General features: G+C 37.0%; 2 protein-coding genes across 7 annotated transcripts in view; one reads left to right on the forward strand and one right to left on the reverse strand.

The window, feature by feature from the left end:
- Positions 1–3,746, reverse strand: part of NUP58 (nucleoporin 58) — a 61,560-nt gene extending 57,814 nt beyond the window's left edge. For 2 of the 4 annotated variants that reach the window (XM_073894769.1, XM_025875174.2), the window contains exon 1: positions 3,438–3,746. In XM_073894769.1, the coding sequence (XP_073750870.1) occupies positions 3,438–3,544 (107 nt within the window). In that variant the 5' untranslated portion in view covers positions 3,545–3,746. The remainder of the gene's footprint in view (positions 1–3,437) is intronic. The other 2 variants (XM_025875175.2, XM_025875172.2) reach the window with 1 other exon arrangement.
- Positions 3,747–23,037: 19,291 nt separating this feature from the next.
- Positions 23,038–57,494, forward strand: MTMR6 (myotubularin related protein 6). Of its 3 annotated transcripts, XM_073894771.1 has the most exons (15): positions 23,043–23,218; positions 33,052–33,168; positions 37,606–37,768; positions 39,008–39,165; positions 39,656–39,784; positions 42,642–42,776; positions 44,108–44,221; positions 45,587–45,719; positions 46,428–46,537; positions 46,938–47,063; positions 49,707–49,756; positions 50,183–50,383; positions 52,118–52,249; positions 52,332–52,458; positions 55,284–57,494. In XM_073894771.1, exons 1-15 carry the CDS (start codon positions 23,195–23,197, stop codon positions 55,542–55,544), a joined length of 1,980 nt encoding a protein of 659 aa, XP_073750872.1. In that variant the 5' UTR covers positions 23,043–23,194; the 3' UTR covers positions 55,545–57,494. The 3 variants fall into 3 exon arrangements, with proteins under 3 accessions (XP_073750873.1, XP_025730961.1, XP_073750872.1); XM_025875176.2 differs by lacking the exon at positions 44,108–44,221 and having other exon boundaries at positions 23,040–23,218; XM_073894772.1 differs by lacking the exons at positions 44,108–44,221; positions 52,332–52,458 and having other exon boundaries at positions 23,038–23,218.
- The last annotated feature ends 14,595 nt before the right edge of the window (positions 57,495–72,089 follow it).

The raw sequence follows: 72,089 nt of genomic DNA on the forward strand, positions 1-72,089 counted from the left end.
TGGTGAATTAACCTCACTTAATAAATGTTGTTACTACTGTCATCAGTAGGAACTTAATAAATTCAACTAAACACATTATATACAAGGTATTATGCCAGCCCATCACCGTGAGGGGAACAGAACCTGAAATCAGGCATCAACAATGAGTAGGGGGGAAAAAGGGGAGTGTACCCTATGTCTTAGTTTATCACTGATTTTAAAACAATCTCTAGGAGCATAGGTGTGTGAAGTACAGAGGGCTGGCAGAACAGGGTTACAAGGTCTCACCAACAAAGCACAAATCTTTAAACACTTAATCAACTGAAATAAAAAGGTATCTTAATAAACATTATTGGAAAATTTTGAAGACCTCAAATTAAGAAAATGGTTATTATGCTCTCCTCCCTCCCAAATAATTCAGTGATCCCATTTGGTTTTACTGCTATTCCATAAATATACAAAAGATGTACAGTGAAATTATGTATTTTTAGACAAATTTCTTGACAACCTTAAGATAACTGAAGACACAATGAAGTGTTTCATAATTAAATGTGAAAACATTACCAAAGAAATACATCAAAGTGGTATCTTCTTACTCAAGAAAGCAAAAGAGAAATTTCTCGCAGGAGAGAAATTTACTTAGTTTAACAAAAGCTACCGCAGACAGGACCAAGTTTTGCCTCAAACCACTATTATCTGCCAATGACTCATCAGGATGTGTTACAGAAAAGCCAAGTTGTCTCCAACAGGTCAGGAATATTGTTTTAACTTCTCCAGCATGCCCTAATGTGGACTTAGAAAGTAACATTATTGAGCACTTACCAAGTGCCAGATATGATGCTAAGTACTTTACATGCTTTACCTCATTCAACAACTGTGTGAAGTAAATATATTATACCCCTTTTCCAGATGTGGGAACTGAGGCATGGAAAGTAACTTCACTAAAATGATTTACCTAAAGAGACCAAATCACCAGATGGCACTAGGGGAAGTCAGGTCTCCAAACCAGTACTCCACCAGACAAATGTTAGACTGTGTCTCCTTTCGTTCATTTATGTAAGTCCTTCTAAAGTTTATTTTCTTTATCTCTACACCCAGTGTGGGGCTTTCACCCATCCCGAGATCAAGAGTTTCATGCTGTTCTGACTGAACCAGCCAGGTGCCCCTTATCTAAGCCCTTCTAAAGACTGTGTACATGTTTCTAGCTGATCACTAATAATTCCTTTACTCAATTAACAAATATTTATTAAAGCCCTCTTTGTGTGCCAGGAACTGTCACAGGGACTGAGGATGGAGTGGTAAATAAGACAGTTATTTACCTATACCTATAAATAAGACAGATACAGTTCAGTAAGTTTCCAGTTAGTGAGAGAAAGAGATTAATCAATCATGCATTCATTCAAAAAATGTGTATTGAGCTCCACTATGTCTACTAAAAAAAAAAAACAGTATGAAAAGGTCTTCACTGTCATGGAGCTTCTATTCTATTGCTGGGATCAGAAAATAAGTCAACAAAAAACACAACGAACTGATTACAACTGTGATAAGTGCTATGTTACAGGGTATTATGAAGATGGAAACCTCCTGTACACTTGTAGATCTAAAAACTGCCTCTCTGGAGATGTTAACATTTGAGTCCCAAAAGTAGACACTAGCTTGGCATATGAGGCAGGAGGTAGTAGGGGAATTCCAATCAGAGGGAACTGCTCCCAAGTGGGAAGAAGTTTGGCCAAGCCTACCTGAGGAACTGAGAAAATGCCCAAGTTGCTACAGCAGTATTTTTCAAACTAAGATTAGGAGTATAAAATCAATTTAGTAGATCATAACTGGCATTTTAAAAAATGAAATGGAACAGAACAGAAAATATCAAAGCGCATCACATAAATTAAGGGTAAATATCTTCCTTTGAAACTTTCAGTTATTTCTTTGCCTTTAATTTTTTTCATGGTAGGTCTGTATCACTGAATTGTAGCAAACTGAAATGAGGAGTTGGGCTCAGGATGAGTCTGAAGAGGTTCCAGATTATTTGGATCTTGTGGATCATGGTAAGATTTATTTTTACTTCATTCCAAGGATAATGAAAAATCATTAAAGGAAGGCAATGGGAATTTTAAAAAATGCCTCTGATTATGTGTTAAAAAAAAAGGCTTGACATCAAAGTTGATTTTTCAAACAGCAATTGCGATTCCACTGAAGTAATCAAAGTAGGAGATGATGGGAATAGTTTTCATCAAATACGAGAAGGGTTACTGGTTGAAAACTTGGAAGAAATCCTAAGTATTTTCATAAGAATGTAAGCTTCAGGAGAGCAGGACCCTTATTTATCTCACCACCTAAAACAGAGTCTATTATATAGGAGTGTGTTCAATAAATATTTGTTCCATGAACGACAAGAGCTTGCAACAGGATGGTGGCACTGGAAGTGAAGCAAATGGAAACTGAGTAATTAAAATTATCAGGCCTTGCTGATTAAAGGTGCAGAGAGAAAAGGAGGTATTAAGGGAAATTCCCAGATTTTTTACTTGACTATGTAGTCTGCCCCCCTCCTTTCGAATACAAGGAAAGTATTTTTGCCTTTTTAATCTACAATCACATCCCTCAACTTCAGGAGATACCCTGTAACACCTTCTATGCACACTTCTTGATTTCATTAACTCCTTCACTTTTACATTTTTAAAAAGACTGAGTTCTAAACATTAAATCTCTCACCATGAAAATGACGTTTAACTATTTTGTCTCTTTCTGGACCTCTGCTAGCTGTATTTTGTCACCGCCTGAAGTGGTGGTTTAGCAGGTTGCACAAAAACGATAAATATGCTATACTTACATTTTTCAATGTAAGCAGAAGACAATGTGAGTCATTACAACACAACACTCACGTACACTAATTTGCACATACTGTTCAAAATTATCACCAATAAATTCTACAACACGTATTTAAAACAAGAAACTACAGTAACAAAGGATAGGGTTCCATGAGGTACAAAGATGTGAGCTCGTTTAAAATACCACTTAGTCATTAAAGCATTGGAATGTCCAAAACCATATATCTGCAACTGAATCTGAATTATCAGAAATAAACTTGTAATTGTCCTCCTTAAAATTTTCTATTGTCTTTTTCTGAAACCCCAGAGTTGCCACAATGTCGTTCATTCGTTCTGTGCCTCAGACTGCCGCACTAAGAGGGCTCGGCGTGAAATCCCAGGCCCTTTCACCCAGCCAGACCCCATTCGGTAGGGACACTGTGTGAACCATCGTGGATTCTGGGGACCTCACAACCCTGTGACCATCCTCCCCATCAGGCCGCCAAACGGCAGGACTACGAGGCTGGCGCTGCGCAAGTATTTTTTTTTCCAGGCCCACCAGAAAGGAAGCCAGCGGGAAGAGAGAGGGACGGGCCCACCCACGGGAGTCTCGCTGGGAGGACCCGGGCCGGGAAGGCGAGGAAGCGCGGTTACCTAGATGCTCCCGTCCCGAAGGAGAAACCGCCGCCTGCCCCGGTCCCGCCGGCGGCTACGGTGGTGGAGCCCAGTGTGCTGGTTCCGAAGGAGAACCCCGTGGACATGGCTGCTGGGGCTCAGCGCCGTCAGGTAGCTGCAAGGGGTCTGGGACGCTCCTCTCTCCTCAAAGCCAAGGCGGGCCGGGCAGCATCGCTCTCGCCCAGCCGCGACCTGGCGGGAACCTCAAGCCTCCGTGGTTGCGAAGACGAGGCCGAAGTGGGTGGGGCAACCACCCGAGAGCACGTTCCGGCGCCCGCCGCGCGCACGTAACCCACCAAGAGCGAGCCCGCTGCGCAAGGCACTCTGGGATGGGGGTGGGTTGCGCGCCGCGCAAAGCGTCCTGGGAGGGAGTGAGCTGGGGGTGGGGCCGGTCCTCTTAAGGGGTAGTCGCCTAGCGTTGAAGACGAGTGAAACCGTTTTCTTTAGTTCTGAATTGGCATATGTGTTGACGTAATGTGTACTTTATGGCTGTTGAATCTTAATTATTGCTTTACGTCTTTCCCTACTGCTAAAAGGGATGCGCGAAATCCCAGAGTGGGGAAGGCCCTACTGAGCAGTCCAAGCCCTGCTGCAGAAAAGGAGGCGCGCTCAGCCTTCGTTTGGCTGCCGTCCCTTCCCGGAGAGGGACAGGGAGCTTCTCTGCTCCCGGACGGTTCGGAAATCAGTCGATAATAATTTACTGATCCGCTCCACAGCGTTTGGAGCCCGTTAAGCGCAGTCATTGCGAGTTGCCACCCAGGAGGCTCAGAGAGCGGCCTTTGGTGGGGGGTGGCCGAACTTGGTGGTGGTGCTGTGCAAACCCCCTGGACGTCAAAGGATGTGGTCAAGTCCACGAAGTTTTGCAGCGTATCCTGCTGGGTAGGAGTTTGGGACCCCCGGCCCATCGCGGGAGGGCCCCCCCCCCCCATGGCTGCATTCTGGCTTTGGGCTTTGCATTGCTCTGACGCCCCTTTGCTACCTACCAGAGGAACTGCAAAGTGGACGGGATAAGTACAGAAACAAGCACAATATAGTGCGGAATTTAAGGGTTCCATGAGCAACCCCTAAACATAAGAAAAATGTAGATTTAAGGAAGAGATCCTGGCTTGTAGAAAGATCAGGAAAGGCTTCGTGTCTGTGGTGCATTGGGGTGCTGTCATCATAATGTGGGTCTTCATTCAGAGATTGTTACATCCCGCAAAAATGGTTTTCTTACCTGTGATTTCTTACAGTAAAATTCATCCCAAAAGCAACCACCAGATTTGCTTTCGTAAAACATAATTCTCACCACTGCACTGCCTTGATGGAACACCCAGTGGCTCTTTAGTCTAGCATTCATCCTCCATATGACAAATCTTTTTAAGCTCAGGTCTCAACAACTCTTAATGCAGGACTTTCTCCTCTGTTGAGGTTGGGCATTGCTGCCTCCTGTAGACTGAATTGTGTCCCTCCAAAATTCATGTGTTAAAGCCTTAACCTCCAATGTGATGGTGTTTGAAAAGAGGGCCTGTGGAACGTAATCGGGGTTAGATGAGGTCATGAGGGTGGGGTCCTCATGATGGGATTAATTCCCTTCTAAGAAGAGATATGAGAGAACTCTTATTTCTCCACTTCTGAGGACACAGCTAAAAGGCAGCCTTCTTAGGCAAGAAGAGAGCTAATGGGCACCTTACCTTGAACTTCTCAGCCTCCAAAACTGAGAAGTAAATTTCTGTTGTTTAAGCCACCCAGTCTGTGGTATTTTGTCATGGCAGCCTGAGCACTTACACGTCACCTCTGCTTGTTTAATTAAAAAACTAAATAGCATTTTAAATATTATGGAAGTCACCATAATAATAATAAAAAAGGGACATATTTGAACTGTAGTTTAAAGAAAAATTTCATAGTGATTGAACAGGAAAAGAAAAAATAAAATATTGAGGGTTTTAGAGCTTCAGTGATCTAGAGAATGCTATTATCAGTGATGATTTATAAGATGGTCAATAAGAGGACTATGGGGAAAAAAAATCTATGGTACTTTTGTCTGGAAAAGAAAAAGATGATTTTTGGAGGAAGATAGAATATGGCTCCCTACATCTTTTAATCCCATTGTGTATTCTTTCCAAAACTTTTGAAGAATATCAACCTAAAATTAGTAAGATCAAAATGCTTGGCACAGGGGCACCTGGGTGGCTCAGTGGGTTTAGCGTCTGCCTTCCACTCAGAGCCCCGAGTGGGGCTGTCTGCTCAGCGGGGAGCCTGCTTTTCCCTCTCCCTCTGCCTGCCATTCCCCCTGCTTGTGCTCTCTCTCACTCTCTCTCTCTGTCAAATAAATGAATAAAGTATTTTTAAAAATAGTTGGCACATACAATTTATATGTTAATTAACAAAACATGTAAGATTAGCAAGAAGGAAAGAGGATGTGAAAATGTAGTAGGGACTAATATAATATTTCGTAATAGGGGAAACTGATGTGGGCTATATAGGAATTATCTTTGCAATCATTCTGTAAATCCAAAACAATTTTTTAAAAGTTTATAAGGGGCACCTGGCTGGCTTAGTTGGTAGAGCATGCAACTCTTGATTCTCAAGGTCATGAATTCAAGCCCCATGTTGGGTGTGGAGTCTACTTTTTAAAAACAAAATAAGTAAAATAAAAATGTTTATAAAAGAAAGTAGTGAGAATATGACTTAGATAAAAGTTTGTGTTTTGGGGGAGTCACTCAAATTGACAAACTATTCTTTTAACTTTATAAAAAGTTTTAGTATGGGGTGCCTGGGTGGCTCAGTTGGTTAAGCAACTGCCTTCGGCTCAGGTCATGATCCTGGAGTCCCGGGATCGAGTCCCACATCGGGCTCCCTGCTCAGCAGGGAGTCTGCTTCTCCCTCTGACCTTCTTCCCTCTCGTGCTCTCTATCTCTCATTCTCTCTCTCTCAAATAAATAAATAAAATCTTTTTAAAAAATAAAATAAAATAATAAAAAGTTTTAGTATGGCATTTTTGTCTTGTATCTGGCAGAGTAGTTTAAATTATGCAGCAGTAACCCCCAAGATGCCACAGAGAGGAACACTGCAGAGATGGAAAGTGGACTACTTAACGAACAGCAGTATTACAATCTATTACATGCCTCTAGATACACCGAGTGTAAAACCGGACCTCAAAGACCTTTTCTCATAGAGCTTCTTCTGTTTGTCCTATTAGCAAAAAGAAAACACTTCGCATCCTTTGTTCTACAGAAATAAAACTCCAAAGAAAGCAGTTACTATAAGCCAGTTATTTGGTTATTCAATGGAAAGCTTGAAGTAAAATGTCAACATAAGCTTCATGCCTATTTAAGCCTAAAGCCTATGCAGCCAGGCAAAACCATGCAGCACAGGTTTTTGGCTTAACCATCCTTATTTAGAGTAACACATTGTATTCCAAAGGATGTTTCAGATATTCCTCCTTGACATTGTGGGACCTGAACCCATGTATCAATTCTATGTGAATTACTGCTTTCCAAGAATGAAGCAAATGATTCAAACTCTAAATTATATAGCAAACCACTTTGTTTCCCCTTGTTTTTTATATTACGAGAATCATGCTAAGAAACCCTATCTTTTGCTGATTTACTGGCTGTATGGTGACCTTGTTAATGTCACAATCAAACTGAATTATCTGAAAGGCAATAGCACTGTGAAAAATTTTAATTTTAACTTGCATTAAAATGTCTAAAGAGGCTTGTTTCCGTGGTATATTCAGATCAAGATAACTCTGAGAAGGAAATTGGAATCTTGTCTATTTAAGAGGAGCTGCAATATGTATGGTCTGATCCTCTGAAATATCCAAGAGAGAAGTTGTAATTTAGAGCCTATATATAACCAGATGACATCTGTCTTGAATTTATTCCTGGGAATCTATTGACTTTAAAGATTTAGATAGTGTCCTTCCCTTTTAAAACTCCTATTAAATTTTCAAAAGATCCAACAACAACAAAATGTATGGAGAGATAGAGCAATAATGAAAATTTGACAAAATGTTAATAATTGGTGACTCTACAAGAAAGATACATGGATGTTCATTGTACTGTTCTCTCAGCTTCTCTATAGGTTTGAAATTTTTCATAATGAAAAGTTGGAGCCTAAAGCTGAAACAAAAGTTTCCAAGAATAGGTCCAGTAATGATCTGTTTCCTGATAGTTTTCACCCATCACCCAAGAAATGAAAAAAAATGAAAAGCAATATAGGGAGTTTTACATGAAGCTAATTTTATTTATTTATTTTTAAACATTTTATTTTTTTAAGTAATCTCTACACCCAACGTGGGGTTCAAACTCACAACCCCACAGTCAAGAGTCACATGCTCTATTGACTGAACTAGCCAGGCATCCTGAAGCTAATTATATTTAAAGTGTAGTCATTTGTTTTGAAATTGTGTCCTTCCTATTGGTGAGTGTGGGTGATGGGACGGTTTGCTTTCATGACCTGATAACAATAATGGATAAGATCAGGAAAAGAAACTTGGCAATGTCGGCATAAAATAAATGAGGGAAGCTATCTTGTTGCCATTCATTTTCATGCTTCTCTTTTTCCCTCCAAAAAAAAAAAAAAAAAAAATCCCGATTTTGTTCAATGTGCACACATTTACCTGTGGCCAATTAGGTGTATGTGGGAGACTTGAGATGATACTCACCTCATGTATGAATATGACTCATTTAAAGGAGTAGCTGCCGAACATCCCTTTTGCCATTGTCCTCCTTCTTTCCTGCTGCCTGGGACTTAGACACATGGCTGGGTCTCCCAATAGCCATCCTGGTCTGTGAGGAACTTAAGAATGAAAGTTATATGCTAAGGAGGGTGTAGCAGAAAAATAGTATCATAGAATCATCATATCAGCCATGATTTGCCTACCTTCAGACTTCTTTTACTTTATTTATTTATTTATTTATTTATTTATTTATTTATTTATTTATTTTATTTGAGAGAGAGAGAGAGAGAGAGAGAGAGAGAGAGCGTGCACGGAGGGGCAAAGGGAGAGGGAGAAGCGATTCTATCACTGAGCAGGGAGCCTGACACGGAGCTTGATCCCAAGACCCTGGGATCACGACCCAAGCTGAAGGCAGATGCTCAACCAACTAAGCCCTTCAGACTTGTTTTAAATGAAAGAAAAAATCAACTTCTGTGTTAAGTTACCATAGTTAGGGCTCTGTTATTCATAGCTAAATTTTTTTTAAAGATTTTATTTATTTATTTGACAGAGAGACACAGCAAGAGCAGGAACACAAGCAGGGGGAGTGGGAGAGGGAGAAGCAGGTCTCCAGTCGAGCAGGGAGCCTGATGTGGGACTCGATCCCAGGACCCTGGGATCATGACCTGAGCCGAAGGCAGACGCTTAATGACTGAGCCACCCAGGTGCCCCATAGCTAAATTTAATATACCAGTTTAAGTAGGAACCCACACTAAAATATAAATTTTACATGTGTTAACTGAAGAAACAGGAAACATCCAAGATGAACCAAGGTCCAGATTATCTGTAGGACTGGAATATAGTGATAAAGGCAATGACAAAATATCCTGTTATCTAATTGTCTGGAAACATGATAGCAGAGGGCACAGTCAGGTTCTAGTCTCAAAAACATGGGAGCCAAAGAGGGAGAATGTATCTGCATTTACTGTTCTCATATTTTAAGGAAACAAGTCACTGTACCTGATGGACTCAGTGTCCACTGTCATGAAACTGAAATACATTCATAAGACTGTTCCATAGCATGCACAAAATTTCCCTCAATTCTCTTTGATCAGTTTGCCCATAGCTTGATTAGACCTCTTTTGATTACAAAGAATAGAAATCTGCTCAAAATAGTTTAAGCACAAGTGTGTATGTATGTGGGGGAGACATGGGACTACAAAGTTACTACTGATAGGTCTTATTATTGAGACATAGGAGACAGACATGGAATACAGAGAAGTTTCAAGTGAATCTAGAAGAAAAGGAATAGCCAGGCCTCAAGTATATCAGAAAGGAACAGCTAGCTCATAAGAAATGAACTGGAGAGGGTTGCACTTATTTCGGAGAACTAAGAAGATCTGGAGGTCCCAGAGGATGGGTGAAGGATTAACTAACTGATTGAGTGTCCAAGGGAGACAGAAGGGCGTTCAGGCATCTGCCACACAAGAATCTGAGACCCAACTCTGAAGGAGTAAAGGCTAGTAAGCAAGCAGGGAGAAAGTGAAACAAACTTGGCAAAACAGATCCCTCCCCCCACCCTATCCCCAACTCCAACCCCACTGTTACCAAACTAGGGAGGTATAGGGAAAAAGAAGCCTTGAATAGGATAAAGGGGCAAGTTTATATTTATGTTAAAAATCAAATTTTTCTAAACCCAGAGTAATCAGTACAAAATTATCAAGAGGGGTAAAAGGAGAGCCAACAAACAGCCTTAAAGGGTAACGGTGAAGAAAAACCTGCTGCCTGTTTCACACCATAAGAATCCAGCGTTCAATGAAGGGCTTACACAGAATAGAGCACGACCGACCACTGTATCAACCAATGTTAATAGCCAGTGTGGATGGACAGAAAGATCAGACATGGATACCACTTGGGTAAATCATCAAGATTTACTTATCTAAAGGATTCAGAGAGAAAGTCACACAATCAGGATACAGTGAAAAGTGATGAGTAATTTTCTTTAAGACAGAATGAGGAGCAAGCCTCCAAACCCTAAAAATGCTGAAAGAATGAGAGTCATACTAGCCTTCTGGAAATACAAATACTTCTCCCTCCCAGTATGAGACTGAGGCATATCAGCTAACTTGGCTATGTGCACTTTGCTGGGCCGGGCGCATGACCTCACCTGCAGTTATAGAATACATAATGTGATCACTTGCATACAGCGTACAGTCACTCAGATAAGAACAAATCTTTCCTCCATCGCCCATCCTTCTCAAATGAACACAGCCTGATCCAAATAAATTCCTAAACTCAATGCTGAAGAGTTAGAATGAGGATCAGCAGGCATGCAGATATCTCCAAGGATTCTGGGATGCATTCTTCTTAAAACACATGTGCACACACCTATTATTTATTGAGCATTCATTGAGGTCAGCTACTAAGCTTGAGCATTCCTCTTTATTACTTCATTAACTAACACAAATAACTCAATGGAGAAGATGATGGTAAGTACTACCACTTACAGATAAGTAAACCAAGAGTTAGAGAAATAACTTTACTAAACTCACACAGATAATGAACAGCAGAAATGAGTTTTGAATTTAGATAACTTTGGTTCCAGAAAGAATTCTGATCATAGATTTCATCTTCTGCAAGAATATACCTAAAAATAAAAGCTAAGAAATGAGTCAGATGAAATATTCTTGTTCTTTTAATGACTTACGTTTATTTAAGAAGCACCCAAATTAAGAAGTATAATTGCTTTTACATCTCATTAGATGGCAAATAGTAAACATAATTATAAAAGCATCAACATTTACTTTTAAAATATGAAATGTTATCTCACATGACAATCATAGTAGTATCAAGCACCTCTTACACATTTTGTAGGGGAATTAAGTTTTTTTTAACAGTGTAAAAACAAACATTAAGCATTAGGGAGAAATGAATGCAGGAGGTTCTGATTCCTTATTATTTCAAAACATCATGATTGTTTATTTAATGCTTTGTTGTGTATTTGTTATTTTTGATGCAAAAACCACCATCTTTAAGTGGAAGTTCAATTAAGAAAATGCTATTTAATTAAAGTCATCAATAACTAGTCACATCACTATTTTAAGTGGTTTTTGTAGGTGCATATAAGGCAAATCTAGGTGTCCCCTAAAACTTGGATGAAAAAGGAAGTTAATAACTATACACATCAAAACAAAACTAATCAGGGGTGCCTGGGTGGCTCAGTCAGTTATGCGTCTGCCTTCGGCTCAGGTCATGATCCCAGGATCCTGGGATCAAGCCCCACATAGGGCTCCCTGCTCGGTGGGGAGTCTGCTTCTCCCTCTGCCTGCTGCTCCCCTGGCTTGTACTCTCTCTCCCTGTGTCAAATACATAAAAAAAAAAACAAAAATAAGCACAAACATTTAAGGACTCCATAGAAAGACAGCATGGTGTCTAGACCATATCTCGATATGAACTTAGTTGGCCGAATGGCATAAAGAAACAACAGGGCCCTCAGAAGGAGGCTTTTTCAGCAATAAAGCCTAAATTAGGGTTACTTGATATATCCCTATAATAATGAACCTTCAGGGCTGCCTCCAGAGTCTTCCCTGGCCCAGAAACACTACTATCTTGTCCTGCAATTGATACATCCCAATAGGATTTACGGATGCATCAAGATTTTGACTAAGTAAGAACAGCCTAGCACAACATTTTTTCCCTTGCTCTGAATTCATCCTGACTAAGCAAACTTCTCAACAGTAAAGTGTCTGTATAGCTTTATAGGAAGAGAATATGTTGACCTCATTACTGTCTGCTTTAAACTCTATTTCTCATGGTCAATGATTAAGTTGGTATTTTGATATTCACCAGTCTAACCCTAAGAAGCAGATTTCTCCTTGGCTGTCTGGTCTTCCTTCGGGTTAGCCTCCGTGGACTTCTTCATTGAAAACTGTAACTGTTATAAGTGCCCTATTTGCATAAGCGATGAGATGAAGATAGCAGGAAATACTTAATCTGATTAATTTTATTGTGCTCCCACTTTTTTTAGGGTAAGAGAGGATTTAGGAACACTGGTGCACATTGAAGTCCTCTTAAACTGGACCATATGTTTGATGAACATTAATAAGAACAAAACACATCTAAATGAATGAAACTCTTCTCTTTTCTAGTGTCTCTATTTCCCTTGAGTGAACCACCCCTTTTTAGTGACAGAGGAATTGGGGCTCTTTGTTTCTTGCGGTAATCGCTGAGGGTAGAGCTACTGACAGAAAAGCAAATGGTCTAGATCCTTTGGAACCTGTGCATGGTGCCTAATTGGGGCTTCTACTCAATTTCTGCTACTCCTGCTAACAAGACATCTGTTCCCAGACTTCCTTGTGGGAGTCTTCAAAGTCATTCAAATGCACAGTCCCTTCAAATAGTGATATGGGAGATCCCCAACAAAATGCTTGCCTCATCGTTCTATAACTTGGCTTGCCAATTGTCAAACTCTCCTACAAAGATTGTTTCTAATTAACATTTTATTACTTGAAAGGTTGGTCAAAGATCATCAGATATTAAAGAACAGTTGTGACATGAAAGTCAGAAACCAAAACAACAAACCTAGAGGGAATCTAGAGGGAATAGAGATAATTTGGGAAGCAAAATAAATAAATTAGTTTATTTTTATGGTATCTCATACCTAGAGATATGAGATCCACAAAATCAGAACTAGGTGCTACCAAAAAAAAATTGGAAAAAGGAAAATGTATATAACCAAATGAACTCTTAGCCTGGAAGGAACAATATTCCGGTAGCAATAGGCACACCTAGTGCTCAGATCTTGGATTCTAATATCATTCCAGGTAAAAGGATTAGATCTCTTTGGAGGAATGGTTAATTATAAGAGCTGGGGTGGAAAAGATGCAAGATGAGCCTGGAGCATATTATAGTGCCAGAAAGTAAGGAAGTGCTCAAAAACAAAAACAAAAAAAGCCCCACCTATGTTGATGAGATATGTCAAAGGGACATAGGAGCCAAGTGAAAGATTTCCTGATGGTCACAGCTGGAACAATTCAAGTAAGAAAATAAGGAATTCTCAGATTATAAACAAAAGTACCAAATGAACATCCATGAGTTCATACTGATGTAAACAAATGATAGAATGAATGAATGAATAAATAAATAGAGAAGAATAGAAAAATATCTTGTGCTGAAGAATTCCAAATAATTTATGTAGAAACACTGCCCTACAAGAGGGGAAGAACAACTTCCTACTCTGTAAGTGTAGACTGTGAATAGTGATCTCTTTCAAAAGAGGACACTATAAGGGTGCCTGGGTGGCTCAGTCGGTTAAGTGTCTGCCTTCAGCTCAGGTGACCATCCCAGGGTCCTGGGATCAAGTCCAGCATTGGGCTCCTTGCCCAGCGGGGAGCCTGCTTTTCTCTCTGCCTGCCACTCCCCCGGCTTGTGCTCTGTCTCTCTGACAAATAAATAAATAAAATTGTTAAAAAAAAAAAAAAGGACACTATAGAAATGGGGAGATAGTACCTTTATGGAGGAGAAACTTGACAAACATTACCTCAGTCAGGTGATTAAGGTGAACATCAGCAGCGATTAATCATGTTGGGTGTATGTACCCTTGACATGATGTGATAAAAATGGCACTTTATCTCTATGATCTTCCTCCTCTAAACCCTGAACCCTAGTTCAACTATGAGAAAAACGTTAGGCAAATTCCAGCACAAGGGCATTCTACAAAATACATGACTAGGACTCTGCAAAACTGTCAAGGTTATAAAAAAATCAAAGAAAATAAAAAACTGTCATAGTTGAGGGAGACATCACTCCTAAAAGTAATGTGATATCCTGAATAGAATTCTGGCACAGAAATAGGACATTAGATAAAAACTAAAGAAATCTGCATAAAATGTGAACTTTAGCTAATGATAATGTATCCATATTGGCTCATTAATGTAACAAATATACTAATGTAAGATACTAATAATAGAAGAGACTAGCTATGAAGTATGTGGGAACTGTCTGCATTACCTTTTCAATTATTCTGTAAATCTAAAACTGTCCTAAAAATAAGGTCTATTTAAAATTTAAAAAGAGCTCTTGGAAATTAAAAATATAACTGCAGCAATTAAAAAATATTAGAAACAATGGACTATAAAGTTATAAGAATTTCCCAGAAAGTATATTAGAAAGACAAAAGCCTAGAGAATAGAAATAAAAGGATAATAAAATTAGAGTCAGACCAGGAGTTTTCACATCTGATAAAAGAAAGAAAGGAGAAAGGGAGGGAAATAGGAAGGAAGAACAATGAGGAACAGAAGAAGAAAGGGAGGAAAAAGCAGAAAAAAAATAGAGAAAAAGGAAGAAAGAGTAATTATCTCAGAAATAATACAAGAAAATTTACTAGAACCAAAGAAAATGTGTTATTAGGTTAAAAGAGCTTAGCATGTGTGTAAACACTAGATGGGAATAAAGGAGAAAACCAAGTTTCCTTATTTTAAAATTTCAGATCATGGGGGTAAAGAGATCCAAAAAGCTTCCTGAGAAAATAAAGCAGGGATACCCACAGGGAAATGAGGAAGTCATCAGGTTTCTGAACAGGTACATTGGAAGATAGGATGTGTTTCTGGGAGCTCTCAAAATCCTAGGAGAATTTTTTTTCCAGCACAGGTAGACCCAACCAAACTATCCATCAAAGATTTGCCTTTCACCTTACTTCAGGAAGTCAACAAAGAATATACTCCACCAAAACAAAACAGAACAAAGTAAGCAAATCAAGAAGAATAAAACATAAGATCTAGGAATTCAACACAAAAGACTTACTAGGACATTTCCCCGGCTGATGGTGAAGGGGAGTCCCAAAGATAATATCTGTTTGTAGGCCTAGAGAACAACTAGACCAGACTGGAACAAGAGAAGTAGAGGTTCCTAGAGATATCTAGGGACCTCTAGAAAGATGTCTCAAGGAAAAACAATGGACCTGAGAAATTATCTGCCAGTGTTAGCCATGAGGAATATTGTATCTAGTGTGAGACTAGTTAACACGAGAGTCAAAGAAGCCTAAGCAAACTACTCCAAGAGGCCACTGAGCCAGAAAAAAATTTTTAATTATATAAGAAAGGAAATGTAAGTAGTGTACTTAATTTGGATTAACAGTGAGCAGTATATGAGAATAATAATGACAATATGAATGGGCACTTAATTTTTTTAAAGTGTTAAAACTCTAGGAGGACAAGAGGAGGGAGAAATGTGAGTCTGGGAACAGGGAGGTTGCAAAATAGCAAAATTCTGACCTTCCATTAAGGAAGTAAACAGATGATCTAAAACTGAAAAAAAAAAATCAAGAAAGAGTCCCCTAGCTATGTTACTTAGACATATGCAAGTAAAAACAGAGGAAATAGACAGAAATCAAGATGAGTGCTTTGGGGAAGTAGGAATAGTGATGAAGCATGGGATAACCAAATTTTGTCATAAGCTTTATGCTACTCTTGAACTTTTAAAACCAGTACATTATTTTGGAAAAAAGTTCAAATTTCCTACTCATAGACTTTTCCCAATTGTGAAAATAGCATACTTGCAGAAGAAGGCATAAAGTATGTAAGTACTGTTTACAAACTAGACACCCTCATCTCTAAACACCACATTGTAACTACCACTCACATCAAGAAACTGAGTCCTGCAAGCAGTTTAGAAGTTAGAAGCCCTTCCTCAATCACACCCCATTGGTAACCATTATCCTTGCTATTGTAAGGATATATTCTTTACTTTTCTTTATAGATTTAACACCTACATGCTCACCCCTAAACACAGTTGAGTTTTGCCTATTTTTGAACTATGATATAAATGGAATCATACCATATGGATCATGTTGTGCCTTGAATTTTTTTTTAATTATTTTTTAAGTAGGCTCCACACCCAGCATGGGGCCCAGAGCAGGGTTTGAACTCATGACCCTGAGATCAAGACCTGAGCTGAAATCAAGAATCAGATGCTTAACTGACTGAGCCATCCAGGTGCCCCTGTGCCTTGCATCTTTTGCTCAACCTTATGTTTAAATTTTCATCCTTGTTACATGTAACTGAAGATTGTTCCTTTCCATTGCTGCATAGTATTCCATTTTTTGACTATATCACCATTTATCTGTCTCTTTTACTGTTGCTATTGTTTATAGTTTTGGGCTATTAGAATGGGGCTGCTATAAACATTATTATACATGTATCCTATGCATATGCTTAAGATTCTCTAGAGTCCCCATTTAGGAGTGAGCTGATGGTTCCTAGGCTATGTACATGTTCCATTGGATAAGGGGATGATAAACTGTTTTTGAAAGGCTTTGTAACAAATTGCACTCCCACAGCAACCAACATCTGAGAGTCCATGCTGTTACATATCTTTGCCAAAATGTGTTACTATCAACATTTTTTAATTTTCCTGATTAATAATAAAGTTAAATACTTTTACATATATTTATTAAACTTTTGGCTATCCTATTTTAAGTCCTGTTCAAAGGTTTTTCCCATTTTTCTGTGGAGCCTCTGCCTTTTTCTAACTTATTTGTAGGAATTCTTTATATTTTCTGAATATGAATCCTTTTATATTATACATGTTAAAACTGTCTTACACTTGGGGCACCTGGGTGGCTCAGTTGGTTAAGCCTCCAACTCTTGACTTCAGGTGCGGTCATGATCTCAGGGTCCTGGGACTGAGCCCCATGTGAGGCTCTGTGCTCGGCACAGAGCCTGCTTGTCCCTCTCCCTCTGCTCCTTCCTCCTACTTGCTCTCTTTCCCTTTCTCAAATAAATAAATCAAATATTTCTAAAAACTGCCTTAAACTCTACGGTTTACCTTTGTACTGCCTTATTGTTGTCTTTTTTCTTTTTTAGGAATAGAAATGTACAATTTAAATATTGTTCAGTTTATTATCTACAATGTTTTTATGGTCTGTTTTAAATATTATTCTCTATAATAAAGTCATGAGAATATTCTCACCTACCCTCCAAAAGTTTATTATGCTGCTCTTCACATTTGGGTCTTTAATCAACATGGGAATACGTAGTGTGGGGTAAGGATCAAATCTCATTTTTTGACTCATATAGATAGCAAATTTTCTCAGCCCCATTTACTGAAAAGAGAGTTTCCCCATACTGATCTGCAATATCACATTTTTCATAAATCAAGTATCGACATATATGTGGTTTTATTTCTGGACTCTCATTCTGTTTGCCTATTCTTGCAAGATGCCACCTTACTTATTGTAAATTTATAAAGTCTCGAAAATTCCTTTGGGAAAATCTTATCTTCTCATTCTTTCTCAGAATTATTCTTAGCCCTTTACATTACCATATATGTTGTAGAATCAGCTTATCACACATACATACTGACAACTCCCCTGCACCTCCAAAATATATACACACACCTATTAGCATAGTGATTGGGAGTACATTGAATTTGTAGATAGATTAGTTTGGGAAGAATTGATATGTTTTAAAACTGAGTTTTCTATTCCATGAACATAGTGCATTCTTCCATTTATTTAAGTTTGTGTGTATGTGTGTGTGTTGGGGGGAAAGAGAGAGAGATTGAGATTGATCTATCTCAATATATCTATCCATCCATCCATCCATTTACGGAGTTTTATAATATTCTCTATAAATATCTTACACATATTTTGTTAAATTTGTTCATTGACATCTGATATTCTTTTTGTGCTGTGGTAAATACATTTTTTTAAAATTCCATTTTCATCTTCTACTAAATTGGAACTTATATGCTGTTTCTATTATTTTAGCAGTTACCCTAGCAATTAAAACATATAAACACAACTTTTTTTTTTGAGAGAGAGAGAAGGATGGGGGCGTGGGAGAAGGGGAAGAGGGAATGGGGGGAGAGAGAGAGAATCTTAAGTAGGATTGATCTCACAACCCCGAAATGATAACCTGAGCCAAAATCAAAAGTCAGAGGCCTAACTGACTGAGCCACCTAGGCAACCCTAAGCATTCCTACTCTTAACCAAGATGATGCAAGGATCCTAAGATACTTTATTTCATTCCTCACTCATGTATTTGAATTGTTTTTTCAACTTTACGGAACTTCATTATTATTGTTTTATGCAGTCAGTGTTTATTTACATTTACTCATTTCTTTACGTTTAAAAAAATCTTCATTTCTTTTGTATCTTAGATCTTCCATCTGTGATCATTTTCCTTATTCTAAAGTATAATTTAGAATTTGCTTTAATATGGGTCATGGCAGACTCAGTCTTTTGTTTTGTTTTGTTTTTTGGAAAATGAGTTTTCCCCCCTACTCTCATTTTCTGAAAGATAGTTTTTTTCTGGGAAAAGTATTTTATTTATTTATTTATATTCATTTTTTAAAAGATTTTTTTCCTAAGTAATCTCTACACCCAACATGGGGCTCAAACTTACAACCTGGAGATCAGGTGTCACATGCTCTACCGACTGAGCTAGCCAGCTGCCCCTGGGAAAAGTATTTGAGATTGTCAGTTGTTTCTTTCTGTATATGGAAGATACCATTGCAATGTTACATGGCTTCTATTGCTGATAAGAAGTCAGCTGTAAGTTTAATTGTTGATCTACTGGAGGTAATTTGTACTTCTATTCTGGATGCTTTTAAGATCTCCCATTGTCTTTGGTGTTGCCATAGTGAATTCACCATAGTGAATCTGTAGTTCATTATTATGTGTCTGGAGATGGATTTCTTTTTATTTATCATACTTGGAATTTGTTGGCTGCTTTATACTGTGAATTGATGTCTTCCATGCATTCTGAAAAAAAAATATCAGGCATTATCTCTTCAAATATTATCTTTGCCCCAGTTGCTCTCTCTTATTCTTGTGAAACTGTGATCAGGTTTATTATAGATCTTTTGAGTCTATCCTTCATTTTTCTTAACCTCTTTTCATATAATCTTTTTGTCTCTCTGTATTCCTTTCCTTTGTGGATAGTTTTCTTTTAGTTATTTCTGGTTTTCTAATTCTTCTTATTTGTCTAACTTATTAAACCCATCCAATGAGCTTTCCATTCCAATTTTTATATTACATTTGTAGAAGTTACATTTGGTTCTTTTTCATATTTGCTATATCGTTCAAAAATCATTTTCCCATATACTGCAGACATTTTAAGTATGTTTCATTTCTTTAAACACAACAGCTGCTTTATAAACAAAGCCTGATAATTATAAAATCTTTTATTGCCATTATGTTGTAACTGCCAATGATCTCTTGAGAATTGTTTCCTTATGTACTAGTTATCCTTTGAAAACTAATTGTGAGAATTATTTGAAACCTATTGTAGAGGGATAGTCCAACCAAAAAGGGTTTGTATTTGCTGTAATAAGATTCCTAGGCACTACTAATTCCAAACACTTTCAACTATATTCACAGCTTGACATTTGGGGGAAGTTTTTTATGTGGTAAGAATCTAGGCTGTAAATCCATCTATTAACTTTTTGTGGTTGCAATATATCCGAGACAGGCAATTTCTCAATATCAATGCAAATTTTCTGACGTATTCTAGGGGTTAGGTTGGTTGTGTTTCCATATAGCCCTGGCTTTATGTAGGAAGAGTACCTCATTAGACTCCCCACCTGGAATGGGCCCTAGATTTTAACTTCTGAATTTCATGTCCTGTAAGAAATGGAAATTGTCCTCTTGCCACAATTTCACTATCCTGCTTACCTCTCCAGGTATACACTTTCCCTTATAGTTTGCACTTGTACATCCTCACTAAATTGTCAGTTACCTGGTGCTTTACAGAACTTGATTTCTACTTTGTTATTTTAGTTTTTTTAAGGTAGGGTCATTTCCTAGCCTATTATATTATCATAAATGGAACTTCTATATGGATTTTGAAAAACAAATCAGTGTAGAATAGCTGTTAAGAAAACAGACTCTAGAGTCAGACTGTCTGGCTTTACATCATGGATCTAGGCTTTATCTTCTCTGCGATATTGGGCAAGATACTTAACTTCGTTGTATTCCACTTTCCTCGTCTTTAAACTGAGGAAAGGAATAATATTTTCCTCACAATGCAGGCGATGTATTTGGTATAATTTCTGCCTCTTGATAATCACTTATTACCTCTCTATGAAAATTGGTGAGAGAGAAAAAAGTGAGAAATGACAAGAGAAAAGAGTGGGAAAGGATAACTTGGTATGTGAAGGCAAACTGTAGGGGAACAGGGAGTGGGAAAAATGACAAAAATGTGGGAGAAACAGTATACAAAGAGGTTTTATTAAAAAAGTCTTGATGTATGTTATTCAATATAATTCAGCCTATTTTGCTTTCTCAAAAGATCTTCAGTAAGGACCTACATTAGTTTCCAATGTGTGTTTTTTAAAACAGGATTTGTGTTTCTTTTGGATATGATATTGTACCAAGACTGCTGTCTAGGTGGCTCGATCTTATTTTTATTTCATATATACCTGCAGGAGTAAGTAATTTCATCACAAAGACTGCTGTGTTAAATAAGCGCTTGCTTGCCAATCTGTCTGAAGCAGAGCAGGCATTAAAAAAAAAAAAATCCCAAACCAAAACAAATCAGCACCAAGACAAGTTGAATTAAATAAATGAATGAAATGCTGGCAAATTTTTAATTAGAAAAGAAAACTTAAGGTATTAGGCCTTTGTAGCACCAAACACAGCAAGAAAGATGATGTAAAGATGATGATGTTTTACAAAGAGCATTTTCTAGTTACAGTAAGTGAAACTGCTTAGTACAGAACCCCTGGGAAACATAAAGCAGGGTTCTCCACCTCTTCGCAGGTGACATGTTGGTCTGGATAATTCTTCACTGGGAGGTGTGTGTCCGGTGCACTGTAGGATGTTCAGCAGAAGAGCTAGCCTCTACCACTAGATGCCAGTAGCACTCTCCACACGTGCACCCAGTTGTGACCACCAAAAATATCTCCAGATATTGCCAAATATCCTCGGAGGGGCAAAATCACTTCAGACTGAGAACAACTGAAATAGAGGAATTACAAAAAATCATCCACAATCCTCCCACCAAGAAACATAAACTTTTTGTTTATATAAATAAAAATTACAAAACAGTGTCACATTGATCTTATTCTATAGCCAGCTTATTTTTCACTCAGTAAACAGCATCAACATTTTTGTTATATAATATTCCTCTGCAGCATAATTTTTTTGGTAGTGCAAGTACTTAATAACAAAATAATCCTAATTCCTCCTTCCTCCCTCCCATCCCTTGTATCATTGCTGTCCTTCCCTTCATTTCACTTATAAACACATACACAAACACACATGCACACATGTGTGCACACATACATAATCAGATACATTATTGCTATTATTATTTTGAACAAAATGCTTTTTATTAGATCAATAAAGAATAAGGAAATGTTTTTATTTTACTTTCACTTATTCCTTCTCCAATACTCTTCTTTTCTTTACATAGATCCAATTTTCTGACCTATATCATTTTCCTTCTCTCCAAAGGACTTCTTTTAACATTTTTTTCCCAAGGCAACTCTACTGGCAACAAATTTGCTCAATTTTTGTTTATCTGAGAAAGGCTTTATTTCACTTTAGTCTTTTCTTGCTTGTGCAGCCTCATCACAACTGAAGAGAAGTAAAATGTGATTGTTATCTTTGCTCTTCTATTGGTAGACTATTTTTCCCCTCTGGCTTTTTCAGAATTTTTTCTTTATCTTTGACTTTGTATAGTTTGAGAATGATATGCAGTTTTCCTGACATCTATGCTGCTTAGTGTTCTCTGAGCTTACTGGGTCTGACTTTTGGTGTATGACATTAATTTGAGGGAATATCTCAGACATTATTATTCGAAATACTTGCTTATGTTCCTTTTTTTCTTCAGATATTCATTACGTGCGTGTGTTTCACCTTTTGTAGATGTCCAGCAGTTCTTGGATATTCTGCTCTGGCTTTGTTTTTGTTTTGTTTTGTTTTGTTTTTCAGGCTTTGTTTCCTTTGTTTTTCAGCTTTGGAGGTTTCTGTTGAGATATCTTCAAGCTCTCTGTGGATAAAGATCTCTTTCCTTAGCCATGTCCAGACTATTAATAACCCCACCAGAGGCATTCTTCATTTCTTTTGCAGTGTTTTTTTTTTTTTTATCTCTAGCATTTCTCTTCAGTTCTTTCTTAGGATTCCCATCTCTCCGTTTACATTGTCCATCTGTTCTAGCGTGTTGTCTCCTTTATCCGGATAAATTAGAGCCTTTAGTATATTAAATCCGAATTGTTTTAAATTTTCAATCTGATAATTCCAACATCCCTGTCATATCCAAGTCTTGGTTTTGGTGCTAGCTCTGTGTCTTCACATGTTTTCTGCCCTTCAGTATGCCTTGTAAGTTTTCCTGGATTGTTGGACATAATGCACTTGGTAAGAGAAACTGCCCAGTACTGGCGCCCGGTAAGGCTGTTACTTGTGGGTTTCTATTCCCTTACGTTGTGTATTTTGCCTGCCCCTCTCTCTAATTCTGGGGGTAGCGGTTTTCCCTGTGACCTCAGGTTTCTTGCAGATCTAAGAAAAGTTGATGATTTTTCAGTTTGTTCAGCTTTTACTTGTTAGGATCTACTGCATATTATTATTATTATTATTATTATTATTATTATTTTGCCCATTGAACATTTATTTATTTAAGATCTACTCCATGATTTTTAATGGAAAACTTGTGTGTATGGACATAGTGCGCTTTTACATAACTAATTGTGGAGTATTGGGAATTTTGATTGTTTCAAATAAGGCTACAGTAAATGTATCTGATGATCGATCCTTAGAATAGATTCTTGGGGGGGTGTTGGTGAGCCTCCACCAGCAGGCGGCGCTGTAGGACCTACGGCGGCCCGGGAAGAGCCAGACGCCGCTCTCCCTCGGAGGGCACTCTGCCCCGCCCGTCCTCTCCCCTCCGCGGTCGCGGGTTTGGGGAAGTGTTTCTAGGAGACGGCGCCCGCCGGCTGCGCCTGCGCGGTTGACGCTGCCAGGGGGCGGGCTGACGGGCCGCGGCGCTGGCCGGCTGGTAGTTCCTTTTGGGCCTGGGTCGTTGGGCCTGCCCGGGTTCTCTCGCTCCATGGTACGCCTGTGAGTCACGTTGCCGGCGGACGTCTCCTCGGGATGGAGCACATCCGTACGACCAAGGTAGTCGCGGAGAACAATTAGCCGCTAGCCATGGTCTGACCCGGCAGAGGTGGGGGGCGACGATAACTCGGCTGGCCGGACCAGGGCTGAGGACCGGCCGCGCGGGGGCCTGCCCGGGCCTAGTCTGGGAGGGCAGGGGCAGTTTGGGCCAGGGTGGGTGCGGAGGGCTCCTGTACCTATGGGAGTGGGAGTCCCGCTTTCAGCCCTTGGTGTTGGGGTGTGGATGATTTGGGCTGCTGGGGGTTGAGTCCCATGAATTGGGTCGCCGCCCTCTCAGCGCTACACTTTCTTGGGCAAAATTGGGGCTGCTTTAGCTTCAGCTGCTTTCAGGCATTCGCCTCCCCCAAAGACCGGAAAACGGGTGGGTCCTCAAATCAGCATTGCAATATTGTGTAAGCTTTTCCTTGTTCACGTTGAATTGTCCCGTGTCACAGATTCTTGATGCAAGTTTTGGAGGCGCTGAGGTCAGCACTCTGCTCCACCTCACTTTGTTGTCTCGGTCTCCATCCACTCATTTAGGTTTGGTACTCCGTCTCTTTGCTTCAAAACTTCATTGTCTTTAGCGTCAATGGTTTAACAGAGGAGTTACGGAGAAGGAAAACATGTTATCCCATATTTTAAAGTGTCCGATGGAACTCTTTTTCAGTTGATCTTATTAAATCCCATGCTTAATTTTTGCATGCGAAAGGCATTTATTTTTAGGAACGAACAAGTATTCGTATAATTCCATTACAAATGTTGAAACTGAAGGAAATGGTATCAAAATATTACCAAGTTACGTTACCAGGAATTAAGTTCAGCTTCAACCTTGGGAGGGAGAAAACATAAATCAAGACAAGAAGAATTGAATAACATAATTTTAAGATCGCCTGGGGCCTAACAAAATTAGGAAGAGGACCCACTGTGAGTTTTGACTCCTCTGTTTTGCTAACTCCATCGCTCCATTGCCGCGCATCCTAAAATTACCGTTCATTTAGAAAAAATAGCGACAGACGTTATCTTCATTTGTTCCATGGAGAATTTGAGGTCTATGTCATTAAAATTTTTCACGAACCTTTTTAAGGTGTTAGGGATTTTGTTAGAGCTTGTTTATAACATTGCATGTACTATAATATTTGAAGATGCTAAAAACTAGTCCCTTTTTAAAAACCTTTTTTTTTTTCCTTAAGGGAAGAATGGTAAAGAAACTTTAATTCTGGTTGCTGGCTCTTAAAGTTTGAAAACAGAAGGGTGGTTAAGTAAATAACCAAACTAGTAGAAAACGCAGAGATGGAAAAGAGGGCTAGAGCATGCATCAGATCAGGTTCTCGTTCTGGTTGCAGGGTTCCGAATGTGTATTATATAGTAGTTTTTCACAGTGGGCCTATCCTGATGGTTTAGTAAGGTCCTTTTATGACTTTTTAAGGAGCAGAAGATTTCTGAATAATTTTCTATTAAAATTACTTTTCAAGTTGTGCTCTTTTATTACTTTGAGTTATTTTTCTAGCATGGGATCACCAGTACTCTGAGATAATCATAAGCGGCTATAGGTAGACTGCAATTAAACTAGTACTTACTAGGTCCCAGTTATGTGCCAGGCATAGGACAGATACTGGCTGTAGAGCAGTGAGCACGATAGACATGGACCTCACTGTACATTCTGACAATTGTGTGAACTATAATATTTTCTTAAATTATGACTTAAAAGATTGTTATGAACATAGCCTATTGCATTATTATACTACTTTGCATAACCTTCACTTGGACATGGTTAATTTACTGCAAAAATGATTGTATTTCAAAACTAAAAATGAATTGCTTTAAGTTTACTTAGCTGTTTTGAACTATGCAGTTTAGTCACTATGATCAAGAATTGACTGTGGAGTAGTTCTATGTAACTATTTATTCTATGTGGAGACAACTGTATTTGAGAAGTAATAATTACCAGTTCTTGAGCAACTCTGTGTCCATGTAGCCAGCTGTGCAATATTACTTTACAATATTTACAGTTTCACAAGTATGCTAATTTATACACAGTTGTCACTAATTTCTTTTTTTTTAAGATTTTATTTATTGATTTTGGCAAAGAGTTGTCACTAATTTCTTAAATAACCCTGCCAGTTAGGTACATTATCGGCATTTGCAGATGAGAAGGAAATAGGCTTGGGGAGTTGAAGTAATCTGCCCAGTTATCTCATGAGGGATAGAGTTAAGGTTTAAACCAAAGTTTGTCGTAATTTTTTTCGTTACTTCTCTAGTTTTAATCTGATTGTTAAAATGTATTAATCTTCAGAAATGAATCCTAATGAATTCTAAGAGCTTTTTTTCCTCTAACCCTCTTCTTGACATAAGTAAATAATATTTATGTGGTATTTTTTTGTATTGTTTATGGTCATTGTTTTTTTTATTGTTTACAAACCAGAGATTTATCAGATAAAGTATTTTAGCTGAGTGCTGATTAAATGGCTTTATAGTTATAAAATTCAGGAACAGATATACCATCCTGTTTTGGTCACATTTGGTTTACTTACTGCATAGCATCACTAAAGATGTCAAGTCTAGTCTGAATTTGAATTTCTGAAAGACTGTTTCCAAGCTCTGCCTATCACTTTGAGCTCTAATTTGGCCATAATGAGATAGTCTTGCCAAGAAACAATGGGAAATATGCAGAGACAGTTCTTCTTTATGCAGTCTTTCTCCTTTCCCTGCCAGGCTCCAGTGCTTTGGCTGACATCATCTGTTGATGTCAAACGATGTTGTGCTGTTTGTGAATGGAACTTTACAGAATGTAATGGAAGAATGTTTTCCTAAACTATATATGGAAGACGGCTTTCTACAGTTTGTTAAGGAATGGAATGTCCCAAGAAAATCTGACCCCATTAGGGCTCAAGTTGAATTATTCCAAAAGTAATGCCTACTTTGTTCTTAGCTTGCTACGCATTTTTGTCATTAGAATGTGTGATCATAGGTGTATGTACACAAATATGTGTAATCAGTTACAAAGAGGGAAAGAGATGCAAATAAGAACCAGTAGATTTGTGGGGAGCACCTGAATGCTTTTCCTCCCATAAAGTGCTATTTTGACTCACTAATATTATTCCATTTTACAGGTGAGAAAACTGAAATTTGCAGAAATTAAATACCTTGTCCTGACTCAAACAGCTAGTTCTAATAAGGAAGAGATGGAGCTGGGAACTTGAATCCAGGTCTTTCTGATTCTAGTCCTGTTCTCTTAACCATAGCACTCCTCTGCCTCACAGAGTAATTGTCTAATCAAGAGATTTGAGGGGCACCTGGGTGGCTCAGTTAAGTGCCTTCGGCTCAAGTCATGATCTCAGAGTCCAGGATCGAGCCCCACATCAAGCTCCCTGCTCAGTGGGGAGTCTGCTTCTCCCTCTCCCTCTGCCCACCCCCACTTGTGCACCCAGACACGCTCCCTTCTCCCCCTCTCTCTCACGTAAATAACTAAAATCTTTTAAAAATTAATTAATTAATTAATAGATTTGAATAGTGAGGTAGGTCAGTGTGAGTAGGACTGGAAGGAAGGTAGGGGATGGAGGAGAGGAACTTAGGTGGTAGGATTTTGTCTAGTAGGTAACCTATTATGAGGGTGTAGGGTTAGGGAAAAGGTATGGTCCAGAAGAATAGATTTGGGAGTTGTCGGTGTTTAAGTAATCATTGATGTTTTCTTTTATGGATGAGTTTATGCAAGGAGTACACGTGTAGAGGCTCTTTGGAGAAGAGTGTGAAGGTTAGAGCCCTGGGAATACTTAGAAAGGGGCAAGCAGAGGAAGAGGAGTCAGAGAAAGAGTACTAGGGATATAATGGGAAGAGGTGAATCACAAGAAGGGAAGTCTTCCCTATTCTAATTTCCTTCTTTGCTCCCTCTTCCTCTGCTCTTTCCTTTTCTTAGGGCCTGGTACTGTTCTATGTACTGGAGAAATGGTGGTTCCCAGACAAAAGTCCCTGCCATTCCAAAACTTACTTTCTAGTTGGGGGAGACACAACAGTAAACAAAGTTAATAAGCCAAATAATAATATAGCAGATGGTAGTAAATGCTATGGAGAGTGCCAGGGTGAGATTGGGGGAGGACGGTTGTAAATAGGGTAGTTAGGGAAGTTCTTACAGAGATAGTGACAATTGAGTACAGACTGAAAGTGGTGAGGGAGCAAGCCATCTTCACAGGGGCGGGGGTTGGGGAGGAGTGGCTGGAAGAGTCCCAGCAGAGGGAACGGCAAGGGCAAAAGCCCTATGTTGGCCATGCCTGGTTCGTAGAAATCAGCAAGAGGACCAGTGTGGCTAGATCAGAGTGAGTGAAGGAGAGAGTGCAGTAGGAAATTAAAAGTTGCGGACAGCAGCAAGGCTTGAAGGCTAATGTGAATCTTTGGTTTTACTGAGTGAGACAGGAAGCCATTCATAGAAAGTCACCTGTATTCAGTGCTGCAGAAAAGCAAAGTAAGATAGGACTGAAAAGTGTCCTTGGATTTATGATCTATTTTGTTTGGTGATTTATGCAGCCAGACGCTGTTGTAGGAACTTGGCATACACGAACAAAGAAAGATGAAAACCTCTGTCCTTTTGAGGGTTACTTTCCACTTCCCAAAGGCAACTTGATGCTCTTTTTTTTTTTTTTTTTTTTTTAAGATGTCAGTGCTGTAGAGTGTGGAATAATGATACTAAGAGTCGCGAATGGGTGCCTGGCTGTAGGGGCAGCTCACAGCAAGTCAGAAAAGCCATGACAGTGTGTTTTCTACTTCAGTAGCCCTGTCATGTAGTTGTAAAGTACAACTGTTGGCTACAGAACATTGATTAAGATGGCCATCGGTCCTTTCTTGTCCCAGAGACCACTTGGTGTCCGAATTTTCTGGATGTAATACTGAATATTTGTGATATCCTCTGTTTTTTCATTTCCATTTGTAATCATTTCCTTTGTAATCAGCTGAAATTTGAACTTCCTGTTTCGAGTACCTTTTAGTGCAGGCCCAAAGTTGGCAACAATTCAACTAAATGGCCCTCAAAGTAATGTGTTGGCATTTCCCATCCTTACCATAATGACTACACCCTCCAGTTCTCTTCTCCCTACTCTGTTTCTTCTTTGTTCTTTCTCTTCCCAAAACTTTGTCCTTCTTACCCATTCTCTTTTTGCCTGTGATAATACCTATAATTAAAGGGTCCTGACACTATTTCCGTAGTGTCTCAGTGCTAGTGACCTGAAAGAGTCGTGATTGCTTCCTAAATACTTGACTTAAAACATTTCCAGGAAAGCATTGGGAAAAATATGTAGCAATATCTGTAAAGTACTTTCAGTTCCCTGGTGAAAAGGGGAAATATGAGGCAGCAGTTGGTGCTTGGAAGTTGGCTAAGTCTCTGGTTTGAAATTTGTATGCTGATAATTTTAGCAAAGAAAAAGCTCTGCTTTCTTTTGTTTTTTACATTTATCTTAGGATTTGCAGCTAAGAACAGAATAATCAGTAAGCTCAGAACCTAAAGTTTTTCCAGAACCTAAAGTACTAAATGAATGTTTTGGAATAATGTTCAGATTAATTTTATTATCGGTCATATCCATATAGCGATTGCCATATTGAAGCAGTCATGTAATGATTTTTCTATTATATTTTCTTGATTTGAATATAATTTTCCATTTACTAAAGTAATAATCCTCAGTTTATTAAAGTCCTATATAGCCTCTTTTCTCTCAGATTTTTCTCTAATTTCCTTCTTTGCTCCCTCTTCCTCTGCTCTTTCCTTTTCTTAGGGCCTGGTACTGTTCTATGTACTGGAGAAATGGTGGTTCCCAGACAAAAGTCCCTGCCATTCCAAAACTTACTTTCTAGTTGGGGGAGACACAACAGTAAACAAAGTTAATAAGCCAAATAATAATATAGCAGATGGTAGTAAATGCTATGGAGAGTGCCAGGGTGAGATTGGGGGAGGACGGTTGTAAATAGGGTAGTTAGGGAAGTTCTTACAGAGATAGTGACAATTGAGTACAGAGGTACTCTTTTTGTACCTTATCTTAGTGAATGGCAACCAGTCTGACAAGCTTAACATCTTCAAGAAGCCTCTATTTCTCCTTCCTTCTCACATCCATTTTGTCATCTGTAGATGGGCTTCTGCTTTATCCTGTCTATTGCAACTTAATCTGGGCCTTTATCGTATCTCTCCAGGCACTCTTAGATTACTTTGTTAGCCTTTTACCTGGTTACCCACCTCCTGTCTCTTCTCTACTCAACATTTTCTCCACATTGCCATTGGAAAGATCTTCTTAAAAACCATATCTAGTCATGGCTACTGTGCTTAAAATCTGCTGTATCCTTTTATCTGCAACACAGATACTCTACCTTAACAGGTGTTTCTTTTTCATCAAATATTATTGTCGCTCCCCTTTTGTGTTCTCTCTCTTCTGAGAATTCTGTATTTTCTGTGTTATAGTTAAGAAAATTTTGTTCAGCTTTGCTTTCAATATTATATTAGGAAAACAGTTTTTTCCAGCTGTAGGACACATTAGAATATTGAATTTGGTTTTAAAGTCCATGTGCCTCCTCCTTCCTTTCTCCATTTGAATTTGAACATTAGTTTAAGACAGAGGACTGTCAGGGCTCAACTTACCTCATCAGCTTACTGACTTACTAACAGTACTCATTTTTGCAAACATCTGAGCACTTTATTGCTTACTGTTTGTCAAGCAACCTTGGCGTCAAGTACCTACATTTATTATCCAGCCTTACTACAGCCCTCAAAGAAGAGACTGTTGTCCTTATTTTATAGATAAAGAAATGAGACCCAAACAATGAATCATGGAACAGTACACCAAAACAAATTATGTAATATATGGTGATTAACATAACAATAAAAATAAAAAAAAGACATTAAAAGAAATTAAGAAATAAAGAAAAAAGAAATGAGACCCAGACAATTTGGCCTTTAGTTGATAGCCAGTCAATTTCTGTGGAGTGAATCAGTAAACTGTCTTTCTTGAAAATGTTTATTTATGTGGATCTTTTCAAAAATGTGTGTGTATGTGTGTGGGGGGGGTGGGGTGTGCATACACCCATAATGCAGTTGTATATTTTAAAGGACCATAGTTGTAAGAAGCTCTTTTAAAAAATGGGAGGACTAGGGCGCCTGGGTGGCTCAGTTGGTTCAGCAACTGCCTTCGGCTCAGGTCATGATCCTGGAGTCCCGGGATCGAGTCCCGCATCGGGCTCCCTGCTCAGCAGGGAGTCTGCTTCTCCCTCTGACCCTCTTCCCTCTCGTGCTCTCTCTCATTCTCTCTCTGTCAAATAAATAAATAAAATCTTAAAAAAAAAAATCTTTAAAAAAAAAATAAAAAGTGGGAGGACTGGGGCACCTGGGTGGCTCAGTCAGTTAAGCGGCTGCCTTCGGCTCGGGTTGTGATCCCAGGGTCCTGGGATCGAGCCCCTCATCGGACTCCCTGCTCAGCAGGAAGCCTGCTTCTCCCTTTGCCTGCCATTTACCCTGCTTGTGCTCTCTCTCTGTCAAATAAATAAATAAAATCTTAAAAAAAAATACATTTCTCTCCAAATCTTAAAAAAAAAAAAAAAAGTGGGAGGACTACACAAACTGGAGCCTTAAACATTTGGGAGAAGAGCATAAAGATAGAGAAGGAACCTAGCCTAATGTGAGTTAAGAGCAAGAGGGATTAATTTGGAGTTGCATAAAAATGACCTGGTGAGCTTCTTAAAATACAGATCTTTGGGGGCGCCTACGTAGCTCAGTTAAGCGTCTGATCCCAGGGTCCTGCTCAGTGAGGAGTCTGCTTCTGCCTCTGTCCCTACCCCTGTGCACGTGCTCTCTCTCTCTCTCTCTCTCTCTAATAAATAAAAAACCTTTAAGAAAAATACAGATTTTTGGTCTCCATCTCCTGAGATGGCCGAGTGAAGTTAAGTGGGGCTTAGGATTTGTATTTATGCAGAGTTTTGGAGATGATTCAGATGAACAGCTAGGCTTTGGGACTTGAATGTAGGTAATCAGAATTAAAGATCTAATAAATGGGATTTCAGATAATTTTGGATTTAGAGATGGGGGAATCAAGAAATAGGCTTGGAGTGTTAGGATGAGTATTTTTAACTTGAATTTCCAATCTTGATAGACAACAAGCTCGAAAGAACTATGTAGTGTTATGCAGCTCTAGAGGAAGAGTGACTTTGTCTTAATTGGGTGATAGGGTGGGAATAGCAGACTGAGAGTCCACACGTATATTTAAAAACAAGAAAAGCCAAACTATAACTGTACATTCTTAGTAATTTTTCTGCTTATTTTAAGTTTGTTTATTTGTAAATTACTATTTACTGTTCACCTTCTATGTAGGGAGAAGGTGGCAGAGAGAAATGAGGGACAGTATAATGTTACAAAGAAGAACTTTATATAATAAATCTCTTGGATGATTTCAGCAAGAGACCACTGGTAAACTGTGGGCACCTTCTGTTTTCCCCTGTGGGAAGTGTTTCTATGGCCTTTCCCCCTAGTTCAACAAATATTTATTGTGTCAGATGCTATATTAGTCATTAGGTAGTCAGACATAAATAAGAGAGAGTTCTTGCCCTGGGGTATGTTGTAGCTTTAGTGGGAGAGATGGACACATGAACTTTATATGATGCTTTATAATGTAGAAACTACTCTAACAGTAGTGGAAGGTGCAGATTTTAAAAGTATTTAGGCTATAAAATTGATAGGAGTTAGTGATTAGTTGAATATTGGCGGTCAAGAGGAAGTCATAGGATGATTCCCAGATTTCTAATGTGGGTGATTGGATGAAGATGGAGTCATATTAATTCAAATCAGAAATATAGGATTAGGAACCTACTTGTGAGGGGTGAGGGAAAATCAGTTTCATTTTCTGTATGCTTAACATGAGTCTTAAGACATCCAAATAGAGCAGTATGCATGGTGGGAAGGTGTTCTACCTCAGGAATCAGACCTATGACATAGGGTTATTACTGTGCTGTTCCGCTTACTAGCTGTTACTAGCTGTGTGATGTTGGGACATTTAACATTTAACTTCTCTAAGTCTCAGTTTCCATACGAAATTAATAGTACTTACTACATAGGAATTGTTAAAAGAAATAATGTATGTTAAGCACTTATCATAATACTGGACATATAATAAGACCTCAATACTATGTCAGGAATTATTATTGTTATTATGTGTATAGCAGGCAGTGTGAACTCAGGAGAGCTCAGAGTTGGGCATTTAGTTTGGAGAGTCACTAACGACAGTGGATAAGATGCCTATAGAGAATGGAGCCCCTGAATAAGAATAGTAATGAATAGGGGATGGACAGAGGGTTAAAATTCAAATGAAAGTAGTGTGATTGTTTTGCATGTAGATATTTGTGTGTAGAGTATTTGTGCCTTGTCAAAAAATTATTTATGGCTTGTGATTGAAGCATAACAAGAAATATTTATGACCTTTTGATTAAAAGACTTAATCAAACTGGGTGTTGTGTGTAAGTGATGAATCACTGAATTCTACTCCAGAAACCAATATTGCACTGTATGTTAACTAAATAATATTTAAATTAAAAAATATGTGGACTCTTAAATATGAAAACTGTTTATACCATGTACCTCCTTCCTGTTCCCCTTAATATTTGTGTTATTTTTTTACAGAGTACCTTTATTGGTTGTATTTCTAACTCTAAACAGTCCCTGTGTAACTTGTGGTTTACATATTCCCCAAGATGTGTGAAATTTAATGTTCAACATTAAATAAACTCATGTTTTTGAATAGAAAGAAGAAGAGCTTTGAAAATGGTACATTTAAATCCTAGGATAACAAAGAATTTGTGTTACTTTTGAAATGAGATATAAGTTCCTTTTCTTTTTTTAGGTTGAGCAAGTGAAATTACTTGACCGATTCAGTACCAGCAACAAGTCACTAACAGGAACGCTCTATCTTACGGCCACACATCTATTATTTATAGACTCTCATCAGAAAGAAACCTGGGTAAGAAGGGCGTCTTCTGTACTGCTTACCATACTTAGAGTAATGGCCTTGGCCTTTTGCTGTATTTCATTTTGATCATGTACAAAAAATTTAATCATTAGTTAACCTGTTTCAACAAAAAATTTTTCAAAGTCACCTGATCACTTCTACCCTCCCTCCTAATAAAACAAGGATACAATATAGAATGTGAAACTCTTTTAGAAGATATAGCAAGACTCTTTTTATCTGCATTAATAATTATAGAATACCTACTTGTTCCTTTTAATTTTTAAAAATGTAATATATGTACATGTTTAATATTTAATATTAAGTTCACATGGCATAGTCACAGTGTTTTTTTTTAAGATTTTATTTATTTATTTGAGAGAGAGAATGAGAGGGCACCTCATCCATGGTATTTTTATACAAAATTACAATTACAGTGTTTTTTTAATTGATTGTAGATCAAATAATACAGTAATGGATATTTTGTATATATTACTTCCTGTATATGTGCCAGAGTTTCTCAGCGGTGTCTGCCTGGGGTAAAATTACTGGATCTTATAATAAAAATAAGTACATATTTTCCTTCACTAAATATGGCCCCTTTCCAAAATAGTTGTCTCAAAATATTCTCAGTAGAAAGTGATACATTGTCCACAATAGCCAAACTGTGGAAAGAGCCAAGATGTCCATCGACAGATGAATGGATAAAGAAGATGTGGTATATATACACAATGGAATATTATGCAGCCATCAAAAGGAATAGGATCTTGCCATTTGCAACGACGTGGATGGAACTGGAGGGTGTTATGCTTAGTGAAATAAGTCAATCAGAGAAAGACATGTATCATATGACCTCACTGATATGAGGAATTCTTAATCTCAGGAACAAACTGAGGGTTGCTGGAGTGGTCAGGGGGTGGGAGGGATGGGGTGGCTGGGTGATAGACTTTGGGAGGATATGTGCTACGGTGAGCGCTGTGAATTGTGCAAGACTGTTGAATCACAGATCTGTACTTCTGATACAAATAATGCAACATATTTTAAGAAAAAAGAAAAAGAAGAAGATAGCAGGAGAGGAAGAATGAAGGGAATAAGTCAGAGGGGGAGACGAACCAGGAGAGATGATGGACTCTGAAAAACAAACAGGTTTCTAGAGGGGAGGAGGGTAGGGGTTGGGTTAGCCTGGTGATGGGTATTAAAGAGGGCACATTCTGCATGGAGCACTGGGTGTTATGACAAACAATGAATCATGGAACACTACACCAAAAGAAATGATGTAATATATGGTGATTAACATAACAATAAAAAATTAAAAAAAATAAAATAAAAATAAATAAATTAAAACAAACAAAAAAAAGAAAGTGATACATTGTCCACCATTGTCGGCAACATTGATATTGTCAGCTTTAAAATTTTTGCCTCTTCGGTGGATGTGCAATTGTGATATTAATTTGCTGATTACAAGGAAGTTGTCCTTTCAGATATTTTGGCCTTTAGATTTCCTTTTCTTTTTCTCTTGGGCTATTTGTCCTTTTATTGACTTTATGAGTCTGGTTTTTAATGTTTTGTCAGGTATGTGTGTTGTAAATAACTTCTCCCAGTGTGTGGCTTGTCTTGTGTGTATATACATCTTTGAATTAAAGTTTAAAATTTTAGTGTATTAGACTTTTCATTTTTTCTTTTATGGTTTATGCTGTATTCTGACTTAAGGGATTCTTTTTTTTTTTTAAGATTTTATTTTTTTATTTGAGAGAGAATGAGAGATAGAGAGCACGAGAGGGAAGAGGGTCAGAGGGAGAAGCAGACTCCCTGCCGAGCAGGGAGCCCGATGTGGGACTCGATCCCAGGACTCCAGGATCATGACCTGAGCCGAAGGCAGTCGCTCAACCAACTGAGCCACCCAGGCGCCCTGACTTAAGGGATTCTTAAAGGCATAAAGATTCTCCTGTATTTTTTTCTAAAAGCTTACATTTTATATTTCAAGTATAAGTTGTTAACACATATGGGAAATATTTTGTTGGATGATATAACTTAGGGATTCACTTTTGTTTTTATTCTTTTCAAATGGATACTGGCGCCATTTATTGACAGTTTCAATGCGTTAATGTGTAGTATCAACTCTGTCATAAATAAAGTGAGGGTTTGCTTTTGACCTCTCTATTCTGTTCTTTTGATATATTGATTCCACTGTATAATAGCATACTGCTTTATTGACTCTAGCTTTTTAATACAGTCTCTCTTTTATTGTACTCTCTTGATTTCCCCAGGAAGGCCATCCAGTTGATAGGTGATTGCAATAAGTAAGTCAAGATACTTACCTGAGATGTTGATCTCGGGGAGTTGTATTCCTCGAGCACTGGAGCTCTTCCCCATCCAGTGTTGGCCCAGGAACTGTCAAGGGTTTTACCTAGCAGGGCCTTGTTAAATCATTAGTCACGTGATCATCCACTCTGTCTACCCTGCCTTTGTCCGTCTGACTTAATATCTTCTCAGTATGTTTTCCATCTCCTAGAGATAGGGAAGTTTCCCATAGACCTCTTCTTGCATATATTGTGAACATAGTTTGGGGAGCAGCGAAAAAAGATCTATGTTATTCTCTCCTATTGTTGTTTTATCAGTGTATTCCCATCTCTCTCTCCTGAATGAAATCTGTTTAGTATACTCGATCCATAGAAATGAACATTTTAGATCTAGAAGGGGACTTACTAACTTTTTTTTCTCATTTTACAGGTAATTCTTTTTTCAAGATCACATAATTAGTTAGTGGCAGAGTCAGGTCTCTTCAACATTTTCTTCTTGCAAATGATTTTGGGTCTTAATTAGAATCATAAAAGTGATACATTATAGTAGCTTATTGTCTCTTATTCTCTATTTAGATGTTACTATTAGATCATTTTGAGTAACTTGGCACAGGCCTGCTAATATAAATGTTACTAGTGCTAAATCTTAGCCATAAGTTGGGCCATGTGTAGTGTATACTAAATATGTTATGTATACTTTTAATGTCTGTAGAACAAGTTCTTTTCTTATTAATCTTTTTTAAGCTTTTCTTGATGATTTTATGCATTTAATCTTGCATGTGAACTTTAGAAAATACATATAATTAATATGATTAATATCAGCATTTAATATTATAATTACATAGTACATATGTATGATATAAATAATCATCCATCTCTTACCCTGCCACAGAAAAAGACAAAAAGCAGTTTGGAATTTTTTACTGAACTTGTATCAAAGTTTTAGATTAATTTGGGATGAACTGATTTCTTTCCATGATGGAGTTTTTATCATTCAGGAACCTGCTATGACTCTAAGATCTTTGATTTTCTAGAAAAACTTTCTATAAATATTTTAAATTCATAGGAATGGTATTGAGAAAAAGAAAACTTTTTTTTTAGTAGCAAACAGAATATTAGAACTGGTATGAATGATAATCATATATTTAAAATGCCATCAAGTATTGAGTTTATAGTAGGACTTTCTGTTCATTCAATAAACATTGTGATGGAGGTATAAGCAATGATACTTGTATTGCTGGTTTGGTCAAGTTTTAAGTTTGGATTTATAAGATACAACATTTGAAACTTTTTTTTTTTTTTTTTTTTTTTTTGAGCAGGGTCATTATAATGCTCCAGATACTGGAGGTAGAATGGTGCTCAACTGAGCTGTAGTATTGCTCCCTACAAAGTTCCCAGCATCTGGCTGGAGAAATAGACATTCACCATACAAGGAATTACTCATGTTCTAAGTACTGTGAAGGAAAAGTATAGGCATAAGAAAATGGACAGGACCTAACTTACTTGGGAAGGGCCATGGGGGTTGTCAGGCTGTTCTTCTTGGTGATGATGTTTAAACAAAGGCCAGAAATAATACTAGGAGTTCCTAGATGAAGAAGTAGATCTACAATTTCCCAGTTAGTAAGAACAACTCAGTGTGTGTAGAAGAGGTTGGTGCATTTGAGGAGCCAAAAGAGGACTCTGTCACTCGAACTTGATGTGGGGAGGGACTTGAAATGAGTCTAGAGCCTAGAGTCTGGGAAATGACATGACATCACTTTTTTAAAAATCGCTTTTTAATGGTCACTCAGCTGCCTTGTAGAAAATGGACTAGAGGGGGTCAAGAGTAGATATGGAGAGAGCTTTCCTAAAAGGCCACTTACAGTTACCTAGGTGAGAAACAATGGGAGCATTGCAGCTAGGGGAGTGACAGCAGACATGGAGAGAAGTTGCAGAGATAGGTAGGAGATGCAGTTCTCGGGGTTTGATGATGTATTGAGTATGTGGAGTGATGGAGGAAGTATCAGAGAGCATAGTTCGGCTTAGGCATTCAGTCACACGTTTTGAGTACTTTGTTTGAAGAGGGCATTTCTAACATGTATTCTGGAAGAGAATATGATATTCAGTGCCCTTTGATGATGATGATGATGATCATGTTTTTTCCATGCTGTAGATATTGCACCACCATATTGCCTTAGTAGAGAAACTAGCTTTGACTACTTCTGGATGCCCACTGGTGATTCAGTGCAAGAACTTCAGGATTGTGCATTTCATTGTTCCCAGAGAAAGAGATTGCCATGATATTTACAATTCTTTGCTACAGCTGTCAAAACAAGGTACTGTTTTTAGAGACCAAAGCTTACTTAGTGTTGAGATGGATTATCTAAGATACTTAATATGCCATTGTTACTTTATACTTGAAGTTACTCTTAAGTTCTTGTGCACTCTATTCCAAAAAGTTTGACTTGGAAATAATTAGATGCTTCTGATCTGAATCGTAAGAATGGTTTCCAAAGAAGGAGTAAGAGTAAGGAAAAAGTTAAACATTTAGAGTACAGAGTTTAAAAACCATAGATTTTTATTAATGTTTTTAAAATTTGTTGGTAGCCAACAGCACAGCTTTTTTTTTTTTTTTTTAAGTGGGTATCCACAACCAAGGGGAATAACTTGGAAATTGATTGCTGAATGAAAAGTTAAGGAAGGTCAGGCTCCTCTGGTAGCAGTGGGACCAGTGAATTTAACTGACCAGAGTGGAGCATAAGGGAGATGACCAGAGGGAAAAGAGAGGGTGAATCCTACTTTACTAGAGGTGGGAGTGAGAGGAGTGTAGGCCAGAAAGAGGAATCCTGTCACTATGCCTTTGGGATCTGGAGGCTTTCTTCCCCCAACTTGACTTGAATTATGTAGATCTCTCCAAGAGACAAAGCACACTGGTTACTGAATGTTACTTTGTTGTTGAACACCTGGACTGCAGTGGTCTAGGAGCAGGTGTACACCCTTCTCTCCTAACACATAAAGCCTAGGAAGTTATCCCCCATTGTCCCAAGTTAAGCCAGATCTTATTATAAAGATGGTTCTGTCACTTTTGGGGACTTAATATTATTCAGGAGTAAGTGCTCTCTGGAGCTCTCTGCAGCCATTGCCAGTTTTGGTCAACACTGTCCTATAGGATTGTATATGCAATTTCAAGTTCTATATGCCACCTCTAATTTTTTATCACAACATTAGTATTTCCATTTTATATCTCATTTGGGAAGTGTAGTGAGTGAGAAGTGTCTGTGTCTGTGTCATTAAAACTTTAGTTTTAAGAAAAGGAAATACTACACTAGAGTATTTAATATCAAAGTATTGTTTATTAGCTTTTGCTGATATAAATTGAATCTCTGATATGTATGCCTTTAGATATGATCGTTTGAATTAAAGAACTGAGAACATAAATTGAATTCAGATAATAGTTACCTCTTTGAAAATTTTAAAGAAAAAATGGAGGGATAAAGCTGAAAAATTACTATTATTTGTAGAGTGTTAAGTCCTAGAAGTTGCATTGTAACATTTATGTATTTTGTATACTATAGCAAAATATGAAGATCTCTATGCATTCTCTTATAATCCCAAACAAAATGATTCGGAACGACTACAGGGTTGGCAGCTCATTGACCTTGCCGAGGAATATAAGAGGATGGGAGTGCCGAATTCAAACTGGCAGCTGTCTGATGCCAACCGAGAATACAAGGTAACTTTTTATTTACATTCCAGGTAGTTAACATACAGTGTGATGTTAATTTCAGGTGTACAATATAGTGATTCAGCACTTCCATACAGCACCCGGTGCTCATCACAAGTGCGCTCTTTAATCCCCATCACCTGTTTCCCCCATCCCCACACCCACCTCCCTTCTGGTAACCATCAATTTGTTATTTACGGTTAAGAGTCTGTTGGTTTGCCACCCTCTTTTTTTTTTTTTTTACCCCCCTTTGCTCATTTGTTTTGTTTCTTAAATTCCACATATGAGTGAAATCACATGGTATTTGCCATTCTCTGACTGACTTATTTCGACTTGGCAATTCTTTGGAGAAATTCAGAATTCATAGTAGCAAGTTGTCTACATATTGCTATGTACTCTTCTTGCATTTAATAAGTTTTAAAGTTTTTTAAAGGTGATTTTTAACCTCATAGTTTTTGAAATGTGAGTAGAATGGTTATGTTTTATTTGATTTTTACAGATTTGTGAAACTTATCCCAGAGAACTTTATGTTCCCCGAATAGCAAGCAAACCAATAATTGTTGGTAGTTCCAAGTTCCGGAGCAAGGGAAGATTCCCAGTTCTTTCCTATTATCATCAAAATAAAGAGGTAACAAGAGAAGATTTTCTTTTTTTATTTTACAAATGTGGTATAACCCCTTTTCAGGTTTAAGTATCCAAATGAACACTCATTTATACATAGGGAGGTCATTATAATGTTGCTGATAGAGAAGTGTTGGCTTTTCTCTTGATTACGTTTTTGAAATTTTAAAATTACCCTGACATATAGAAACTTTCATACTTGTCATCTTTCTTTCCTCCCACATCCTCCTTCAGTCTTTCTTTTCTTCTGGTAGGGACTTAAAAATAATGAGATTAGTGAACACATAGGTTCTTCTTTCCTGTGGTTCTCTTTTGATACTGCTTATATTTAGGAAAACCAGATAGTTTTGACAAACCAACTATTGAGAAAAAGAAGAGAACCAAGGGTATTTCAGGCTCTCAGTTTTTATAGAAAGCTCTTCCAATCAGAAGGATTTTGCAATACGAAGAGGTGGAGGAGACATCTTTATACTGAGATGCTGTAATAGGGATTGCTCATTACAGCAAAATTTTCCTTTTGTAGCTTGTAACAGTAGACCACAAGATCCTATGTGTTAGATGCTTTATATGCATGAAATCCCATGATAATTTTATAAGGTAGGCTCTGCTGATTTCTTGTAACTTTCAACCTGTAAAGAGAGGGTAAATCACCTTTCCTATATCTAACAGCTAGCAAGTTGTGGAGTTCCATGCCAGTTCTGACTCCCACTGCTTTGTGACCTGATTTTTTCTCCTCAGGAAGCTTTTAGAATCTTTTCTCCCCAGTGTCCTGAAATTTCACAGTGAAGTGCCATGGCGTGTTTTTTTAAATCTATCTGGGAACTCACTTTTGGGAAATTACTTCTCTATTTCTGTGGTAACTTCTTCTCTTACTTTCCTTTGTACGTGTGTGTGTGTGTGTGTATGTTACTTGGCAAGTGGGCCTCTCTAAACCTCCGTTTTTCTTAATTTTCTCTCCTATTTTCCATCTCTTTCTAGTTTTTTAGAAGATTTCCTCAACTTTTTTTCCAGTCCACCTCTTTATTTTTGCTATACTGTTTTTAAAATCTAAGAACTCTTTCCTATTTTCTGAACTTTTTAGACACTTTTCTATTCTTGGCTATGATGACTGGGTTCTCTGAAGACATTAAGGATTTTTTTTGAAGAATTCTTTTGCTCCCCACATTAGTTGTCTGTTGCTCAGAGTTCCTTTTTTCTGTTTATTTTGTTTGTTTCTCATGTCTTTCAAATATCTGATTCTTGGCTGGCCTCTCATACTTAAAGAGTGAGGTACCACAAGCTTGTTTAGAAGTTTGTGTGCATGAGCTATCTCTATCTTTGGATTATTTCTGTTGTTAATTTTCATCCCAATATGTGTGTTAGTTCTGTCCAGGATTCAAGTGTGCGAAGGCGGATGGGAGGATCTCATATTTTGTTTTGTAGGCTTTACTTCATCCTCTTGTTGTGGGGGGTACAGGGCTTCGCTCCCACCCACATCTGTGCATATTGTCCAGAGTCTTCAGGTTAATCCTTTTCATAGAATAAACTTTGCCTTCAGGGCGAGGGAGGATCTGGGAGCCTGAATTAGCCCCTATATGGATATTCAACCAATTCTGTTTTCAGTTATACTCCAGCTCAGGCTTTCAGAGGTACCAAATCTTGAGCCTTTCTGGGATTTTGCTGCTCAAAATGCTTGCTTCTTGTTAACTCATAACAATTTGGCAACTTTCTTTGTTCTGGTAAATTGGTCATTACTAGCTTGTACAATCTGCTTTCATTTCCTGAAATTTTATTAACATCTCTACTCTATTTTTCTCTCCTTTTCCATTCTCTTTGATCTTTTGATTTTATGCATTTTAGATGTCTTTATTAGGACTTTAGTTGCGTTTTAGAAAGGAGCCAGAGGTAAAAAGTAAAACTTTAAACAAATTCCTAATCATAGTTAGGAATAACAAAGTCATAGGGAGTTATGACTGGTTATGGCCTCTGTTTGACACACCCATGTTTGTATACATTGTTTATTGGAAAGCTGAACTCAAAATAGATATTCACTGCCTAACTTAAATCAGAAAGTACGTCTGAAAAGAATTTTACAAAGCAATCCTCATTTTCTTCTATTTTATTAAATTCACATGGTTTTATTTTGTCTGTGAATTTAAAATGTGAATTTATGTATACTTTTTTTTCCTTAATGATACTATGGTTGGAATGATTGGGTAGAGTTAAGTTGGAGTTGGTATGGATGAGATTGGAGATAAAATATATGGGTCTAAATCTTCTAATCTTTTTTTAAGATTTTGAACAAAAGTAAATATCTAATCCACCATTCACTATTTCTTACAGATATTTTTACCCTCTTAGATTTATGTTTTAACTCAAATTTGAATTGAAGTTCATTTTTCCCATTTTGTGTCTCATTTTATATTGCTGATTTCTAGAGATCTGAAAGCTTTTGGAATATAAGAGCTCAGATGTTGCTATTTTTAAAAATCCTGTTCTATCTTTATTGATTAATCCCTTACTTGAACTTGAATTGAAAGTATCTTGTAATCTAGAGCATAGCATGCAAGTATCTTAGTAGGTTACACGATAGAGAATTGACCAAGTGTTGCTTCTTAGGACTTAAGATTTTTGCATCAAACTATGTAAGGAGGCATTTCACTTTTTCAGAAGAGAATATTAGGAAAACTTATGTAACATCAAGATGTTCACATAGTGTTTAATTCAAATAGGATTTCAAGGTTAATGTCTTCTAATTATCCTGCCAACTTTTAAACAGATTACATGTTTGATTTTAACTTTTGTTTTTCTTTTAAGCATTTTTTTTTAAGAAATGTTTTAGACATCTTTGGATAATCTGTTGTTTTCTGTCCTTTTAAAATTAGGCTGCCATTTGTCGATGTAGTCAACCACTATCAGGATTCAGTGCCAGGTGCCTGGAGGATGAACATTTGCTTCAAGCCATTAGTAAAGCCAATCCAGTCAATCGCTATATGTATGTCATGGATACCAGGCCCAAAGTATGTGTCTTGAATCTAGTACAGTCTGTTAGTTTAATTATCTTTGTTACTTTAATTAATGAGAGTTAATCAATTTGCCCATATTTAACCTATCTGAATCCTGGTTTTAAATTGACTGAGGCTAATGATAATGAGGAAAGCAATCTTTTAAAGGATACCAACTTAAGAGACCTGTTTCCCAGATGGTGATTTCTTATGTCTTCTGATTTATATATAAATTTAGAAAAACAGATTTTTATATTGGGAACTCTTGATGGTGTGGAAGACTTACATTATTGTGAAGAAATGTTAAATTGTGTGTTTGAAAAATTATATGAAAATCTTATTAATTTTTTTGGTAGACTTTTTCATGGTCAAAACACTGTGTTTGTTAAAATAATGGGCCTTAATTTGAAATATACAAGAAAATAAGGAAAATAGTAAGTTAGGAAACATTGAACTAGAGAATTATAAATAGTGAACTGGTACATATATACGATGGAATATAACTCAGCCATCAGAAAGGATGAATACCCACCATTTGCATCGACATGGATGGAACTGGAGAGGATTATGCTAAGTGAAGTAAGTCAAGCAGAGAAAAAACAATTATCATGATTTCACTCATACATGGAACATAAACAATAATGCGCAGGACCATAGGGGAAGGAAGGAAAATCTGAAGGGGGAGAAATCAGAGAGGGAGATGAACCATGAGAGACTATGGACTACGGGAAACAAACTGAGAGTTTCAGAGGGGAGGAGGGTGGGAGGAGGTGTAATAGGTTGATGGGCATTTAGAAGGGCAAGTGTTATGATGAACACTGGGTATTATATGGAACTAATGAATTATTGAACACTACATCAGAAACTAATGATGTACTTATAGTGGCTAACTGAACATAATAAAAAAAATCATTCTATAAATACTAGTTGGAGTAGAGAAAATATATCATTTTATCCTCACTACATATTTGTTATACAATAAAAAGAGATCATTTTCACCAATTCAAAACAAAAAACCACACTGGATTTTGAAGACACAGTGCAAAAAACACTAAAATATTCTATAATATTTTAATATTGATTACATGCTGAAATGGTAATATTTTTTCTATTTGGAGTTAAATAAAATATATTACTAAAATTAAAAAAAAATAAATAGTGAAGAGGACATAGTTCCGTTAGGCATCTGTAATGTTAGGTTCCGTTTTTATCATTGAGACAAATGTCAGAATCCCTTTTTCTTTCTATAAACACAGTTAAGCAACTAATTCATATAGGATCCTGAAACTAAAGTAATTAAAATCCTCAAAGGTAATAGCTAACATTACTTTTAATTTTTATTATAGCATCGAATGCAGAGCTGGTGGGCTACACAAAAGGACATTGGCAGAATTATAGTGAGGATTTCTTCAAAAATCTGGAATGATGAGAAAATAAGAGAAAGCGATGAGAAAAAGCGAGTGAGCGATATAGAGCACAATTTTAGGCAGCTTTGTTGAAAGGAATGGTAGCTGTTTAGAAGTTATTCTCATCATTATGCATTCTCACAAAAGATAATGGAGGAAACAGAAGATGGGATTAATATGAGTAAATTAAGTATTAAAAACTAGAAATTGATAATTTGATAATTTTTTATCTTGTTAACAAGAAAAGACTTTCTTAGAAGTCAAGAATGTTGGTGATATCTCTTGTAAGACAAATTTTATTTTTCTTCCTTGTTTAATCTGGGTGGATTCATTGGTCAGAATTACTTCTAGGTAATACTAGGTATAAAAGATGGTTCAAGAGTTTCTGAATATGAGGCCTGAGGGTGATCTGTTTCCCAGGACCTAGTACCTCTATTTGTATAATTGACTTCTACACAGAAAATAGGCCTTTCTTTGATTGTTTTGTTTGTACTATTTAAACTTCAACTTAACTAGTAGTAATGAAGCATTTTAATATCTAACTCTCACCTAAGTCATCATAGGTGCTGAATAACCAGTGAGTCAGTAGGTAGAATTGAACTGTTCTTTTTACCAACCTGGGCCCCTATCTACTGAATGAAAAGCTACTTTTTCTTCCAATTTAGGTTTTGTTTCATCCAAATTCATAAGAATATTTTGTAAACTGTAATAATGTGCAATATGAAATCCTAGTCTCAAAGAATTAAACATACCAAATCTGAAATGAACCTCTTGACAGCATTGGGCGTGGGCCTGCTGGCAGTCTGTCTTCCCCTTAGAGACCAATTTTGGCCCAATTCTTGGAGATATATCAAGCTAGTGGATTATATGCCATATATACTGTGTGGGCCTCCAGTAATCTCCAATATGGAGGACCTCAAATAATCTGACGTGTATTTCAGATCTGATTTTTCAGGGTCCCTGTGGCTCTCTGAATGATCATATGTTCCACAGGCTTGCTCTGAAGTGAATCTAACAGGTTCATTCTATAACCGGAAACTTCCCAGCTTGGCTCATCTCTGAATCATTTAGGATTCAGATAAGAGATACTTCTTTCTTTTTTACATTTTGAAATATTATAAACATATGGAAAACTGACTAATAAGTGAATTAGTTTCATAAATTATTTGTGGTGGAACTTCTTCTCTGACCTTTCCATTATATAGCAGTCATGTTGTTACTTTATATAAAGTATTCTTCTTTACTCTTAATAACATATGTGACACTTTTACTTATTAAAAACGGTAGCATATTCAGTTTGGAAGAGTTCTTTAAACTCTGCTAAAATGTGGTTTATTTAGTATTTTCATGATGTTTTGGTAAACTAAGTTAAGAGATAAAACCAATTTGTCTCTAAATTTCTAAAACTTTAAATTTTAGCTGAATGCAATGGCCAACAGAGCAGCTGGAAAAGGTTATGAAAATGAAGACAACTATTCTAACATTAGATTTCAGTTTGTTGGAATTGAAAATATTCATGTCATGCGGTCCAGCCTTCAGAAATTATTGGAAGGTATGATTATTTTTTGCCTTTGAGGCAACTTTGTCTAATAGAAATATAATGTCAGCACATTATAAAATTAAGGATTATGTAATTTAAAATTTTCCTATATCCACATTCAAAAAAGTAAAATAAAGTTGAAATTAATATATTTTGCATAATGTATTAAAAACATGTTAACATGTAATCAGTATAAAAAATTAGTAATGACGCATTTTAGGTTTTTTCCCTTAACTCTTAAAAATTGACTAGTTTGTATTTTACACTGTTACACCACATCTCAGTTTGGATTACCCACGTGTCAGTTTGGGTAGTAGCTACTATATTGGACAGTACAGTTCTAATGGTTTTGCAAAAAAAAATATTCTTGCTTAGTCTGTACAGTGAAGATTAATTGATAATAATGCTCCATTTAAGTATTAAGGTATCTTTCCAGTTGTGGTATGGAATTTTAAAAATTAAAATATCAAACTTTTAAATTAAGCACTTCATACACCAAATTTTTTTTCTTAAAAGAGATTGGAGCTTTTTTTAAGCACAAGGAATGACAGTAAATTGTACCCAAAAAATCCAATATTGAGGTTCTGATAGCATCTTTTCATTTATAGAGTCTCGTTTTTTATTTTGTCCTCTTCCTCCCAATTCACTCACTCAGAGCTTGAGTAGGAGAAGTGGACACTCTAGCTGCATTCTAATGAAATGTTTTTTTCGCCTTTTTAGTCAATGGTACCAAAGGGCTTTCTGTCAGTGATTTCTATTCTGGTTTGGAGAGCTCAGGATGGCTTCGCCATATCAAAGCTGTTATGGACGCTGCAATCTTCTTAGCCAAGGTAACTCTTCTTCGTTCATATTTTGTTTGAGGATTTATAATGGTTGGGAAGGAATGCATTTATCCTGTTGGGTGCTGCTACCCTTTCCAGTCAGATAACTTTTATGTTTTACCTCTTTAATGAGGCTTACTTTAATTTGAGCATTAAAAGATCATGTAGTACTTCGTGTAGGGATTTAAAAAGAAACCCCCAGACACTTTGGAAACAGCAATTTTGGTTTTGTTTTTTGTTTGCTTTGTGTTTTGTCTTGTTTTTTTGGCAATTATGCTATGACAGCGTTATCATTACAGTCCTTGCTCTCCCTTGTAATGCAATACTTGCTAGTATAGTTTGAGTAAGTAGACCTTAATTGATGTACCTAAATTCTGCTATAATCTAAGTATGTGATCTTTCTTTTCAGGCAATAATGGTTGAAAATGCAAGTGTGTTGGTACATTGTTCTGATGGTTGGGATAGGACTTCCCAGGTTTGTTCCCTTGGCTCTCTTTTATTGGATTCCTACTACAGGACAATCAAAGGATTCATGGTAAGGAGTGATTTGGCTAGACCAGTGATTCTCAAATAGGAATGATTTTGTCCTCCCAGGAGACATTTGGCAATGTTAGGAGAGTTTTGGTTGTGACAAAGAAAAGGGTACAACTAGCACTTAGCTGGTAGAGGCCCAGGATACTGCTAATATTCTGTACCACAGAGGATAGCCCCTGCAATAAAGACCTAACTGGCCCAAACTGTATTTAGTGCTGAGGTTGAAAAACCTTGAGTTAGACTGATTTCCATTTGTGCCATCTCTTTGACAACAAGTTTTGAATATAGAAGTTTTTTTTCTAAAATGTTATAGTAGAAATATTCAGTATTTTCCTCTCCATTTTTATACGACAAATGTGAATGATGTAAAACAAGGCAGAAATAGGAGTACTTAAAAATTACGTTCTAGAGGAAACTTTCTATTTAAAATTTCTAATTGAATAGATTTTCTGCTTTGTGAAGCTAAAGCCCTGGCTCCTGTTTTTTGTTTGTCTTTTAACACAAGATCAGATTAACTTATGTTTTCAAAATTTACATCTTAATTCACGGCAAGTAAAGTAAGCGAAGAGACGGTAGAAAGTTTTCATTAGTTTAGAATAATTAAGTACAGTGCCATCCTAAAGCAGGGGAAGGTTTAACATCACCAGATCCCTTTCAGCACCATTATTTGTTGGCACTAACATATTGAGTCTTGGACAGGCTGAATGGGAAGTACTGCTGATAAAATTATGTGCAGCTTACCTTAAGGGTGTAAGATGAGGAATGCTTTCTCTGCCATGTTTGGCTTTAATTGTTTGCCAGACGTTCAAATGAAATCATGTAATAAATGCCCAGGGACAGTGTGAGAGCTTCCCAGGCAAAAGGAACAATGAAAACCAAAGCATAGCTCTCTGTTGGCTGAATGCAAGTGATGTGTGATGGCGGAGTTCAGGGTGTTAGCACGGGGAGCTTGGGTGCAGAAGGATATAGTGGGATGAAGGCCTCAGGAAGAGAAGACTGGAATTTGGCCTTTACCCTCTTTGGGTAGTGAGAGCCATTAAAGGGCTTTAAGTAGAGGAAACAGTAACTTGCTTGGATCTGCTTTGTAAAAAGATGGCTTGGTGTCTTCCAGGTGGAGGGTAGTGGAAATGGAGGCTGGGAGACCAGTATGGAAACTGGAAAGATAACTCCGGAGAGAAAAGAGGGCTAGGAGTAAGGCAGTACCACACGAATGCAGAGGAGGTCATAGGTTCAACCTCCAAGGATGCTGAGAAGGTAGAATCAGTAGGAATTGTTCCTGGATTGGGTGTGAGGAGAGGAGGCCTCTTCCAGGATGATTTCCTGTCTCTGGACTTAGTTGCTAGGATGGATGGTGCTGTTCTCTTGTTCTCTACTGAGAAAAGCAGAAGTCTAAGTTTAGTGAGAAAGACACTGAGTTAAGTTTTAGATGTGGATGTGTAGAGGACCGGCAGAGGGCCTGCAGTAAAGTCTGGGGCTGCAGCCTGAAGACCACTTGCCTGAGGTCATGCAGGTGTGGAAGTGGCAAAGCTAGGATTTGGGCCCATGCAATATGGCTCCAGAAACTGTATCTTTCCCCGTCACATTATATGGCCTTCTGGAAAGATTTATAACAAAGAGAAGCTAAAGGTGGCTGTTTTTTTAAATCCCTGGCATTGAGTACTACCTTCCTCTCCCTCCCTCCCTTCTTTTCTTTTGGCGTGTGTTTCTCCATCTCGTCATTTTGTACAGTAGGAATTTAACCTCCCTGTTCCAGAGTGTGCTCAGCTGAAAGTAAGGAACGTGTTGCCTCTCGGTGCTTCTTCAGTGAGGCTTCTTCTTTCCCCTTAGTTGTGGAGTTTGTTCTGTCAGTCTTCAGGCCGATTTCTGGGGTATTCAGCATGATTTGATAATTATCTGTTTGTGTTTAACTGACAAGACCAGCCTGGGGTCCTCCTACTCTGCCGCCATCTTAGCTTCCCCCACCAAAGGTGGCAGTTTTGACTGAAAAGAATGTACTTGGTGATTATATAATGAAATTATGAGATATATTAAATACTAAGAAGATAGGTTGTATAAATTAGACTGAAAAAATTAGAAGCCTATTACTTCAGTAGAGTTGTGACAGAGAAAACAGATAAAGACAGTCCATTCAAGAGGTTAGATATCACCATATGAATTTGAATATACACTTTTTATTGGTGTCTTTATCATTCTTTTTCTGTTAAGTACCGTATAAGTAATGTACTAGTAAGCCAGAAGGTTTAAAGCATACACCCCAGTCTACCACCTACAGTTCACACTGTTAACATTTTGATTTCCATTTTTATAGCCTTTTTTCTATGCAGATATCATCATTAGACATACAGAAATGTAAATGTGCTAGCGCTTTATAACATGCAGTTTTTACTTAAAATGTAATAAATACAACCTAAATGATTTAAGTCACAGGACTACCGTATTTCTTTTATGTGTCATTTTTACTCTTTGTTAAACCAGTCTCTAATCCAGGTTCTTGCTGTCTTTTGTCTATAATTAAACAAAAGTTTGTTTTGTTTTCAACCATAAGTTAAAAGGGTAAATGCTGTTAAGATAATAGGATTTAATCCATTTTAAACAAAAGAAATTGAAAATAGTTGTAAAATGGGTTTCACTTTTTCTCATTAAGGTTTTAATAGAAAAGGATTGGATCTCTTTTGGACATAAGTTTTCAGAGAGGTGAGTCATAGTTGTACATTTATATATTTTGTAAAATTAGTAAAACCATTTTAGAGTACCAGAATATTTCTGTTCTTCATGAATTCACATATCCAGTGGTAGGTGAGAGTGCTGTCAGGTTTTTTGTATGAAAACTGATTTAATTTTTTTCTGTCATTTCTTTCAATTCTCATACCCTAGTTAAATTTTCATGGCAGTTTATTGCCTTCCTTTTTGTCTGGATTGTGGTACTTAGAAGGCAATAGATCCTTTAAAGTTGTGGTTGAAAAACATAGATTTAAATTGTTTTTAATAAAAACATTATGCTTTTTTTATGACAATAGAATAGTGTTTCAGGTTCATGTGTGTATGTTTAAATTTGCTAATATGTGAATAATTGACTTCTTTCAGAGGCATTTTTAAAAGCTTGTACTTTCTCGGGGGTAGGTGTGGCCATTTGGATGGTGACCCAAAGGAAGTCTCACCGGTGTTCACTCAGTTCTTGGAGTGTGTGTGGCATTTGACTGAACAGTTCCCACAAGACTTTGAATTCAATGAAGCATTTCTTCTTCAGATCCATGAACATATTCACTCATGCCAATTTGGAAACTTCCTTGGAAATTGTCAGAAGGAAAGAGAAGAGCTCAAGTAAGACAGTTTGCATAAAATGGGCTCTTTTTTTCCTACTTGGTTGAGGTCTAACATAAATCATAGTGGAACATAATAAAATATCTTGACAGTATGTAATAGAATTGAATTTTGTCGTAAAGATTTTTTTGTCTCTATTTCTGAAGCTAAGTGCCCTCTCTCCCTCACATCCTCAGGTTAACAGTAAAAACACATTTTAAAGAATTTGTTTTGAAATGTAGCATACATATAGAAAAGTGCATATGGCATAAGTGCGAAGCTCAGTAAATCTGAAACTCATCCATCTGTGTAACCAGCACCCAGAACAAGAAACCTTACCAACACCCTGGAAACCGCCATTCTACTCCTTTCTAATCTGAATATATATTTAGAGCAGAAAACTATTAACTTATTTCATTTCTTAGAAAGTATTGGTCACTAAGCTTTAAAGTTTGGTTAAAGATTTTTAAAAACTGTTGGTTTTAAGGTAAGATGAAGCCTTACAGTTTTCCTCCCATTTCTAAACAGATATTCTCTGGGGAAAATAGATCTGTGTTAGCTGTAGTGTGTCTGTCCCTGAGTTGGGTCTCGTACCTCTTCTTTCCTAACCAATCTTTGGGAGTAGGGGTTTCTGGCTAAATTTTGATGCAAAGAAAATGTGGGGTAAGGCTGTGAGAAGTGCTTAAATAAAAATTCTTTTTAGGTTGGGTTTCTGAGTTTAGAGTTCTTACAAGTCAATAAAGAGCAGTTATAGATTCTTGAATGTCCAAGTGACATATTAGAGAAGCTAAATCCGGTAGTAGTTTGAAGACAGCCACATACTCTCACTCTCAACAGAATTGAAGGCAGAACTGAGAGCACTTGGAAGATTCTAAAGATGTGTAAAGGGAATTACAAGTGAAATCAGAGTATGACAGGTGAACAAATCAAAGAGCATTCAGACTTTAGCTCTGTGCCATAGTAATTCACAGTAGTGTGTCATAATTTGGAGCAGGTGACTCTTAGAGTACAGAGCTCTTTTAGGAAAAACTGTTCTTCCCAGTTAGTGCCAAACATCCTCTTACAAAGGAAGATGGTAATAAAAGCACTTATTTCCTAGTAGTCTTTCTCTAAGAACTTACTTACTGGTCATCTTAGGGGTCATAGAAAAATGAGCAGACTCTCCATTTTTCCCCTGTATGTTTATTTGGTAAATATACTATCTAAACCATTCTACCCTTTATCCACTTATTTCACCTAAGTTACTCTTAGAGTTGCAATATGATTGGCATCTTTTTACTGTTGAATAATGTCCTGATTTTTCCTAATTCCCTTTTTTTTTTTTTGCTACTCACATTTAAATTTGTCCCTGCTCTATGAGACATGTTATTACAGCCCAGATATAGGGCTAAGAGAATGAGGCCCAAGAGTGATGCAAGTGTCTTTACTCTGTGTACATGTGTATGGTGATGTGAACTAGGTATAACAGAGGCCATGTTTAGGAAATGGTGTGAGTTCAAAGGAATCTCTTAACGTGTATGGTTGTGAGAGAAAATGGTAGACCTGTGTTGTGTTCGGAGAAACATGGTTTTATTTATTTCATGATTATAAGTGAAAGGAGAAAAGGGAGAATAAGAATTCAGAGACAAGGTGAGGTTAGGTTGCGAAGAGAAGGAAAAATTAAAACTTAAATCTACTTGGGAAACAATTACCTGGTTTGTAAAAATGAGTATTAGCATCTGTGGGAAAGATCTTTGTTTTTCTCATTACATTAAGGTTAAAGGAAAAGACTTACTCCCTGTGGCCATTTCTCCTGGATGACCAAAAGAAGTACTTAAATCCTCTCTACAGCTCCAAATCTCCGAAATTTGCAGTTTTGGAGCCAAATACAGTATCTTTCAATTTTAAGTAAGTTGGCATCATTGAGGTACTTATACTTGATTTTTCTCAAACACAATTTACTGAGTTGTTTTTTGTTTTTGTCATAAAGGTTTTGGAGAAACATGTACCACCAATTTGATCGAACATTGCATCCTAGACAGTCCGTGTTTAATATAATTATGAATATGAATGAGCAAAATAAGCAGTTAGAGAAAGATATTAAAGACTTAGAATCTGTAAGTATTCTGAAGTGTCTGATATATTTGAAATATTAAATTAGTGTATTTCCTTACTTATGTTCTCAGTGTAAATTAGTATATATAGAAACCTCATAAGTACACGACTGCTTCCAAATCAGATCTCCTCTACTTTCAGTATGTTAGTTTGAATTGCTTTCCCTGAATTTTAACATTGAAGTATTTGAAGTACAGTTGACCTTTGAACAACATCGGTTTGAGTTGCACAGGTCCACTTACAAGTGGATTTTTTTTTGATAAAAGTACAGTACTGTAAATGTATTTTCTCTTGTGATTTTCTTAGTAACACTTTTTTTCTCTAGATTACTTTATTGTGAGAATATAGTATTAATACATACAACTTACAAAATATGTGTCAATTGAGTCTTTATGCTATTGTTAAGGTTTCCAGTCACGAGTAGACTATTAGTAATTACCTTTTGGGGGGAGTCAGAAGTTATATATGGATTTTTGATTGCATGGGGGGTTGGTTCCCCCAACCCCTGTGTTGTTCAGGGGTGAACTGTATATAGAAAGGTAGAGTTATGAACATAATAAATATCAGGGAATCCACCACCTAGCTTTGTGAGATTTTAACATTTATCATATTCGCTTCAGATCTTTCATGTTTTTGTTTTAAGAAATGAAACGTGATAGGTATATTTGAAGAAATATACTCCTCCTTAGCCCTCCCCACCTGCTTTGGGCTGAATTTGGGGTTAATTGTTCCTGTGCATATTTTTGTACTTCTATATATGTTTTTATCCCCTATTTATAATATTGTTTTGTGTGATTTGAAATATTTTTATTTTATATTGAAGAAGTACAAAAGAATATATTTTTATAAGGCATAAAAGAGCAACAGAAACATGAAGGCACATGTACCCTTCACCGAGCTTAAGGAACTGCATGTTTTAAAGGTTGTTACACTGTCATGCTTCATTTTACTCAACATTGTTTTGAAATTTATCCATGTTGATACATGTAGCTTTAATTCTTGTGTTTTATTAATAACTACTGTATAACATTCTCTTATATGCATATATCACAGTCTATCCATTCAGCTACCGCAGAACATTTAACTTGTTCTCAGTTTTGTATTTCCATGATAACAAAGGAAGTTGAATGAGTTTGCATATATTTGCTGGCCATTTCGTTTTTCCTGTTCTCTGAATGGCCTATTCAAACCTCCACTTATTTTTCTGTTGGTATATTTGCCTTTTCCTTATTGATCTGTAAGATTCTTTATACACCAGACATTAGTTCTTTGTTAGATATCTATCTATCTATCTATCTATCTATCTATCACAAGTGGCTTTGTTTATTCTGTGTTCTCGTCTTTTTCATTTTATTTATGGTATGTTTTGTATAGATGTTTTGAATTTTAATGCAGTCAATTGCACTCTTTATGTTTTATGCCTTCTTTTGTATCTTGTTTAAGAAGTCTCTCTCGACCATAAGACTTTCTTGTAATCTTTTCTCTGTCATCACATATAAGCAAAAAGGATCGGTGAGTCCATACTTTAAAAATCCTAGACAGTTGGTATAACTCCGACTGTCGTGTCTGCCTCTCAAGCAGGACTGTTCCTTAGTCATCTCTCAGATACGGAGGTAACGATAGGAGGATGTGTAAGGAGAGAGGCAAATCCAAGACATAGGTAAATATCAGCAGAGTGGCCAGAGATCAGTCCGGGGATTAGAGAGCATGACACTCTGTCACAGAATACTTTTAAAATCTTATGTTCTGTTTGGGAAAAAAATCCTGTTGGGACACCTGGGGGTGGCTCGGTTGAGTGTCCAACTCTTGGTTTCAGTTCAGGTAATGATCTCAGGGTCGTGAGATCAAGCAAGCCAAAACTGGGAGTCTGCTTGAGATTCTCTCTTTCCCTCTTCCTCTGTTCCCTCCCCTGTTCTCCTGCTCTCTCTCTCTCAAAAATATATAAATAAATCTTAAAAAAAATTAAAAATATAAAAAAATTCTGTTGTGTTCTAAAGCTGGTTATGTTCACCTAACAAATCATTGTAGGGAAACCATGTAAGAAAGTTGTTTAGGTAAATAAGTGTGCGTTTGTTATATTATACAATTATGATTCAGGGTGACGTCTCATACACATTTCTTTTATTATAAAATGTTTACCTTTTATACTTCCCAAGTAATCTATGCCCTTTCAAATATGAAGGCTTGATCTTTTACAGTCAAGCATAATAACCATTTTCCACTGTAAAAGTTTTAAACAATTAGGATTCTCAACCATGTCTTACTCTTCTGCACTAGATTTTATTAATTTTTTTTTAAAGATTTTATTTATTTGACAGAGAGAGACACAGCGAGAGCAGGAACACAAGCAGGGGGAGTGGGAGAGGAAGAAGCAGGTCTCCTGCTGAGCAGGGAGCCTGATGTGGGACTCGATCCCAGGACCCTGGGATCATGACCTGAGCCGAAGGCAGACGCTTAATGACTGAGCCGCCCAGGCGCCCGATTTTATTAATTTTTTGAGATCTTTGTATATTCATAAAGAGGACATTTACAAAAGGATGGTTTTTTTCTTTCCTTTTTTTTTAAAGATTTTACTTATTTATTTGAGAGAGAGAGAATGAGAGATAGCACGAGAGGGAAGAGGGTCAGAGGGAGAAGCAGACTCCCCGCTGAGCAGGGAGCCCGATGCAGGACTCGGTCCCGGGAATCCAGGATCATGACCTGAGCCGAAGGCAGTCGCTTAACCAACTGAGCCACCCAGGCACCCTGGTTTTTTCTTTCATCTAACCTGTATTGAACATGTAGTGTGTGTAATTAGTAATTTTTTTCAAATTTGGATTTGTTCTAGAAAATTAAGCAACGTAAAAATAGGCAAACAGATGGAATTCTCACCAAGGAATTGTTACATTCAGTTCATCCTGAATCACCTACCCTCAAAACTTCCTTGTGTTTTAAGGAGCAAACTCTGTTGCCTGTGAATCATGCTCTTCGAACTATAGAGGGCAGCAACCCAGCAGATAATCGTTACAGTGAATACGCTGAAGAATTCTCCAAGTCGGAACCTGGTGTGGTCAGCTTAGAGTATGGTGTGGCCAGAATGACCTGTTAGATCCGTAGAGTATTTTCTGGACTGACTGTAGTGCAAGAATTGGATTCTTGTGAGAATGATGTGCGCATGACCAAAAGGAATTTGTCAAATAATGATCTTAGAGTTTAATAGTTGAAGAAAGGATAATAACTGCTCTTGTGAGAGAAGTAAGTCCGTTTAATTGCATTTCCAGCAGGGAATGACTTTAAGTTCTTTAAGAAACGAGTGGTGTTGGCAGATTTATTCAAAACACAGTTTGTACTGTATACTAGTGAATTGACATTTCTGTATGATTTATATGTTAATTACAGCCAAACAATTCTGAATAACCTTCCTTAACTATAACTTAATTGCCAGGAAACAAAACTCGACAAAGTTCTCCCTTAATAATTGACATGGCATGTACTTTTGATTATATAACTCTGTAACTATGGATATTTACATATTTTGCCTATTAGTGATGTTTAATGTTGAAGTGCCATGAAAAATATTTTAAGAAAGCCTTAAAATTGCAACTTATTCTTAAGTTTCATAGCCAGGAGCAGGTTTTTGGGTTCTTTGGTTTTTTTTCTTTGGGTCAGCCTTGTTTTTATTTGTAAAGAATTGCACCATCATCACTGCAGGGCCTGCATGCTACAACAGTCCTGTATAAACAGATGTGCACGTACAGTGTTAAGTTCATGGTCAGCTGCTCCCACATCCATATTCAAAATTAATGAAACTGAAGGTTTTATCCTGATTACAGTTTGTACAGTGCTACATTTGATGACATTATTTACAACTTAGATTATTGACTTCTTGAATATGTGTAAACTTATTTGACTGTCTTTTATGTATGGATTACTGCATTCTTTTGATTCTTACTTTGTGGTTGGCTTTATTCCTTGGATAACTGTGTAACTTTAAAAAGCTAAGGCTCTAAAACTGTTCTTAGAAACAACGAAGAATGTGTATGTGTACACACACATACTGTTTTCTCTCTCAATGAGTTGCTCTTCCTAGAACAGGCTTTCAGTTTCCCCCAAACTTTGGGGTTAAAAAAAAGGAAGTACAGATAGTTTAGATTTTGCTTGGTTGCATGAATTTTAAAGCAGCCATTTCTATGTGGAACATTTTTTCTTCTCCATTAACATAGGAATAAAAAAGGAAAATTAAGGATAGCCTAGTACAAAGTTAATGTTTAGCAGGAACAACTTAAATGCTAGGAAAAGTTTCATTTTGCCATGTTATATTAACTGTTCTGTGTGCTACTAACATATCTTTACATGACAAAAAAAAAAAAAAACAATTCACATGCAATTGATGGTATTACCCAGCTGGCTTTAAAATTGAAGGTTTAAGTAACATGACTGACAAGAGGTATGATTCAGGGGTAATAGGAAACCTGGATAGGATCCCTAATGCTTCTCTTTACTGTACTTATATCTATTATATTAGTTTTGAGCATAAATATCTTTTTCAAATGGAAAAAAAGCTTTATTGTATGAGAACTTATCTAATCCTGTTTATTTTTCCAATGCTTTTGTGTAATGCATTATGTAATAAGAAAAATACTGCTTTTTAAACAGTAACAGAAATGTACTATTAAATATAGTTTGTGATTTAGCCAAGCCTATTTCCATACTTAAGCACTGGGACAGAAAACTTAATCTTTGTGACCACAAAGGGAAACTTTTGTGCCTTTTTCCTTGGTTCCAGTTACCGATTATGGTTTTGGAATCTTCCATGGCAGACTTCTTATATTCAAATGTTTTTTTGGTTTATTATTATCTTCAACTTCAGGCATATATATGTGTGTTTATGTGCTCACACATGGACTGAGAAATCAGTTAACATCTTAAGTGACCTACAGGGTATATGTTGGCAAAAAGCAGATTGTGTATATGTCTTACAAAATTTCAGTGTGTTTGGGAATGTATAGCATGTAAATTATTACATATTATTTAAAGGAAATTAAATGTTCATATTTTACTTTGGATGTTTTTCTTTTGGAAAAAAACAAATGGGATCAAGTTGTGATTGGTTTTTTCTTTCCTCACTTAGGCAAATGGACCTGCACATTATACTGATGATAACACTATAAGGTTTGAGCAAGTCATTTTCCAAAAGGTTGATGTTGATAAATTATAACTTACATATAAAAATAATTTCCAAAATATTTAAAATAGGCATAGTGGGCTAAAAGGTTCAGCAAATATAGTTGATAATGTCACTAATTTTGGTGGAAGGCAGTGTCCAGTGAGTGTCTACGGTGTGAAATGTCTCACCAAAGGCAGACCTAGGGATAAAGAGGACGATGAAAATGACTTGCGGGAGAGAGTTTGTATGGGCGTGTTCTGAGAGATTAGCCGGGCCAGAAGTAGCTCAGGGAATCCTGACCGAATCAAGATGGAGGGAAGTCCTTTTTTTTTCTTTAAGTTCTCTTTATTTGGTAGAGTAGCAGGGCAGGGGGGTCGTATCAGGAGCCGCCCCCCCCCCTTTTTTAAAAGACTTTTTTTAAGAGAAGTTTTAGGTTCACAGCAAAATTGAAAGAAAGGTCCAGAAATTTCTTATATACTCCACCAGAGTAGTACATTTGTTACAATTGATAAACCTGCACTGACACATCATAATCACCCCAAGTCCATAGTTTGCCTTAGGGTTCATTCTTGGTGGTGTATATTCTGTGGGTTTTGGACAAATGTATAATGACCATATAGGGTATTTTTCATGGTGCAAACAATCCACTATGCTCTGCCTATCAATCCCTCCCTATCCCCCCAACCCCTGGCAACCACTGATCTTTCTGTTGTCTCCATAGTTTTACCATTTCTAGAGTGTCACATAGGGATCATACAGTGTGTGGCCTTTCAGATTGACGTCTTTCACTTAAGTGCATTTCAGGGTCTTCTATGTGTTTTCATGTCTTGATGGCTCATTTCTTTTTTAACACTGAATAATATTCCATTGTCTGGATGTACCAAGTTTATTCATTCACCTATTGAAGACACCTGGCTTGCTTCCAAGTCACAGCAATTGTGAATAAAGTTGGCTTTAAACATCCGTGTACAGGTTTTTGTGTGGACAGTTTTCAGCTCCTTTGAGAATATACCAAGGAGTGTAATTACTGGGTTGTATATAGTAAGAGCATGTTTAATTTCATAAGAAACTGCCAAACTGTCTTCCAAAGTAGCTGCACCATTTCCCACCAGCAGTGAATGAGAGTGCCTGTTGCTCCACATCCTCACCAGCGTTCAGTATTGCCAGTGTTCTGCATTTGGGCCATTTGAATAGCCTTTTCTGACCTCTTTTTTTTTTTTTTTTCTTCAGGTCAGCTTGAGAGTACTGAAAAATTTTCAGTTGGCATTCTAAGGTGTATGAAATTCTGTTCATTTATAAAACTATTGAGAGCAGTTGCAGACTTTTGTCAGTGATATCGATCCATTTTCTTTGGCCAAGTTTTAGCTATTTTGTTGGCTTTTCCATGCAGTAATCCAAATGGCATTAACATGTTTTGGTTAAGTTAAAATGTAGAACCTATTTTTAAAAATACATATCTGTAAGCTTTAGAAATCTGTCTCTAGAAAAAGACCAACTGTAATCTAAAATCATTGAACATCTGAAGAACAGGATATATACTATGGTACTTCTCAGAAAATAAAACACTGATTTCTGCCATTTTTATGAACACTATTAGTGTTGCTTTAGTTATTTCTAAGCAAGGAAAATATCCTTTTGCACAGCAACTTTTGTAAAGTAGTGGAATGTGTAACTGAAAGCAAATTTCAGAAGTGTGCATTTAATATTTTGGAGCTTCTGTTGCAGAATGATAGGAGTATCACACTCTAAACCACCTACCCCAATCAGTAAGCATCTCTCTTGTTCTGAAAGGAAATGCACAATTACTCTGCTACACAACAGGGGGGGAGAAACCTTTGTTTTAGGCCACTGAGAGTTTAGGTTCTTTGTTACTGTAGCATAACCTAGTTCATCCTGAACCATGAAACCATTAGCACATCCAAGAAGCTAATTATCCTCTGATTTTGTCTAAATTCAGTCTTTCATTGACTCCACATGGGCTTTTCCTTATTTTTGCACTCCTACCCAGTTAAGGTTCATGCATGGCATTTGCTTTTAGCTCTTTAGTCTCCTTTTGAACAGTCCCCTCACCTTCCTTTGCACTGATGTCTTGAACCAGACCAGATATAGAGTATCTTACCACTTCCTGCATTTGCCCAGTTGTTTCCTCATGGTGTAGTTTAACTTGTTCCTCTATCTGCTGTACCTCCTATAAAGTAGGCATTAAATGAGATTCAGATCAAGCATTTTAGGAAAGATGCTTTGCACTTCATATTGAATTACTCAGGAGGGTATAATATCAGGCTGTTCCACTATTTTGATAAGTTTGATCACTTGGTTGATCTCTCCTTATAAAGGAGAGGTCTCCTTTAAGTTGGTTTCTCTCCTTTGCACTTAGCAAATGCTCAGCCAGGTGTTATTTTGACATCAAAATGAATATCCCATTCCCTAACAACCTGCGCATTGATGATAATTGCCTGAATCAGTTATTTCATTCGGTGTTCCAAAATGGCAATTTTCCAATTTGCCTTTAGATTTACATTTATTTGGTGGTATTCTTTAAAGAAGTGCTTTCAGGGGCACCTGGGTTGCTGTCGTTAAGCAGCTGCCTTCAGCTCAGGTCATGATCCTGGGGTCTTGGGATCGAGCCCCACTTCCGGCTTCCTGCTCAGTGGAGAGCCTGTTTCTCCCTCTCCATCTGCCTGCCACTCTGCCTACTTGTGCTCTCTCTCTCTGTCAATTAAATAAAATCTTTAAAAAAAAAATCTCAAGTGATTTCATTCATCAAATCGGGAAATTCCTCTAAAAAAAGGCGTGATAAAAGTTTAAATCTTCCCCTTTAATCACTAGTTTTCAGAATAAGGAGTTGTAATGGTCACCTCCAAACACTAGTTTTCTCTCTGTAGGGACGTGTATTTTTATAATCAATTACAGTAAATGCTCTTTTTGTTCAAACTGTTCTAAGTCTGTCCAGAAGAGCTCCAAGGTCCTTTCATATCCTTTTCGTGTACCAGTTAGTTTTGAGCACATTTTCAGTTTCTAACATGAGCAGATGTCCCAGGCTCATCTTGTGCTTTCTTTACTCCAGTTTTGGAATCAGCCATTTCTTGTTCCTGTTAGTGGGGAATGATATTTAAAACCAAACTCTGGACATAAGATGTGCTCATTGCTACTGGACCATTATTGCTTCCAGGTCCTTTCAATGGACAGAACTAGAAAATGTATTTTTAAAAATAATGAGTTTAAACAATATTAACCAAGTTATTATTACCACAGTGTTTTCTTCTTTGATGTGTATCTCTATTTCCCTTATACTAAAAATTTTGGTTTCTTGCAGTGCCTGCGTGGCTCAGGCGGTTAAGTGTCCCGACTCTTCATTTCAGCTCAGGTCATGATCACAGGGTTGTGAGATTGAGCCCCATGTTGGACTCTGCTGGGCATGGAATCTGCTTAAGATTCTCTTTCCCTCTCCCTCTGCCCCTCCTCCCCCTCTAAAAAATACATAAAAAATAAAAATCTTAGTTTCTAATGGCATGTGCAAATTGACATTTTTTGCTTTATACTACAATATTCAAAATATAGTTTCAAAATTATAATTAGTACTACTACTAATAGGAATACTGAGTAAAATATAAGATTTCTTTGCATCCTACCAAGGATGTACAAAATACTATATTCAGGAGTCACTTGAAATAATTTCTCTGTATGCATTATAGGCATACCTCAGAGATACTGGGGTTTGATTCCGGACCACTGCAATGGAGTGAATATCTCAATAAAGTGAGTCAAATGAATTTTCTGGTTTCCAGTGCTTATAAAAGTTATTTTTACACTATATTATAGTATATTAAGTGTGCAATAGAATTATGCCAAAAAAACAATGTACATACCTTAATAATACTTTTTTGCTAAAAAATGCTCACCATCATCTGAGCTTCAGTGAGTCATAATTACTGATCACAGCTCACCATAACAAATATAATAATAATGAAAAAGTTTGAAACATTGCAAGAATTACCAAAATGCAACACAGAGATATGAAGTGAACAAATGCTGTTGGATAAATGGTGCCAGTAGACTTACTTGGTGTAGGGTTGCCACAAACCTTCAATTTGTAAAAAATAAAAAGTATCTATGAAGTGCAATAAAACAAGGTATGTCTGTACTAATTTGAAATACAACAGATATTTTGTTTTCAAATTTAGGATTTGCTAATTTTCTTTTTGATTTAGTGGATTTTTAAATAGGCAAAACATAGTTCAAAATTCAAATTTATATTAAAAGGTATATGCAGAAGTCTTGCTTTCATTACCTTCCCTTCCACCTTGTTTTTTTTCCACGACTCTTCCATCCTCCCCACCATAGGTAGCCGCTTTTACTGGTTTCTCTTACCCTTCCAGTGTTTCTCTTTGTAAATATATATGCATACTTATACTATGTATATACGTATATATATTTATTCCCTTTTTTCTTGAACAAAGAATACATACTACATATACTATTCTATATCTTGCTTTTTTTTTTTTTACTTAACTGAATCTTCGTGATTACTTCTATCATTACAAATAGAGCTTGCTCATTGCTTGTTTATGGCTGCATCATACTTCATTGTATAGAGTTTATTAAACTAGTTAATTCAAGTCCTTCCTATTTTTTTAACTTTTTATCATGCAAATGCCCAAAAGTTAAAAAATAGGAGTAATATAATGAACCTCCTTGTATCCTCTAGAATCAATTATTAATAACACTTTGCTAATCACATGTGATTGATACTTTACCGTTTTTTGTTGTTGGCATATATGAAAACAGATTTCAGACATGCCATTTTACCCAAATTGTTCAAAGTGTGTGTGTGTGTGTGTGTGTGTGTGTGTGTGTGTGTGTGTGTGTGTTAGGAAGGTCTGGTAAAGATACTGTAGGTTGATGGATAAAGCATCAATATATTTTTTTTCTTTTTCATATATTTAAGACCATTTGCACTTCTCTGTGAATTGTGTGTTCATGTCTTTTGCCCATTTTTTTTTTTTTCTGAACAGGTTCTATTTTGTCTTTACTTAAGAGCTTTTTATATTTTAGGGAGACCAACTCTCTATGATATAATGTGCCAAATATAGTCTCCTTGTTTGTCATTTGCTTCTGGTGCTTTTTGCCATGCAAGGGACTTTTATATTTTGGCGGTGGAATTCTATTAATCTTACATTGCTTCTTGTTTTGAGTTATAGTTAGACTTTCTAATTCTAGGCTATAAAAGAATTCACCCATGTTCTTTTAGTACTTACTTACAGGGTTGTTTTTTTTTTTGTTTGTTTGTTTTTTCTTGTCCCATTTGACTCTGATTGATTTGGAGTTTGTTCTGGTATATAAAAACAAATATGGATCCAAATTTATCTTTTCCCAAATGGTTATCTGGTTGTTTCAGTCATTTATTAGTAAATTCATCTTGTCAGTGATTTGAGACATTACGTCTATGTACTTCTAGATTCTCTTCGTTAGCATTCATGTGTCTATTCATGTACCAAAGCCATACAGCTGTATTTATCAAGGCTATATGGTAAAGCTAATCCTGCCTTGTCACTTTTCTTTCTCAGGGTGTTCTTATTATTTTTGTTATTTATTTTGAGACAATCTCAACTATTCAGAAAAGTTGCAAGTACAGAAGGAACTTTTTTCCTGAGCCGCTTTGATAGTAAGATGCTGACATGTTGTCCTATCTCCTTTAGGCATTTAGTGTATTTTCCCTACAAAGACATTTTTATATAACCACAATGCAGCCATCAAAACCAGAAAGTTAACATAACCACTCTATAATCCTCAGACCCCCGTTCAAATTTTCCAGCTGTCCCCTATCTGAAAAGACAATCCAGCTGTTGAATCCACTTGTTGAATTTGGTTCTCCAGTCTCTTTAGCTTCTTTAATCAGGAACAGTTTCTCAGTGTTTCCTTGAATTTCATGATGAGTTAATTTGTACTATCAGGTGAAATCAGTTTATTCTGCCACCGGTGATCTTCATTATGATACCTTGATTAAAGTGGTATGTCCCAGGGCATCTGAGTGGCTCAGTCACTGAGGCTCTGACTCTTGGTTTCGGCTCAGGTCATAATCTCAGGGTTTTGAGATCAAGCCCCACATTAGGCTTCATTCTGGGTGTGGAGTCTACTTCAGATTCTCTCTCTCTCCCTCTCCCTTTGCCCTCCCCTGCTTGCTCTCACTCTCTAAATAAATAAATAAATAAATAAATAAATAAATAAATAAATAAAATCTTTAAAAAAATTATCTCCCTCTGCTCCCCTTTCTCTCTATATAAATAAATAAAAATTTTACAGGTTGTATGTCCCAGGTTTCTTCAATGTAAAATTACTTTTTCTCTTTAAAACTAATTATATTATTAGTATTTTGTGGAAAGGTACTTTGAGCCTATGTAAACAATCCTTTTTATCATCATATTTTCAATTCATTTATTTATATTAACATGGACTCATCTTTGGTGTTAGCATTGCCATAATTTATTACTTTGTTGTGTGTACATTTACTGCAACTTTCTACATTTACTGTATCTTTTTACTATGTAGTCTTTTTAAAAACATTTTTAAACATTTCTTTTAGTAATTACATATTTGGACTTGTATTCAAGTGGTTGCCTTTTTAGTGATACTTTATATGATGCATCTAGTTCATTTTTTACCTTACTTAGGTTTCTGATTTTTGATTGTCCTCTATATTTAATAATCCTTGGCTCTCATCTGTTACTTACGTGTCAATCAAAGAGTTGATTCTACTCTTGCCTTTCTCTCTCACTTCTCCAACCTTGTTCGGCTATGTTTTATTTCCACTTTGTCAGAGCATATAACATTACCAAAATATCCTTCCACTCTTATCCTCAGTTTTGTTGTGCTCTAGAATTTTTCACTAAATATCTTAGATGCTCAACACCAGTCTTTTGCCAAAGTTTCCCCAGTGGAGCTCATCCCCTAGAAGAGTCTTCAAAAGGGCTTGCCAGTACAATCTTTCTGTAGTTCTTGTGTTTCAAATTCTTTAAGAGTAGCATGGCTGGATATAAAATCCTTTGCTCACACTTTCCTGGAGTTTCTTGAAAATGTTGCTTACTTTACTTACTGTTGAGAAGTCTGATGTCAGCCAGATTTATTTTCTTTATAAGTGACTTGGTCCTTTCCCTGGAGGTCCAGTGCGTTTATTTTTTTTCTTTTTATTAAAGTCAAGTCATTTTATAAACTTATGTCTTGTAGTTACCTCCTCTAGGTCAGTTTTTCCAGGTACACTAGGGCCCAGCTCAACATAGAGATTCAGGTCTTCTATTTCAGCAAAGTTTTCTTGAATCATCTTTTAAATATTAGTTTTATTGTTTTATTTTACTTCTTCAGTCAAATTTCCTAAATGTTGGATCTTTTTAGTTTTCTGTATCTGTCAGTTTCTCTTTTTACCATTTTTGTTCATTTCTGTTTAATTTTTTGCTTTTTTTTATTTCTTTCCTCTATGCTGCTTTTGTGGTTTTAGTTATTCATATTTTCCTTTTGGAAACTTAAAATTTAATCTTTCTTTCTGGAATTGTTTTCTTTTGCTTCAGTTTCTTTTTCAAGTTCGTTAATACTTGTTTCACATCTTTTTGTCCATTTCTATTCTGAGATTTTGAATTTGTGATTAGTAGTTGTTTATCTTATCAGCACTTTTTAAAATTATATTTTAATGCATGTTTTAATGCAGTTTGCCTTTACTTGTAGCCTTTCTCTTTGGGGTTTCATCTACTGAAAAGTTTTAATTCTCATCTTTGTTTTCCTCTTATAATAACTTCACATGGATGCTTGTTTTTTGTTTTCATAAGTATTTGTGTAGAATTTTCTTGGAACAGTTGTAGCAGGTGACCCAATGAAGAAGAATGGAAGAATTAGCATGTCTTACTAGGTTTCTTAGTTCAAGAACTTCCTCTTCTGTTGCTGTAGTGATGTACAGTTTCTTCAGTAAATGTGCCTTTGTTGTCTGTCCTCTGATCTATTTATATTATGTTGTCTCAGTAGAAGGCTTATCTTTAGTTGTCTTCTTCTTTCCCAGTATCTCCACCTTTCAAAATGCTTTCTTTCCCTGAGAGGTAACATCGTCCTAAGATCACCACAACATACGTTCTAAGCCCCTTCTTTTTGACTCTATAGTTTCAGATATGCTGTCAATATTTCTTCACTTAGAGAGGGATTCTCTGTCTATGGAAAAGAACTGTAGTTGGTGTTAACTGTCCCATCACCACCGAAACCTCATTGCACTCTCTCTTGTTCATTTTCCATCTGACTCTCCACTTTTGGTGTGGACTGTGGAAACTGGAACCAACGCTGCTGGTCTCAGATCTTTACTTCCCCAGTCACATTTAAATTGAAATCTATAAAATTCTCTTAGTCATGCCGCAAGTGAGTGCCAAGAGGGACTTAATTAGTCCTCCCTGTTGATCTTTACAGTTACACGGATGAATATGTGGAAGTTCTAATGGAAGTAATTGTATCTAAGGGTGGCAGGGGTCAAGTGGCTGCATTCAACAGCCAAAGGCAAGGTGGATATTGTTACTTGAATGGACAGCAGACTCAAAACAGCAATCAGAATAGTCTGGCTCATAAAGACCTATGGCATTGGCTATTGATAACGGTGTTTCTAGAAGTCAAATAGATAGGAAACCTACTAAATTCTTACTTGATCTGTATAAACAGGAAAGCTGATGCTCACTGGTCTTGTCATGTTCCCTACCATCCTGAAACAGCTGGTTTGACAGAACAAAGGAATGGCCCTTTGAAGATTCAGTTGCAGTGCCAGCCAGGTAGCAATACCTTGCAGGCTGGGACAAGGTTCTCCAGAAGGCTGTATATGCTCTGAATCAGTGTCCAATAGCAGAAATCAAGGGGGTTAGTGCTTTTTCAGTTGTATGCAGGAGAGTTGTATCATGTTAGACATAATTATGATCCAGTTATTTATTTGGAGATTAAGTATGGTTTAAGGAGATTTGTATGGGTGCCAAGTTGACAAGGGGGTGGGCTTGTGGTGGTTAGTTTTATGTGTCAATGTGACTGGGTCATGGATACCCAGATATTTGGCTGAACATTATTCTAGGTGTTCTGTGTTGGCGTTTCTGGATGAGATTAGCATTTGAATTGGTCGACTCAGTAAAGCAGGTTGCCCTCCCCATCATGGGTGGGCATCTTCCCATCCACTGAAGGCCTGAGTAGAATGAAATGTGGAGGAAGAGAGAATTTACCTTCTTCTACTGCCTGAGTGATTTAGCTAGGACACTGGTCTTCTCCAGCCCTAGGACTGGGGTTTATACCATTGGGTCCCCCTGATTCTCAGGCCTTCAGGCTTGGACTAAATTATATCACTGGCTTTCCTTGGGTCTCCAGTTTGCAGATGGTTGATTGTGGGACTTCTCAGCCTCCATAATCATGTGAGCCAATTCCTCATAATAAATCTCTTTCTCTGTGTATATCCTATTGGTTCTGTTTCTCTGTAGAACCCAACTAATAGAGGTAGCTACAGTTAGCCTGTGGGAACCCAGGAATCCCCCATTTCTTCTTTTTATGTTATTATTGTGATAAAGTATACATAACATTGAATTTACCATTTCGGTTGTTTTTAAATGTACAATTCAGTGGCATTAAGTACATTCACAATGTTGTGAAATTCATCACCCCTGTCCATTTGAAGAACTCTTTAATCATCCCAAACAGAAACTGTACGCATTAATCAATAACTCCCCAGTGCCTCTGGCAGCCATTCTTCTACTTTCTGTCTCTATAAATTTGACTATTCTAGTTACCTCGTGTAAGTATAATCATGCAATTTATGTCCTGTTGTGTCTGGTATAGTTCATTCAGCATATTTTTTATTTTGATCCATTTTGAGTGAATTTTTGTATATGGTAAGAGAAGAGTTCAACTTCATTATTTTGCATGTGGATAACCAGTTTTCCCAGCATTGTTTGTTGAAAAAAAAAACCTGTCCTTTCCCCATTGAAGTCTTGGCACTCTTATTGAAAATCTAGTGACCATATATGTGAGGATTTATTTCTTTGTTCCTGGGCTCTATATTTTATCCCAGTAGTCCACATTTTGCCTTTATGCTAGTACAACACTCTTTTGATTATTGTAGTGTTGGAGTAATTTTTGAAATCAGAGAGTGTGAGTCCTCTAACTTGGTTCTTTTTTCAAGGTTGTTTGGTTATTAGGATCCTTGAAATTCCATGGGAATTTTTGGATGTGCTTTTCTATTTCTGCAAAAAATAATGTGGGATTTTGGATAGGCATTTTATTGAACCAATAGATTCCTTTGGCTAGTATTGACATTAGTAGATCTTCTGATCCATGAACATGGGATGTCTTTCCATTTATTTTTTTCTTTAATTTCTTTTTTTTCCAGGTTGAATATGCTTTACTATTATTTTCTTTTTTATTAACATATATTGTATTATTTGTTTCAGGGATACAGGTCTTACCTGTATCCCTGAAACAAATTTTTATCTTGATGAAGTCCACTTTTTATCTTGATGAAGTCCCAAGACTGTGATTCATCAGTCTTACACAATTCACAGCGCTCACCATTGCACATACCCTCTCCAATGTCCATGACCCAGCCACCCCATCCCTCCCACCCCCCTCCACTCCAGCAACCCTCAGTTTGTTTCCTGAGATTAAAAGTCTCTTATGGTTTGTCTCCCTCTCTGGTTTCGTCTTGTTTCATTTTTCCCTCCCTTCCCCTATGATCCTCTGTCTTGTTTCTCAAAGTCCTCATATCAGTGAATCATATGATTCTTGTCTTTCTCTGATTGACTTATTTCGCTTAGCATAATACATGCTAGTTCCATCCACGTCATTGCAAATGGCAAGATTTCATTTTGTTGATGGCTGCATAATATTCCATTGTATATATATACCACATCTTCTTTATCTGTTCATCTGTTGATGGACATCTAGGCTCTTTAGACAGTTTGGCTATTGTGGACATTGCTACTATAAACATTGGGGTGCCCGTGCCCCTTCGAATCAATATGTTTTTATCTTTGCAGTAAATACCCAGTAGTGCAATTGCTGGGTCGTAGGGTAGCTCTATTTTCAACTTTTTGAGGAACTTCCATACTGTTTTCCAGAGTGGCTGCACCAGCTTGCATTCCCACCAACAGTGGGAAAGAAACAGAAAGGGTTCCCCTTTCTCCGCATCCTCGCCAACATCTGTCATTTCCTGACTTGTTAATTTTAGCCATTCTGACTGGTGTGAGGTGGTATCTCATTGAGGTTTTGATTTGTATTTCCCTGATGCAGAGTGATGTTGAGCACTTTTTCATGTGTCTGTTAGTCATTTGGATGTCTTCTTTGCAGAAATGTCTGTTCATGTCTTCTGCCCATTTCTTGATTGGATTATTTGTTCTTTGGGTGTTGAGTTTAATAAGTTTTTTATAGATTTTGGATACTAGCCCTTTTTCTGAAATGTCATTTGCAAATATCTTCCCCCATTCTGTTGGTTGTCTTTTGGTTTTGTTGACTGTTTGTTGACTGTTTCCTTTGCTGTGCGAAAGCTTTTTATCTTGATGAAATCCCAATAGTTCATTTTTACCCTTGCTTCCCTTGCCTTTGGCAATGTTTCTAGGAAGAAGTTGCTGCAGCTGAGGTCGAAGATGTTGCTGCTTGTGTTCTTCTCAAGGATTTTGATGGATTCCTCCCTCACACTTAGGTCTTGCATACATTTTGGGTCTGTTTTTGTGTGTGGTGTAAGGAAATGGTCCAGTTTCATTCTTCTGCATGTGGCTGTCCAATTTTCCCAACACCATTTATAGAAGAGACTATCTTTTTTCCACTGGACATTCTTTCTTCCTTTGTCGAAGATTACTTAACCATAGAGTTGAGGGTCCATTTCTGAGCTCTCTATTCTGTTCCACTGATCTATGTGTCTGTTTTTGTGCCGGTACCATCTGTCTTGATGATGACAGCTTTGTAATAGAGCTGGAAGTCTGGAATTGTGATGCTACCAGCTTTGCTTTTCTTTTTCAACATTCCTCTGGCTATTCGGGTCTTTTCTGGTTCCATACAAATTTTAGGGTTATTTGTTCAATTTCTTTGAAAAAAGTTGATGGTATTTTGATAGGGATTGCATTAAATGTGTAGATTGCTCTAGGTAGCATAGACATTTTCACAATATTTGTTCTTCCAATCCATGAGCATGAAATATTTTTCTATTTCTTTGTGTCTTCCTCAATTTCTTTCATGAGTATTCTATAGTTTTCTGAGTACAGATTCTTTGCCTCTTTGGTGAGATTTATTCCTAGGTATTTTATGGTTTTGGGTGCAATTGTGAATGGGATCGACTCCTTAATTTCTCTTTCTTCTGTCTTGTTGTTGGTGTATAGAAATGCAACTGATTTCTGTGCATTTATTTTATATCCTGCCACTTTACTGAATTCCTGTATTAGTTCCAGCAGTTTTGGGGTGGAGACTTCTGGGTTTTCCACATAAAGTATCATATCATCTGCAAAGAGAGTTTTCTTTAATTTCTTTCGGCGACATTTATAGTTTTCAATGTACAAGTCTTTTACCTCCTTGGTTTAAGTTTATTTCTAAGTATTTTGTTCTTTTTGATACTATTTTGAATGGAATTGTTTTCTTTTCTTTTTTTAAAGATTTTATTTATTTATTAACAGGGAGAGAGAGAGAATGAGTGGGGGGAGGGGCAGAGAGAGAAGCAGACTCCCTGCTGAGCAGGGAGCCAGATGTGGGGCTCGATCCCAGAACCCTGGGATCATGACCTGAACTGAAGGCAGACGCTTAACCGACTGAGTCACCCAGGTGCCCCAAATGAAATTGTTTTCTCAATTTCCTTTTTAGACTGTTCATTGCTAGCATATAGAAACCCAACTGATTTTTGTGTTTTTCATCTTGCAACTTTGCTACATTCATTTATTAGCTCTAACAGTTTTTTTTGTGTGTGTAGAATCTTTAGGGTTTTATACATATAAGATCATGTCATCTGTGAACAGAGATAATTTTACTTCTTTCTTTCCAATTTGGATACCTTTTGTTTCTTTTTCTTGCCTAATCGCTCTGGCTAGAACTTCCAGTACTATGTTGAATATAAATGGCGAAAACAGGTATCCTTGTATTGTATAGGAGAAAAGCTTTCTGTCTTTCACCATTGAGTATGATGTTGGCTATGGGTTTTTCATATATGGCCTTCATAATATTGAGGAAATTTCCTTCTATTCCTAGTTTGTTCAGTGTTTTTATCACGAAAGGGCATTGAAATTTGTCAAGTGAATTTTCTGCATCAATTGAGATGATCATGTGGTTTTCTTCCCTTTTTGTTAATGCGGTGTATTGCATTGATTGATTTTTGTATGTTGAACCATCTTTTCATTCCAAGAATAAATCCCACTTGGTCATGGTCTATAATCTTTTTAATGTGCTGTTGAACCAGTTTGCTAGTATTTTGTTGAGGATTTTTGCATTAATGTTCATAAGGCATTTTCCTCTCTAGTTTTCTTTTCTTATGGTGTCTTTGGCTTTGGCCCAGCCATTCTCTGGTGTTGGCTTGGTATAGGTTGAAAAACTAGAGAAAGAGTAGCCCCATGAAAAGCTGACACCTCAACAAGGAAGAAGAGAGAAAAGCACATTTCTCAGCTGCATTAACTTAAGCCATCATCCTTCAACTCATCTTAAATTTTTGTTTTGATATGGTTATCAAAAATATGAAAATTAAAATAATAAACATGGCTAAAAGGATCATGTAAAATATATGAGAAATTCTAGACTCCATAACCATCTGAAAGCAAACACAGAATATTGTAAAGTAACCTGAAGTTGGAGACAAGTTGAATAGCACATGTGAGTGTGAAATTGGGTGAGTGAGAAGCTGCTATTTAAGTTACCAGATCATCCAATGTTATTATTAGAGGGTATTCTTGTGGTAAAGTCATGAATGAGAAACAGTTGTGAGGAAAGTCCAGATTAATTCTCTTCTATAGAAGGGTGCCTGGCTCAGTTTGTTAAGTATCTGACCCTTGATTTTGGTTTAGGTCATGATCTCAGGGTTGGGGGATCAAGCTCCAAGGTGGGCCTTGCATCGAGCCCTGCGTGGAGCCACAGGTCGGGCTCTGCACTCAGTGGAGTCTGCTTGAGATTCTCTTCCTCTCCCTCTTCCTCTGCCCCTCCCCCTGCTCACACTCTCTCTCTTAAATAAACAAATAAATCTTTAAAAAATTTTAAAAATACTCTTCTATTGAAATATAATGCAAGCCATATATGTAACTTTAAAATATTCTAGGATCCACATTTAAAAAAGTAAAAAGAAACAGATGAAATTAATTTTAATGATATATTTTGTTTAACCCAATACATCTAAAATATTATTTTAACAAGTAATTGATATAAAATTATAAATGTGATATTTAACATATATTTTGTACTAGTCTTCCAAATCTGGTATATACATTTACAGCACATATCAACTTGTACTCACCACATTTTACAAGCTCA

The sequence above is a fragment of the Callorhinus ursinus genome, unplaced genomic scaffold (genome assembly GCF_003265705.2).
Source record: "Callorhinus ursinus isolate GAN/ISIS: 27379988/994484 unplaced genomic scaffold, GSC_fseal_2.0 scaffold7, whole genome shotgun sequence".
Classification (NCBI taxonomy): Eukaryota; Metazoa; Chordata; class Mammalia; order Carnivora; family Otariidae; genus Callorhinus; species Callorhinus ursinus.

Coding starts and splice junctions, on each gene's coding strand:
- MTMR6 (XM_073894771.1), top strand. CDS start 23,195: ATGGAGCACATCCGTACGACCAAG. Junction 47,064..49,706: donor GGACAATCAAAGGATTCATG/GTAAGGAGTGAT, acceptor TTTCTCATTAAG/GTTTTAATAGAAAAGGATTG. Junction 50,384..52,117: donor AAGGAAAGAGAAGAGCTCAA/GTAAGACAGTTT, acceptor CATTACATTAAG/GTTAAAGGAAAAGACTTACT.